The sequence below is a fragment of the Setaria viridis genome, chromosome 3 (genome assembly GCF_005286985.2).
Source record: "Setaria viridis chromosome 3, Setaria_viridis_v4.0, whole genome shotgun sequence".
Lineage (NCBI taxonomy): Eukaryota > Viridiplantae > Streptophyta > Magnoliopsida > Poales > Poaceae > Setaria > Setaria viridis.
The window spans coordinates 46,907,529-46,974,888 of NC_048265.2; the positions used below are offsets into that span (position 1 = coordinate 46,907,529).

Genomic DNA, 67,360 nt, shown 5'->3' on the forward strand with positions numbered 1-67,360 from the left:
AAGGTGGTCAAACATTCATGTCCGAAGGATTTCAATGACCTGGACCCACATGCAGGTGACTAGGACCTTCTAAAAGAAAAAAATAAAGTGGATTGCATATATTTATTTAGTTCAAACTATGGATAAAAAAATTCATCTAAATGATCATGATGTACCTGCAGTTTCAGTTCCAGCTCCGAGATATATGTTTGATCTCTCATTTGAAGACTAAAATAAAGTGGTTTAAATACCTGTATTTAGTCTAAATTATGGATAAAATGATTCATCAAAATGCTCTTGATGTACCAATAGTTCCAATTTCAGGAATTTTTAGAGCTACCAATAACTAGTTCTAAGCAAGTGATCCAAAAAAATTCTGAAACCGAGGGCTGCTGAAAGTGATCAAAAAAATTTGTGAACCCTATCCCTCATCTTATGGTATGGGCTGAACAATTATCCTCCTATCTGATATTGGGCCTAAGTGGCAGGCCTGCAAACGCTGGATGCAGTCCGATTTTTTTTTTTTCGTAAGAGACTCTTGAGTATTCTGACAAGTGACAAACTGACAATGCTGATGCTTCTTACTCCTACTATCATCTTCTAGTTTAATATACTAAAAATCTCAAGGTTCACCTACCAAGCACTATTGTGAACTGATCACAGAAGCTTCATTCAAAACATGGATCGAAAAAAGGTGTCGTATGGTCATGTGCAAGTTTAAAAAAAAAGAAGAAGAACTCATATGCTCCATTTGGATAGCACGATATTTTTTCCAACCAAACGTCCACTGATCCCGGCTGAGACATGCTTGATCATTCATAAGAACAGGGAAGGAGCGTGTCTCTACTGGGACTGGGATGGAATTGGTTGGGACGTGCGACCTGGTTCGATTCCATGCGTGGATTTGTTAGGTGCAGAAGCATCGGTAGTGCCGTCCAATGTGGAGGTCAGATGATCTCCACCGGATCCGATCGTACCATCTCCTTTCTCTTCGCCGGGGGAGCTATCGTTTTCCTCGTAAAGGAAACGAGAATGGAACTTCACGAGATTCCTCACCATGCTTTGCTCGCTCCACACAAGGAAAGAGAGTGGGTGCACTAGCCTTTTCTTTGCAGCAGAGAGATGGTCGTACTGGCTACTACCTCTTGACTCCGCTACTCGTGGAATCTGAAATGTTGTCATGCAACTTGCGACCCGCAATGGCAATGGATACCCGAGATCCGAAACCCGATGAGGTTTTACTCTACTAGGATACATGCGTATAAATTTCCTAGGGTTATTAAGGGGGAAAAAACAAGATCCATCGGGTTTGCGGACGTGGGTGGTGGGTCCGGTAGACCTAAGCATTTTGAGCCCAGCCCGACCTGCGGGCCCAGCTCGAGCCCAGTGGGTTTTGTCCCACCCACGCTACCTATCGGGCTGGGTGTGGTCAGCGAAAACTAAGCTCAAAAAAATCGGGCTGGTAAGCCTGTCCAAACAATTAATTTCATTTACTCAACTAAAAAAGAACAGGAAGCTCGAACCCGGCCTGGGCCCAACCTACAAACTTAGCCCGACGACGCCCATGGGACTTTCGTGGGTACTCGAAATGAACCGGGCTTTTTTCAGCTCGGCCCGACCCGTAAAATGCTCAGATCTAAGTCTGAGGAGATAGTACTCGAACCCTAAATCTGTGGATTTTTAAAACTCAATCCAACCTAATGCATACCATTTTACGAACTTATAACAAACCCAATCCAACCCGTAAAACTATGGATTTTATGCAGTGAACTATGAATTTTTACATATGTTGTATTTTTGTGAGAGCTTGTTTGTTGTTGTCGGGTACAGGCGACTCGTGGGTACGCGTTAACCCACGGGTACAGGTTTGAGCAAAAAATTTTAAGATAGTGTTTGGTTCGTGCTAAGGTAACGTAAACGTAAAGGGAATCAGATTACAGTGTAGTTGGTGGTGGAATGGGTGATTGCTCTCTTTGTTTGGTTGTACTCTGATAACGTAATCAGATTACTGTGTAGGTGCTATATCTGATTACGGTGGGGGAGGAGGGGTAACAAGCTTGTATAGATATTATTTAGGTAAGGGATTCGATTACAATGTCAATTGATTACAAACCACCGCAACCAAACGTATGTAATGGGATTCGTTACCTTCTGTAATCAGATTACGTTACATTTGAGCCAACCAAACACCACCTAAGTGTCATGGATATGGATTTCTTTAACGGGTTTAGATATTTTTCAAGGCACAGGTTGGGATGGTAAAACTCCGCGGGTTTATGCTTGAGACCTCTGTAGAGAGAGGGAGTAATATAACCATATAGGAATGTAGCTAGGTACTAGTTTATCAGGACCTAACCTGCGAGATTCTCTCCGATTTCTGAAGGTGACGAGCTCTTGTGCGTGTTGGCAACGGCGAGAGATTATTTTCTTCATTCCTCATCCCTCGTCAGACTCCACAAACTGTAAAGCCTACAGTCTCTGGACAGAGAGGGAGTGCACTACAGAGAGAGAGCAGAGTAGCACTGTAGCAGCCTAGCGGGTCAATCTCCTCTGAATTTCACGTACTGATCCAAAACCTTGCACCACACACACACAGGCACACGGTCCCTCTAGTCACAAAAGACGTATCTTCAACCAAAAAAAAAAAGTCAAAAAGACGTCTGGTCCATGCCCATCAACGTTGGCGGCTAGAATATTCTCCTCAACCACTGAATTGCAAAAGCAGGAAACGCAACAAGACTTTGGCCATGTTTAGTTACCTCAAAACTCCCAACTTTGACACTATGCAAAAAGAAGATTTCCCATCACATCAAACTTGCGGTACATGCATGGAGTACTAAATGTAGACGAAATTAAAAACTAATTGCACAGTTTTGTTGTACTTTGCGAGACGAATCTTTTGAGCCTAATTAGTCAATATTTGGACAATAATTCACAAATACAAACGAAATGCTACAGTGTGCTACAGTGCTATAACAGTAATTTTGCACCTCCAAACTTTAGGCAACTAAACAAGGCCTTTGTTTCTCTGAATGTTGTTGTCTCTTGCCCTAAGCCCCCAACATGCCAACTGCTTCCATTCAAATGCAGTCTGATTGAAAGATGCAAAACTGTGCGCAAACATGGTCCGGATTCAGCAGAAACACTTGAGGTTCACTTGAAACTGTTATGAAGAAGGATACAGTGAAGTTTCAGCTGAAATTTGAAGCACTGCATGCAGATTTATGTACATCAGCATTCAGCAGCATCTCCTTCGCCTTTTGGGAAATTTCGGTGCATTTTGCTGCACGCCTGCCTTGTAATATTCCCAAGCCATTTTTTGTCGGGGGGCACTGACGTGTTACATTCCTGCGTTCTTTCCGCTTGAGGCCAAAGTGGGTGGGGCCCCCTATGCGGCGAATCGATGCCTCTGTCTCACTGACAGCTGGCCACGTCAGCTTGCTGGAGGGAGCCCGACACCGGCCGGCAACGTGCCACTCCCGCCCCCGGGGATTCCGATTCTCTCCTCTGGCCCCTGCCCGCCCTTTCATTCTCCTCTCCTTTTTTCAGGGGAACAATACAAATTTCTCAGTCCTTGAGAATCTTCCATGGAACCATGATTTTTGGCACTTTAGTCAAATGATTTTTGGTTAGCACAATCAGCTTTCTTTGTTTTTTTCCTTGCTTTTTCCAGAACAGCACATTTCCACATGAGCTGTGGGTTTTGATTGAAAACCACGCAAAAAATTTAAAGTACAGCTCAAAATCGACAAGTGTCGTAATCCATGGAATCTTTTCCTGAATTTTTCTCTTATTCATATTTAGCTCGCTGTGCAGTGACCTAAAATCATCAGCAAAAGCTCCTAGTCTCTCATGGTCCGGTGCAACCACTACAACTTTGCTTTTGAGCAGTTGGTTGGCAATGGTTGATCCCCTGTTTCTTTAAGACCCTGCTTGCCAATTGTGCCAACTTCTAACAAAAGAGGAGATGGACTTGGGCATCAACTCCACGCTAAGTCTGTACTGTACAATCAGCTGGTGCCCTGTCACAATCTTGTGAGAATCTTGAGTAGTGAGTGCCCCATGGCAACACCCTCACACAGAAAAAGGAGAATGAATATTTGGACTGCATGCATCTGACCTGATCTCCAAGCTTTCATGGCCCAACCAAAGGGAGGAGATTATTAGGATCTGATCTTACCTCACTACTCCCCATTATAAAATCTGCCGGGGTTAAGATAGGATAAGATAAGATACTAATCCCTTGCATAATGCAATGAGAGAGAGAGAGAGAATCTAAAGAGAGAGGGAGAGTACAAGATGAACAAGTCTTCGGAGTAATCTCCGGGGATCTCAAAGATTCTTCCGTCCCTTCAAATTGGTCCAGAAATATTTTTTTTCTCCTTGATGTTTCTCATGGGAAGACGAGAGAGATTGCAACCAAGTCAAGATTTGGCTCTTGGGACCTCTGAGGGGGCAATTGGCCAATCAGTTTCATGGTCCCTTGCTTCCAGCTTTTAAGGGGGTGTTTGGATCCTAGAGCTAAAGTTTAATCCACATCACATCAGATATTCGGATGCTAATTAGGAGGACTAAATCTTAGCTAATTACAAAACTAATTGTAGAACCCCTAGGCTAAATCGCGAGGTGAATCCATTAAGCCTAATTAATCCATCATTAGCGAATGTTTACTGTAGCACCATATTTTCAAATTATGGACTAATTAGGTTTAATAAATTCATCTTGCGATTTAGCCTAGAGGTTGTGAAATTGGTTTTGTAATTAACCTATGTTTAATACTTCTAATTAGTGTTAAACATTCGATGTGACAGGGGCTAAAATTTAGTCCGGGATCCAAAAACCCTCTAACTATGTGCTGTTTGGACTTTGAATGTCTCCTTTTGGACCCTGGTCCTTGGCATCAACTTTTAAAAGAACCAGTAGGAGTATGAAAATGTTTTATTCATGGAAGTTTTTGGTGCAAGTTTATCTTTCAGAGCTAACAGAATTAGTTATCTACAACACCAGCTAAGGACCAGGACCGTGCACTTTGTTTTAGTGAGAAAAGGTGCCTCTTTTTTCAAACACATGTGCCCCTGGCAGATTCATTCCAGAGGTTATAAAATATGGCCAGGAGACAGGCCTGCAATTCTAGGAGTGATGGCAAGAGATAAGATGGCCAGGCATGCAGGACAGCTTTAGGGGGGCAGCAAAAGGCAACCTTGAAATCTGGTTCTCTCAAGTTTGCAGCAACCCAACCCAGCACCACGAAAGGAGAGGAGAGATGACCGATAGGTAATCTAGTGGCCTAGGGCGGCAACCCACCATTGATCTTTGGAGATACGATAAGGATATCGATAGCTGCAGGCCGTATGTACGGTTTGTGATAACCTAGTACAGTGATATTTCATTTCTTTTTGTTGTATATTGTAGTACAGTATAGTATGCAATGTTTTGGTTTTCTTTTCGAGCATCACCAAGTTATCATTTTTGCAAATGGTTGCTTCCTAAGTCTTCAAAGTTTGGTCACGATGGCCGAATTAGGCATGCATATGGTTCGCTGCTCAACGCTTTACCATAAGCTTATGACCCTATTAAAAACCACCACCTTAGTTGGAGCGTGCTCGAATCCTACCTAATGTTTCCGGGACAGCTAGCCTAGATATCGAACGGGACAAACGCTCGATTTCGCCTCCTCTCCTTCTTTTGCCTGTTGACGAAAGACAAACAAATAATAACGAGATGTTTTCTTTCTAGAGGATTACAAAAGACAGCAACAATCCCACAGCAAAGTGGCAAGTGCCCACTCATTCCATCAGCTGCTTTGTTCCCAAGGAAACCCTCATCTCCCTGGCCTTATCACCATCACCAGCAACAGTAGCAGCAATGGTTTCACTGTGGCAGTGCGCAGACCACGGCATCTCTAAGCCGGTGAGCCCCTGACCCCCTTTCTACCAAAAGCCACGGTTCATGAAAAGGGCGGCAGCATCTAGTTGGTGCGGGGCATCAGCAATGGCATCCACCACTTATCCACTCTTCTTTTGCATGATTCCATGGTTCATCATCCATTCGCAAGGGGACCACGGGATGAGGAGACTCGCAGCGGTCCTCCACAGTTTCGCGAGAGCCGTCCGATTGGGAATCAATGCACAAAAGAGAAGGCTAATAGAAAATCCGTTTCATATATAAAAAGGTTGTGAGGTTCTCATTCTATTCATCTCTATTTTAGTTTTAAAAATTAAATTACACTTGTACCGTTGCTCTCTGCAAGCTAGTTTTCAGTTTAGTCAATAGACCATATGCGACGTCTAAACCTGTAGTAGGAGCTTCAATGAGGTCGTGGAAAATTATCACTGTGTAGCTGGGACAGCATTGCCTTCGTGTTACCCAAGCAAATACTAGTTTTCTGGTAATATGCTATCTAATTGGTTGGTAAATGTGTTGAGAAGAGACTATTGCTGCCATAGTCACGCATGCCTACTTTTTAATATTTTTTTGGTACCACTGCAAGTTTCATGTGACCAATAGTTTTAACAAAAACCACTTTGGGAGTGTGAATTTACAAAGACTGTTTATATTTGAGTAATGGATAAAAGCCCTAATGAGATGGTAGGACCACTATTTGTAAAATGTACAGTGATCATTTTTATATGACATGCACTTCTATACAGAAATTTAGTGAAATAGCCAATGGTGCTAAGTCTTTGGCGTCTGAACACCCAACAAGGAATCAACAATGACAGCTAGCATGGTCGTTCACAAAATTTTATTGTGCTTTAGGTTATGTTGTTGGGATGTCCAAGTATTTAAAGAGCACTTACAACCAGAAAGCATCCCATTAATTAATTATTTCATTGTTATTATGGGCACAGTACCACCTATTCTACGTCATTAAAAGGAAGTAGTCGATTTTATTATCATAGCAAAGAAAGTTATATTATCTTTTTTTCAAGAATACAAAAAATATCAAAGAATATAACACAGGGAGAAAAAAACCATGGTAATATTCTCGTTCAACAAAGTTTATAGATTCGTTTGTACGGCAAGATACACTCCTTGGAGCAAGAGCAAAGAATCCAAGGAGAATACATGCATGTGCCCAGTTGGGCAAAAAAAAAAATGCATGCGAACACGATGGCTATTACCCTACACGGTCTCTTGACCTTTCGAGGACCCATGCATCTCTCGATATGCCATCCTTGCGTCCAAAGGCAGGCATGTGTGGGGCACCTCAGAATCTCCAGATCCAAGGCTAATCATAGCATTCCAAACGGGTGCTGCAGCTTTGCTTTGCTTTTGGGTTAGGTTTGGTCTTTGGCATGCCGTTCTTCCCTGGAACCAAAAGGCCCGTTCAAAAAAGTAGGCATAAATTACACATGCAAATTTGACCTACTTAGTAGTTTGTGGACTGAGTGTAGCTATGAGCTAGATATATAGCAATAGTCAAAAGTAAGTTCCTGAACATATGAAGTGCAAAACCTTTTTTAAATATGAAGAACCAAAACATATCTCATGTCCCGTTAAATTTTAATTATCCATTTGTCACCGGATCGTCGTGACGAACAAGGACAGGGAAAAGGGAAAAGAAAGGATACGTCCCAAACGGGGATACCATGCAAGAAACAAAAATATAAATAGCCAATGATATAGGGTTTTTGCAATTGTGATATGATGGTATATATTGTATCATGGGAGGATCAGGGATGGATTCCACAAATCAAGTGGGGCGACCTCAAAATATTCTTGAACTTTTTTTTTACCGGCAAATGGATGTTTCCAGCAATGTCTTTAGCTTTGAATTTGTATTGTGGTTGGGGAATAACGGGAGCATTGTTCTCGTCCTCTTTTCCAATGATAGTGAGGGTATTAGGTACTTTGCACAAATGGGGAAAATGGAATACAATATGACACTCTAACTTGTGCTTGTGGAGTTCAACCCATATGGAATGAGGGCACACAATAAATGACAAAGGACCCTTGTGAACGTAGGGATGGTGAAAAGAAATAGGTTCTATTCAGGGTTAGAAACTGATGGTATTTTCACACTTTGCTTTGTTTCCTTTTTTAATTGAAAGCGATTAATGTTGCTATTTGTGTCAATTCTATTGATTTTTTCACCCCGTTTTTTAAGGGAAAAAGGTACCAAATACATCTAAAAAAATTTCAAGTCTCAAGCCATGTTTCAAAGTAGAAATAGTTATTTTTAAAATAAAAAGGTGAAATGATCATAAAATATGTCAGTATGGTGCTTGAAGACCATTTTTGCACTATTGATGTCTGCCAAAATTAACTTCTACATGAAACATCTATTGACTAAAATAATTTGTAGAAAAAATACAAGTTGCAGCACAAAGATTAGGTCCCAATAAGCTGGAAATCGAATTGATACTCACAAATCATCACCAGCTAATTTTTTTTTTTAAAAAAAATCAAGCTCTAAGCATTAGAATCTTTCGAGCGGTTCATCTTCCAACCCTCTCTGCATGACAGGGGGAGAATCTTTGTAGCTTGGGCAATGTGACGTTGGCTTGTCGTGTTGCCCCTTTGAGAGGAGAATCTCTCCGTCTCTCCTTGCCGTGTCCTTTCAGCAACGGCGAAAACAAAATCCCATGGAGATCTCATCTGACCCGCACCACTATGGCCCACGAGTACATGGAATCCTTATCCCTTTGCCAATAATTCCTCCGCACCGCAGCCCTGCCCCCTTCAGATGGAATCTTTTCATTAGATGCCTGAGGCACTGCCACATGGATGAAACCCATTGGTTGGGAGGAGGAACTATCTTGTGTTAAATCCAGGAGGACAGTATTTTTACTTGGCAATTTTACATGGAATGGATCCATCTCTGCACACCGACTTTAACTTCACTATCATGTCTAGTGATGGACAAAATGATTGCACCTTGTTGATTAGTAGTACTGCATGAGTACTTTGTAAGAGTAATTCAACATTAACTGCTATTAACTTTTTTCGCAGAGTACTTGATGTTATGTGATTATAGCTTTTTTTTTTACAAAGGCCGTACAGCCCTTCTCATCATATTTGACAGAGTCTGATGTTTGAATTGCATTAGCTTTGTTGAAGATGGTAGGAGAGGAAAGCTCTCACTTTCATGGCATGATGACATGAAGCTATCCCTAATCTATCCTGTACCATTTTGACGCATACTTGTGCTTAGAGAATGTAGCAATCAGTCCTTTAATTTGTTTGAGAACAAAATGGATTGATAATTTCAAGCTGAAGGAACTACCATATGTTAGGATATATCCAACAAGACCGATAACACAAGTTTAGCAGCTTAAGCTGGAGCTTAAACTTGCTAGAAAAATCCCGGAGTTATAGAAGAGCTGCGTCAGTGTACAGAAATAGGGCATGATGTTCAATTAGAAATTAGAACCTAGCTAGGAATTCAGTACGAAACAATTTCGTATCCCAGTTAAAACCACGAAAGATTCTTGCATGTTTTCAAAAGGGTTCTGATTTGTTTGTCGAGTGGAAAAGGGGAGTGAAACAATAGAAAGGCATGGCAAGTGCAAATCATAAAACATTCTCATCCTAGATTAATTAGAATGTGGTCTCTTCTCACATTTGACCTCAGCCTCATCCTCATTTAATACTTCCGACGCTGACGTGCTCCCTTTTCTCGATAAGCTTCGGTGCCGATCAACATTCCAAGCGTGAGGCGTGAAATTGTTAACAACATCAAAAGTCTTAGCACACTTCTATGGAAAGTTCGTGAATCCCAGTCGGATTAATTAGAACTAGATAGCACAGTTGAGTAGGATAATACGCAATTAAGATCCACATCTTCAAAACCGAAAAAAAAACCCGTCTCTCTTACAACAGATAAGGTGGTAGTATAATCCATCAACTTTTCTGCAGCACGAAGATAATTCTACAGGGATTTTAAGTGAATGTCTAAGCTGCTGGCAATTTGTTCCTGAAAGAAAATGCTGTTGGCAAAATTAGGAGATACTGGTTCTATCTAGGGGACTCGAGTGACACCTACCCCTCACCAACCCCGGACACGCACAGCCCAAGTAGAAGCAGCAGCAGGACAATTCCTTGGTGGAATAGAGGAGGGGCGTGGATCGGAGACCTCATGGCTAGGGCGACAAGGAAAGGGCGAGGGAATCTTCGAGCCGTGGAGCCAAACTCCTTCCGCCACCTCCAAGGTTTGCAATATCACATGGTAGTCCCGGTCTCACAAAACTTGCCTAGACCAGCATATATTATTCCTGATTAAACGACCGTTGGAGAGAGTACGGATGTTGAGACAACAGCACAGTCTAATCCGATGTGAAAAAAATCTCGCAGGAATAGATTATTCTTTACCAAGCATGGTTTGTCGGCATATTTGTTCCACAACTATATTCCTGAATTTAGAAGGTCAATTTGCGCTTCCTACTTCCTCCTACCGTTTGGCAATTGATCGATTGTCAACGTGTTATATTGTAGCACGAGTCTCTTCTATAATTGTTCCACTAGTCTTCTTACCTCCCCTACCTCATTTAACGCCATCTCCTATCACTCCTCTCCGTTCGAGCCCCCAACATGCTCGACCGCTTCATCTCAGCCTTGGGTCCTCAATCCAAGAGCCTTGGGTCCTCAACCTAACATGCCGGACAAGAAGATACGCAAATGAAGGGAACGTCGAGACGTAAGAGAAGAGATTAGGTGACTCTAGTAGCATTTCTCAGATCTTATGCTCGACTCCTTGTTGGAGTGAATTTTCAGACTTGGGTTAAAAAAAATCACCTTCTATCACCACGCCAAAGCACAGGTCTAAGGCCCAACCTCGGTCGTTGGTCGTCTCACACGGGCTACAGTATCGCTGTGTAAGGGCGGGGTAAATGCGTTCGAAGGTTTTTTTCTCGATCTGCGTGATAAGATTTTCTCTTGTATAGCAAAATGTGTTCGGAGGTTTTTTCTCGATCTGTTGAGAAGGTTTTCTCTTGTATAGCGAAATGCTCGGGGCTGTCTTAACCTCGCATGTGGAGTTTTTTTTTAAACATAAACCGTGAAGAGGGAAGGAAAAGGGTCTGATCCGAATTATCGGAACGCAGAGGGGCCGGATGGTAAGAGAAGATGGGACCGCAGGAGATAGATTCCCCTCCCGGCCGGAGTCGGGGCACCGCAGCCGGCAGAGGGGAAGCGGTCGCTCGACGCCTCTTGGCTGTTACGCGACGAAACGCCTCTGCATCTCCTCTCCACGCACCCGCCCCCATCCAGCGGCATCTTTTCGCCCCCTCCCAGTACCCACGCAATTACCTTCCTACCCCTAGCTTCCCCACAGATCTTCCTCCAGCTCCGGCCAAATGACCCTTCTGCCCTCTGAAGAACCAACCGGGGGAGGATCTTCTCCTTCCTTCCTTCCGGTAGTATAAACCGACTGACCGGCCGGCTCCCCCGACCACAACGCGCAAGAAGCCACCATTCCCACCTCCTCCCGGAACCGACCGGCGATGATGGCGCGGAAGGAGGACCACCACCACCACCACCTGCGCGCGCTGGCGGCGCGGGCGGTCACGGACTCGCTGCGCGCGGCGGCGTCGCGCGCCACCGACGCCGACCGCGCCGCGCGCTTCGAGGACTGCGTGAGGAACCTCGAGGCCGAGAAGGCCAAGATGGAGGTCTTCCGACGAGAGCTCCCCATCAGCGTCCACCTCGTCGCTGACGGTACGTACGGTCCCTCTCATCTCAATTCTCATCCTCTTCAAGCCAATTAGAAAGCAGGAGCTTTAGCTTCAGCTTCAGCTTCAGTCTTGCTCATCACTTCCTGCTTGTCGCGTGCGCGCAGTGATCGAGTGGCTCAAGGAGGAGCTGGCGCAGCACCGCCGCCTGGCCCCGTCCCCGGCCCCGGCGCCGGAGCTCTTCGCGCCGGCGCCGACCTCTCCAGCACCGGCGGCGAAGAGGAAGGCGGCGGCGCCGGAGGGGGGAGCCGTCAAGGCGGAGGCCGACGCCAACGATAAGCGCAGCTGGATGAGCTCCGCGCAGCTCTGGAGCTGCGGCGGGGGCCACGACGGCAGCAGCAGCAGCACCGCCACCAACAATGGCGCCGCCGCCGCCGCGAAGCCGGCGCATAAGGTAGGGGAATGGAACAGAGGGAGAGATGCGGCAGCTCGTTTATTTTCTGTGAAACATGATTTTGTCTATCTGCTCGCATAATTCGAGCGTAAATTCGTAGTCGTTCATCCGTGCTGTTCTTGGAACAAAGAACACGGGCACTTTGAGCCAGTTTGGTTCAACCCAGATTGCAAATTTACGTGGAGGACATGTGATACTGTAGAGAGAGAGAGAGGAATCTTCGTGCTCAATAGAAAGAGGTGAATTGTTATGGTACAGGCGTAGTACAGCAAGTAGAAAAAGGAAAGAATCTTTGAAAAAATTACAGTAGCAGAAGCCCCAAAATGGGTTTGTCAAATATGAGTTCAACTTCACAAATTTTATACTCAGCCATGAAGAGCCTAATCTATTCTCTTTTGTTCATCCAAGTTAGGATCCTAATGTACAGCTGAACATGTGCATCCACAATTTTTTTTTAAAAAAGGAAATTTTGTACATGACATCTCACTCGTGTTGCCAATTCCAAACCACCAGGTGTCCGACGCATTCATGCCGCTGAGCGGCCTGCCGACGCTGGCGAGATCACCGGACGACGCGGCGGAGAAGCCCACGGCCGTGCCGGTCCCCGAGCTGACCCTCTCGTCCCCGGCGATCGACGCCGCCTGCCCGGCTGCCCCGAGCGCCACCAGCAGCGCCGTCACGGACGGCGGCGGCGCGGCGCAGCGCCAGCACCAGCAGCAGCAGAGGAAGGCCCGGAGGTGCTGGTCGCCGGAGCTCCACCGCCGGTTCGTCGCGGCCCTCCAGCGGCTCGGCGGCGCGCAAGGTGAGGATCGCCAAGGCTTCTTTTGCATGTGCGATTGCTAAAAGCATTTCGGTTCCTGAATTGCCGTGCTGAATTGGTGTTGTTGTTGCAGTGGCCACGCCGAAGCAGATCAGGGAGCTGATGAAGGTGGACGGGCTCACGAACGACGAGGTGAAGAGCCACCTGCAGAAGTACCGGCTGCACACGCGGCGTGCGTCGTCGTCGGACGGCGTCGGCGGCGACCACCACGCGGCGGCGGCGGGCCTGTGGTCGTCCGCCGCGCCGGAGCAGCAGTACACGACGTCGCAGCACAGCACGTCGCAGTCGGGGTCGCCGCAGGGGCCCCTGCAGCTGACGGTGTCGAGCCGGGCCATGTCGGCAACCGCCGGGGACAGCTGCGACGGCGACGAGGCGGAGGGCGGCAGGTCCGAGAGCTACAGCTTCGGGATGCAGCAGCAGCACGGGACCAAGGCGGCCTCGTCTTGAAAATCTTTGATTTGATCCATGGAACAGCAGCAGTATAGAAGAAGAAGATGATCCAGCATATGCGTATGATGCATCAGATGGCAACCAACACCGCAGATGATGAGGAATTTTGTGTACAGTCGTTGAGAGGATTCTTTTTTTTCTTTTGCTGATGAACTGATGCGAGAGTGATTGTTCAGAGTGTTGTTTGTAGGATCGCGTGAGATATGAGATGTCGTTAAATTACAGTGTACAATCTTCAGGTTGTCATCGTCGTCGTCGAGACCGATGGATTTTTCGCATCTGCGATGAGTTTTTGCTGGCCATGTCGCCTGACCTGCAACTGTCCATCAATTCTCACCTGTTCTTTCGCAGTCTGATGAAGATCCATTCATCCGGTCAGACTGTTCATTGGTTGGTTACCTCTAATAATCCTGTTCCTGCCCTCCTGGGTGTTTTTGATTCTCACGCTGTAAAACGGGGAACTAACTGAAGAAATGGTTCGAGATGCTCTTGTGCCGATCGATCTCGATTTGGTTCTTGCGTATCTCATGCGGATCAACGGTGTGGTACCTGATGGGAATGATGAGATCGGATTCGTGATCCGCCGTGCAGGCCGTACGGTTCCTGTTTCAGGCGGGAAAAACTACGGCCAAAAATTGGTTCAGGCGTGATAACATGTGGCCCTTTTTTTTTATTTTAGACACTATGTTTTCTTTAACAAAAATTACGGCCAAAGTTTTACCTTATTGATTGTGTCATGTTACACACGACTTGTACCCTATGATTTCGATAGTATATACAGTCACGCGTTCATATTGTTAATTTTTTGTTTGAAAAAGAACTCGCAGGAGTTCTGCCGTTCATATATTAGTAAAGAAGAAGAGCAATGTCCAAACAAAATACAAAAGAGAGCCTAAGCTCGGTAATCATGCCTAAGAGAACAACTAGTCACCCGCCCAATCTGACTATGGCTATGTTCGTTTCAGCTTATCAGCCGACTTATCAGTCACCGAACAGTGTTTTTCTCTTACAACAAATCAGCCGTTTCAGCTTTTCAACCGGCTTATAAATCCAGCCGAACAGATCCTATGTTGTCAAAGGACGACCCTTTTGAAAATTCGCATGTTCGGAATGCTAATTTGACTGTAATACGGGCTTCGTCTGTTTGCATGTCAACAGTCAAGGAATAGCAAATCTGACTCTCCGCGTTTAAAACCACACAAATTTCTAGCCGTCCGATCGTGATCAGCAGCCGTTGGATCGGCCAATCCTCACACCCCCACGCCTCGTCGGTTGTCCCTCTCGGCCTCTCCCACCAGTCGAAACCGCCGCCGCCGCCGCCAAACTCCGCCCCACGCCCCACCGCCTCCGCACACCGCCGCCGTCGACGTCAGGGGGCACGGTGAGCACGAGAAATCCTAACCCACTCCGGGGCATCCAGAGCCCTCCGCCGGGGGGGGGGGGGGGGGGGGAGCACGAGGAGAGGGATGAGGGAGGTGGTGACGGTGCAGGTCGGCGGCTTCGCGAACTTCGTCGGCTCCCACTTCTGGAACTTCCAGGTGATCGATTTGATTCAACTCCCGCGCCCCCCCTCGCGATTTCCCAGCTTCCTCTGCTCCCGCTTGCAGCGCTCGAGCGCGAGCTCCCGTGCTCACCTTCTTGTGCTCTCCGCAGGATGAGCTGCTCGGGCTCGCCGACGACCCCGGCGCCGACCCGGTCTTCAGGACCGCCGCGCTGGACATGGACGTCCTGTACCGCGCCGGCGAGACGCACCAGGTAGAAGCGCCCGCCCACCCGCTTGTGTCACTAGTGGTCAGCACGCTTCTCGTGTTCCTTTACTGACGCTGCTCAATTTCTTCAGGGTGTGGCCACCTACTGCCCCCGTCTGGTGTCAGTCGGTTCTCGAGGTAATTGACCGACAATGTTGTTCTTTCACTTTGCATCTGTTCGTGCTGAATTCATTCCGGGCTACTAGCTTGATGGGTTTAAGCGTGTTCATTACTCTGTTCCTGGTCAGGCATGTTATTTTGTTTACGGTCATGTAAATCATGTTCTGATGATATTTGCAGGGTCTCTTGGCTCTTTGAGTTCCTCCGGTACTCTGGGTTCCAGTAGTGCTGCTACTGATCAGCCTAATGTCCTCACATGGCAAGTTCTGTTGTTTCCTCAAACTTCCATGTTCTAGCTAAATCCATCATCCATCATCGGTCCTTCATGTATGGTGTTTATGAGCTAAAGATATATAGACAATTTATTTTGTGTTGTTTGGGTTGCTTGTGCAATGGGGCTTCAAATGCACCAGCTGCTGGGTAACGATTTGCGCGTGTATGTCTAGCTGGTTGTATTCCTGTTAGATAGACAAATTCATCTGCTCATAAAATTGTAGAAAATTATTGCGTCCAGAAGGAACAATTAGCCAGCATTAGCCTCATTCAGCCACTCTGAAAAATTGTTATCTGCTTACTCTTTTCCTGGAACATTGCCCAGTCCAGCTTTTGGCTTATCGTTTCCTGTAGTTGAAACTATTGCTTTTGTACTATTCATGCTATAAGATGCATGTAAACTGATGATTGAGTGATGGGGTTGCACAAGTCTGTAACACAATATGACAGGTGTCATGGAATCTTCTAATGGGCCAATCCCAATTATTGCAGGTCTGGAAATGTAACGAAATCAGTAGCAAAACCTCATGAGCGGAACCTGTTTCTGCAAAGTTTATCTGAAGAAGAACAGAACACAAGCTCTAGCAATGACCGAAACAATGCCAAGAAAAGTGTTGAAGATAAGGATCTGATTGAAAGTCTAGAGAATGGAGTCAAATTTTGGACTGATTACTCGAAAGTTCAGTATCACCCTCAGAGCTTGTATGAGTTGTATGGATCATGGACAGACTTTGACAAATTCGATAACTATGGGACTGCAAGGGAGGTGGTTTCAGAATGGTCTCAAATGGAAGAGTTGAACGAGAGGATCAGGTTCTTTGTTGAAGAATGTGACCATATTCAGGTCCTGTCTTTTTTACAGCAAACTATCAATAAACACTATGTCTACAGTTAGTCTTATACTATGGGCTATATTTCACATACGCAGTTAGTGAATTTCGTAGAACTTCCAATTTTCCTTTTTTTTTGAGATATTGATATTTAAATTGTTCATCTTGATTCACTGCAGGGTATCCAGTTTATCGTGGATGATTCAGGAGGCTTTTCCAGTGTAGCTGCACAATATCTGGAGGGCATTGCTGATGATTACACCAATACCCCTGTATTGCTGTATTGTGTGAGGGACCCAGTCTCCCATGGGTCTTCCAGAAATCAACGTGAAACCATCATAAGATCTTTGCACGATGCTGTGTCATTTTCAAAACTATCATCCTCTTGCAATCTGATGGTACCGATAGGACTGCCTTCGCTAAGTATGCTTCCATTTGCTTATAATCTTTCACATAGATTTCCATGTTCAATTATGTGTTTCTCTTATCCCTTTTCCATGTAGCATTTCTAAATTTGCATATTTTTATAATTCTACTAAATAGGTAATTTGTTGTTCATTGATCATGAGCCAAGTAAACAGTCAATGGTTGTAACCTTTAATTAACTCACATACACCTAGTGTTGGTGAATGTAATTCACATTCCATTTGTAAATCAGCTTTATTAGCATGCCTATTACCATCCCGTTATTTATACAGTATTGTTTTCAGTAATTGTGAAGACTTGTTCATATATGTGCAGCTAATAGTTTCCTTTTAACCTTGCTTTTGCAGGTTACTTGTCACCTTTGCTTTCTATAAAGGATGAGAAGTACTTCCACTCTAGTGCCATCTGTGCTGCAGCAGTACATTCACTATCTGTTCCATTTAGGCTTCAACATGTGGGCCCAGCCTCAGACTCAGCACATTCATCTGGTAACCTTGATATTGGTGAGCTTGTGCACATATTATCAGATCAAGGTAGGCAGAACATGGTCACTGCTCTGGACATAGCAATGCCTGCCCCTTCTTTGACAGGTACATAATAGATGTCTTGTTTGATCAAGTTTGAATGGAAAAACTGTTTCTGATTGCTGACTGCATGCTCCTGTTTTCCAGATAGAAAAGATCTTAGGAACATACAGAGGAGCTTGCGCTCTTTGACCCCTGAAATCAGTGATGATGATGAAGATCCTTATGCTGTTGAATCGTTGGTGTTTCATGGAGTTCTGGATTCAGGTCTTATTCCTTACAATCAGTTTTATTTATACTCTGTTAGATTTTCTTTTTGAAAAATATTACTCCCTCCATTTCAAATTATAGGTCGTTTTCGCTTTTCTAGGTTCGTAGTTGTTTGTATGCATCTAGACATACACTATATTTAGGTGCATACAAATATCTATGAACCTAGAAAAACCAAAACGACCTACAATTTGGGACGGAGGGAGTACTTCACTAGCAGACTTTTGGCCAACTTTTGTATGTCGAAGTGAAATCGTTTAATCTACATTTTGTTTTTTTCCCGAGAATGATCTACATTTTGTTGACAGGTGGGCAAAGGGCTTCAGTATCACAAGTGAAGGACTTTGTGTGTTCAGCTTTGGAAGGCAGGGGGACAAAACCAAAGTTCTCTCATCTCTCAGTATCACCCTGCCCCCTCCCAATCCCACTCCCATTCCCCTCGATCTTCAGCAGCAGCATTGGCCAACACGGGAAAATCCTCAGCAACAATCACCCAGAAGGAACCCGACCAAAGGGCTCACTCGACGTCGTCTCAGTCCCGATGGCTGCACGTCTGAGATCAAGCAATGCCATAGTGCCTTTCATCGAGAAGCGATCGGGGAGTCTTCAGAGGCTTGGCATGGCCAGGGGCTCGCTGGGCTCCCAGATCCTCCGGGAATGGGGCTTTGGGAAGGAGGAGGTTGAGGACATGGGCGAGCACCTGGCAAAGATGCTGCGGCCATTTTACCCCGAGATGGACCTAACTTCAGATTCCGACTAGATGGACCGTCTTTGTGAGTGTATTGCAAAGATCGGGTCGGTTTTGGTCCGTGGAAAGATTCAAAGAACTAATGTTATGTAGCTGTAGTGAGATGTCTTTGCTGGGATGAATTCCTCTGATCTGTGTTCAATGGATGGAGAGCAGTACAGCTCTGAACTGTGACCGTGTATCTGTTGAAAAAACTGGAGATGGGATCTGATTGTCTGGGCGTGTCACCGTGTCAGCGCCCCGCATGTTATGCACGTGCATCTGGGCGACGTGCCGACGTGCGCCGCCACGTGCAGGTGTTGTTGTAGTAATTGTAACATTCTGCCATGTTTCAGCTATGATGCAGAGGTCCAGATCTGTGCTGTACCTGGCTACCTGCAAACCGAAGCAGCGGAAACTGAAGAACAGAGTCATTCAGACATCTGAAGCCTGGACTGTTATTTCCTCGTTTCAACTTCACAAGCTTCAGTCTGAACCGTGTATTAGTGGTCTAGTCTGACAAAAAAAAGGAACTTTTTTCCTGCGAGAAGATCCTTCAGATCTTCATATCATCTGTATTCAGACAAAAACAAGTTTCGTAACAGCTACAACGTCCTTGCATGTGATCGACGGGGTAAGGGATATGAATTTTTCTATGGAAAGTGTCATCGGAATATTTCCTTTTGTTTGTTAAAAAAAACATGTAACCTTTTTGTTGGTTGTGTGCTTGAATTGCTGAATGCATTGCAGGCCACATGCACACATGTTTGCAACATATATCCATGTTTCAGGCTAGCATTGCAAGATCCAGGTCAGATACCACCCAGCTGGCTCTCCTTTTCCCATCCCTGTTGGTTCCATCCATCTTCCGTCAATCTCAAACTCTCAATGATCAACGAAACCTTTTGTTGCCTTGTTGGCCTTTTTCATCCTTTTTGTACTTTCTGTGAGGCTTTTCTCTCACCTTTTCGACAGATAGATGACCACCTTTTTGCCTTGGGCATGACCATGAGCATGGCGTGTAAAAATCGGGGAAACTTTTTGCTCAAGGAGGTGGAGCACTGGAATTATTCTCTTCGAGAAAGCTATAGTGCAAGGCAACCGATGGCGGAGCTAGCATCTCAGAGTTGGGTATTCCTAGCTTAAAAAAATTATACCATCCAAGCCAAGCTCAAGGCAAATATGTTCGCCTGAAGTAGGTCCCGTAGAAGTTGTCATTTGTAACATTTTGTCCAACTTCATCCCTGGTATATCATCGTGTGTGTCGTTGTTACCGGAACATGGCTAGAATTAGCAATTAAGGAACATATATCTTACAATGCACGTATTGATATGCAGGGTTGATTAATTACTAAGTTAAGGTCAGAGGGGTCAACATGGAACGAGAGCTTAATTGGTATCTTTAGTTTCACCCCTTACTAATGCACTTTCACAGCTTGCTGGAGGTGCACCCCTATTAGGTCCATCACCGTGATGTTGCCTAGGGACAACACTGCGTGCGAATGCACTACAACTCGTCTAAAGATGCGTGAAGTTGAGAAATTGCAAGCAGTGCTAGGGATTTGAGAAAGGAGAATGGATTTTGGGATAAATCAAAGAGGAAGAGGTGAGAGCCTGAGCGGGATGCGATGCTAGCCATGGTAAAAGAATCCGTTGTGTTTATGGCAGTTGGTACTTTTGGGTGCAACGAATTAGACCTTAGCACGGATGATGTTGGTTGGTCCATGTTGCATGTATCAGGCTCATTTTACACTGGGGAAACAAGAATTGTTGAGTACCTTCCAATTCATAAATATACACATGTATATAGCACGTCCATACTTGATTTTTACTTAACAATCTTGGGTATTCCCGGGAATACGGAAGCATCAACATGCCTTTGCCCATGAAGGCAACGACCTTAGCTGCTCCCTCTATCTTGAAATATAAAGCATTCTATATATTTAGGATATATTAGTAGGAATAGCAAAAGACGCATGCACCCTTGAGTTAAAGGTGTGGAGTTGTGTTGTCTGCTTTTTTAATGGCAGTTGCAGATAACATCATAACAAGAAACTTATTTTTAGCCCTTATCTTATCAATTCCGAGAAGAATTAAATGAGCAATCATCTAAATGTATCTATAATGTATTATATTTGAGGACAAATTTTAAACACTTGGATTCCTTATATTACACGGTGAAGGGAGTATGTGTTTAGAACCTTGAATGTTTCCCCTACGTGTTTAGAACCTTGAATGTTTCCCCTATTTTTCTCAGGTGGGAGGGAGAAAGCTTACCCCGGCTAAGCTTCAAAACTCACCTTTTGTTTTCTACTTAATATGTGTCGGACGCCAATCCATAGCTAAGGTTATCCCTATGTCTAATAAGTCTTGGGAGATACTAAGGGCTCTCTATTAGGGAGGGGTTAGGGTTTAGATTTAGCAGGTTCCAATGATTTTAGTGGTGGTTGCATTTACGATGGTGTTAGCGGGCACGGGTTGGTAAGCAAGGCCACAAGGTGATAGTAACTCTGTGGCCATAAGAGGCAGATGATCGCCGGTTGGATGGAGTTGATCCGGTAGCGGGAGGTCGTTGGAGACGAGCTGAGATGTGTGAGGCTGGATCGATAGGGGAATCACATGATGGACGAGCTTTCTAGGGCGGAGAAGGAAGGACGATGTGAGAAAGAAGGTATGATTCAGAAAGAGTGGCAAGCGGTTGAATGCTAAAAACAACTAGTCAGATATCATTCGAGCTATCCAGGAAAACCGAGTGATGATACGATTAGAAAAATGCTCGAGTGACTAGACATTTTCTTTTCTATGGTTAGAGTTTTGAAGGAAAGGAAAGGCGGACAGCATATGCAAACCAGCACAATTTCAGGGAAAAGCCAACGATGGTGGATTGGTCGTACTACAAAATTGGATTGGTTGAACGATAAAAGCGCAGCACTCGGCACGAATTATTGGTGGAGAGATTTCTCACATGGGCCGGCATGTGCCCCAAAACCGCGTTCGATGCGACTGCTGACAGGCCTAGCTTCAGCAGTGGAGAGAGAGAGAGAGAGAGAGAGATGGTTAAAAGGAGAGGTTGACATGGATTAGTTATCGTTTGTTTACGGAAGCCATGAGTGGCGACGGCAAAGACGGCATGGCAAACGATCCAGATCTCGCGCGCGGATGGGCCTTCTTTTTTTTGTTATTTGCTTCGCCAATCGAATCAAGCAATTAACTAAAAGCTCCTCGGTGCTCTCTCTCTCGGTAAATTAAGCGTCTCATCTGAAAAGTTTAAGACTCGAGAAATTTTTCATCGTTGCCAGTTGTGTAGGGCCTAGTACCTGTTTTTTCGTTTTTGCTCTTCCAATAAAAGTTACGGCAAAGCTTTTGCTGTTCCGTTCAGAAAAAAAAACTCTCGTTTTGAAAGCGAAGCGTGCAGTGTAGCTTCTTTTGCCATGGGGCTTTCGGAATAGGTGCGCGCGGTGGGTTGTCAAAGTTTCTTATCTTCTTATGTCGATTCTCTCCTGAATTCTACCTTTTCTTTTTTCTCATTCTACTTCTGCTCGAACACCACTGTTCCGACAACAAGTTAGCACGAGGGAAAGACGGGACATGTGGAGCCGGTGGTCGGTTCTACTTTTGCCCGCCAAACTGATACCGTGATACAATAATCCATCATCCACAGTAAAAACCTCTATACCGAGTTTAAAGATCTCGAGATGTTGTGTGTTGAATGTACGTAGGTATATATGTGCGTGAACATTGTTTCTAAAAGGAAAATGACGTGCTCGAGGCTCCGAAATATCCGAGAAAATTACCGGTGTTTATTAGCAAAACACCCTTAGAAAAAACGGACGTGCTTCAATAGAAAGGATCAGTGATAGGTGTACCATTTTTTTCCTCGTTGCCATCGCAGTTGAGATGCAAAATTTACAACGGTACTTTATCCGTCCCAAATTATAAGTTGTTTATTTTTTTTAATTTTCTCCATTCCAAAGGTTATTTTGATTTTTATATATTCATAGATTCTAGAATTGATTTGTGGTTGGGAGGCGAGAGTTTTCAACCAAACCAAGTACAAATAAATAGAAATTTTCAAAGCCCAAAAAAAGACGCAGGGCGATATATGCAAATTTGGCCATGAACCAAGCTCCATTTTGACCCCAACGCACTAGAAACGAGTGGCGACTGCGATGCTCGCCGCGAGTGACGTCACTGCTGTTGGTCGCCCTCGCCTTCACTTCATCACTCGCTTCGTGTCGTCGTCTCCCCCCAATTTCCCCGCTCCTTCCTCGCCTGCCCTGCGGTCGCTGCTCGCGGGAACCAGCACAGCAGCGCCCAAGACCCCGTCACCCCCGCCACCCCCCACCGCCACCGGACCACACACCCCACGCGCGCGCGCGCGCGCCTGATTGGTGCTTGTCCGACCGGCTGACCTGACCCCGAGGTCGAGGGAGGACCGGACCCGGAGCAGGCTGCAGCTGCAGTTGCAGTTGCCTGGCAGTGGAGGGGAGGGCCGGTGCGTGGGAGGGGGATGGAGAGCTACCTGGAGGAGCGGTTCGGGGGCGTCCAGCCCAAGAACTCCTCCGAGGAGGCGCTCCGCCGGTGGCGCCGCCTCTGCAGCGTCGTCAAGAACCCCAAGCGACGGTTCCGCTTCACCGCCAACCTCGAGAAGCGCGGCGAGGCGGAGGCCATCAAGCACGCCAACCACGTGCGCCCTCCCTTCCCGATCCTTCCCAGTTCCCACTCCCACCTTCCCTTCCCTTCCTCCCCTCTCTTCCCCCGGCCTCCGCCGGGATCCGCGCTCCGCCGGCGGGATCTGGACTTGGGGCTGCTGCCTGCCCGCTCGCCGCCGTGCTGGATTCGGTGGCCTCGGCAGCGCCGCCGGGATGGTGGCCGTGGCCGTGGCCGTGATTCACCGGCGTGCACGGATGGGGGATTGGGGTTTTCCTAACTGAAAACTAGCACTGTTTTTAGGCCGTCTGTTGCCGAGCATTTTGGGTGTGTTTTTTTTTAACCTTTTGAAACCAAGTCAGCTGCAGGATCAGCCGCGGGGAGCATAAGGCCACTGGGAATAGAGGATGATTGTTGTTCACCTACAAGGGACGGTTGTCGATTCTTGCCCCATTTCACAGTGCCGCAACGACATACCTTAGCTTCTCTGAGTTTGCTCTGTTTTGGTGCTGCCAGTTCGGGAAATCCCGGCCACCAATTGGCTTTGATTACCAGCACATTTTCACTAGGCTGTTGCAGCTGGCTACTATCAACTCCACTCTTACTTGATTAGAACCATAGCATCGAACGGTGTTCCATAACTTTGTCAGCGAATCCCTTAAACGCTGCAGCAACACACATAGCTTTGCCCCCTCCCGTTTCATGATTTTTTTTTTATAGACAATAGACCATATTGGCCCTGCTTTATGTGAAAGCAAAGTATGTTTGCTGGGGTTACCAGCTTACAAGGTTCAGGTACTGGAATGTTAGGCCTCCTCCAATGGTATGAGCTAGTACCTAGCTCTAAGCACTCTAGGAGACAACCCTTCCAATGATCTAGCTCTTAGCACATAGCTCATAATATGAATGACCCACACGTCATCCCCACGCAATCTTGAAGTGCGTGTATGAGACTATCTCTTGATCAAGAGATAGCTCTTCTCTCTCCTATTAAAATATGAGAAAATATTCTATGAGCTAGCTCATATGCAACCATTGGAGGAGGCCTTATGGGAAGCTATTACATAGTAGCTTTTGTTCATCAAAGCTTTCCATCACTATCTACTACACCCTCTAATTCCCGTTTCATGATTTCAGTGGTTAAGCTTGCGATCCGAGCCAGCGTTGGCCTTGCTGCCTTTTTTTTTTCTTCTATAATAATAGATATAGCTTCTGTTCTGCAATGCTTTTAAGAGCATACTCAAGCTCACATTGCTTGTGTGTTGCAGGAGAAGCTGCGTGTCGCCGTGTTGGTCTCCAAGGCTGCGCTGCAGTTTATACAGGGTAATTATGTACCAACCAACAGACAACGCTGCCTTGATTCGTCACACTTTTGGAATTTTTGGACTCCAGATCTTCTATTTTTCTAACACAGCATACCTAAAACCATGTTGCTGAATGTTCAGGTCTCTCACTTCGGAGCGAGTATGTTGTCCCTGAGGAAGTCAAGGCTGCGGGGTTTCAGATCTGTGCCGACGAGCTCGGGTCCATTGTCGAGGGCCATGATAGTAAAAAGCTCATCATCCATGGTGGAGTTAATGGAATTGCGGAGAAACTCGCGACATCGAAAACAGACGGGCTAAGTACAGATGAGGACAGCATTAAGCGCAGGCAGGACATATATGGGATAAACAAGTTCACGGAAAGTGAGATCCGAAGTTTCTGGGTGTTTGTATGGGAAGCTCTTCAAGATACCACTCTTATAATTCTTGCTGTCTGCGCGTTCGTATCGCTGGTTGTTGGCATTGCGATGGAAGGGTGGCCAAAAGGTGCTCATGATGGTCTTGGGATTGTTGCCAGTATCCTCTTGGTTGTGTTTGTGACTGCAACAAGTGACTATCGGCAGTCACTGCAGTTCAAGGACCTGGACAAGGAGAAAAAGAAAATCCAAGTACAGGTTACAAGGAATGGCTTTAGGCAAAGGCTATCGATATATGATCTTCTTCCTGGAGATGTTGTCCATTTAGCAATTGGGGATCAGGTCCCTGCAGATGGGCTCTTCATTTCAGGATTCTCTCTATTGATTAATGAATCTAGTCTAACTGGTGAGAGCGAACCTGTTGCTGTAAGTGAAGATAATCCTTTTCTTTTGTCAGGGACCAAAGTGCAAGATGGGTCTTGCAAGATGCTAGTCACAACAGTTGGCATGCGCACTCAATGGGGAAAACTAATGGCCACTCTAAGTGAAGGTGGGGATGACGAAACCCCACTGCAGGTCAAACTTAATGGAGTTGCGACTATTATTGGTCAGATTGGACTATTTTTTGCTGTTATAACTTTCATTGTCCTTTCCCAAGGGCTATTCAGCAAGAAATACCATGAGGGGCTGCTTTTAAGCTGGTCAGGAGATGAAGCACTAGAGTTGCTGGAGCATTTTGCTATTGCAGTTACCATTGTTGTTGTTGCTGTTCCTGAGGGTTTGCCATTAGCAGTCACGCTGAGCCTTGCTTTTGCCATGAAGAAAATGATGAATGACAAGGCACTGGTTCGTAACTTGGCTGCTTGTGAAACTATGGGCTCAGCTACTACCATCTGCAGCGACAAGACAGGAACGCTGACAACCAATCATATGACTGTTGTTAAGGCCTGCATCTGTGGAAATATCAAGGAAGTTAACGGTTCTCAGAACGCATCGAAGTTATGTTCTGAACTCCCAGAGATTGTTGTCAAAACTCTTCTGGAGTCTATATTTAACAATACAAGTGGCGAGGTTGTATTTAACCAGGATGGGAAATATCAGATCCTGGGCACCCCCACAGAGACTGCTTTATTGGAGTTTGCATTGGCACTAGGTGGAGATTTTAAGGCAAAACGTGATGAAACTAAGATTGTGAAAGTGGAACCTTTTAATTCAACAAAAAAGAGGATGGGTGTTATTCTTGAGCTTCCTGGAGGAGGACACCGTGCACACTGTAAAGGTGCTTCAGAAATAGTCTTGGCTGCCTGTGATAAGTTCCTAGATGAGACAGGTAGTGTTCATCCTCTGGATCAAGCAACCGCTGACAAGCTCAATGGTGTTATTGATAGTTTTGCTGGTGAAGCTCTTAGGACGTTGTGCCTTGCTTATAGGGAAATGGAAGAAGGTTTTTCCATCATGGAGCATATACCATTACAAGGCTACACATGCATTGGAATAGTAGGTATCAAAGATCCTGTCCGTCCAGGTGTGAGGGAGTCTGTTGCTACTTGCCGGGCTGCTGGAATTATGGTGAGAATGGTCACAGGAGACAACATAAATACAGCAAAGGCAATTGCTCGTGAATGCGGTATACTTACTGAAGATGGCATAGCTATTGAAGGACCAGAATTCAGAGAGAAAAGCCTAGATGAACTCCTTAAGCTGGTTCCAAAAATCCAGGTTTGCTGTCTACATGATATCTTAATTCTTATTGACTTTCAAAAACTTTTAACAGTATATCAACAAGTCTCACCTACTGCTGATTCTGTGCGTTAAAGGTAATGGCCCGATCATCACCACTCGACAAGCATACACTTGTAAAGCATTTGCGCACAACATTCAACGATGTTGTTGCTGTTACTGGTGATGGCACAAATGATGCTCCTGCATTGCATGAAGCAGATATTGGACTTGCAATGGGCATTGCGGGGACTGAGGTGCGGATGCTTAATCGTTAGAGACCATATAAAATAATTCATATTCATTAACTAGCAGATATGCCATGGTGGCATGTTTTATACTTTTATTGCTTTATGTGGTACATGCATGTAGGATTTTATTCATCCTTGCTGGACCTTGGTGTTGCTATTTTGATATCATATCCTGCTGGTCTTATCCGTTTCATCCAGGTGGACCTAATATAAGCCTTTTCAGGTTGCAAAAGAGAGTGCTGATGTTATAATTCTGGATGACAACTTCTCTACAATCGTAACTGTTGCCAAGTGGGGACGCTCTGTTTACATCAATATTCAAAAGTTTGTGCAGTTTCAACTGACCGTCAATGTTGTGGCACTATTGGTTAACTTCTCCTCAGCTTGCTTTACAGGTATCCATCCTGGCCCCACTATTCTGTTAACTTCAGAGTTCGGATGTCTTTGCCTAATGATATGTACTTGTAATGCCAGGAAATGCACCACTGACAGCTGTTCAGCTTCTTTGGGTCAACATGATCATGGACACCCTTGGCGCCCTTGCACTGGCCACGGAACCACCTAACGATGACCTGATGAAGAGAGAGCCTGTAGGAAGGACAGGGAAATTCATTACAAATGTAATGTGGAGGAACATTTTGGGAATGTCTTTCTACCAATTTTTCGTTATGTGGTACCTCCAGACGCAAGGGAAAAACTTTTTTGGGCTTGAAGGCTCTGATACCGATGTTGTGCTAAACACAATAATTTTCAACTCATTCGTCTTCTGCCAGGTATGACTACTGCTGCAAATCACTTCCTTTCCACTAGTGATCTGTCTTCTCAGTAGCCATGTCACCGTTGACATCAGCACCTTAGCTTGCGCTAGCAGTTCTACATTTCTCATTTTGTATTATTAGTAAATTCATCGCAACCTTTTCTGTGCATATCACCAAGTCAATTTCATTCGCTTGTCATGCGATATTATTGTTACTGTTAAAAATTGGCAGTCAGAACTCCAACTAGCATTCATTGACCTAACACACTTAGCTACAAAACAGAGCAGGAGATTGATAGCGAGTGCAATTAATTTTGAGGAAAATAAGATCAACATTCTTTCAGGCGTGTTCTCTGCTATTCTGATTTCTATATGCTGTTCCAGGTGTTCAACGAGATAAGCTCTCGGGAGATGGAAAAAATCAACGTGCTCAAGGGCATGATGAAGAACTACGTCTTCATGGCCGTCCTCACCAGCACAGTCATCTTCCAATTCATCATGGTGCAATTCCTGGGCGAGTTCGCCAACACGAGGCCTCTCACGGTGCACCAGTGGATTGCCAGCGTGCTCCTGGGCCTTGCAGGGATGCCCATAGCTGTAGCCATCAAGCTGATTCCTGTTGGCTCGTCATGATCATTGAAGATCCTTATCTACAAAGCACAGATATATTGAGACTGACCAAATTGCATGATATTCTGTGGAGCTGAGCTCTCCGCGCATAAACTTTTGGAATGCATGTGGAGAGCAAGCTTGGGAACAGCTGCTGCACTCTGAAAAGTTTTGTAGCCAGCAATTGTGGTTAGATTGCATCGTATTGTAAGAAGCATTGTGTTTTTGGCACTAGGGTTCAGGGTCAGCTCTGTTAGTGTAGCAGAATTGTAAGATTGGTGCTTAGCCTTTGAAATGGAATTTAGACGTACTCCAGGATATTTATGTGAATCAATGGATGGAAATATGGTTCGTTTGATATTTCCCTTCTTGGTTAAAGCTTTGGTTTGATCTGAACAATTGAGCACGGAAACTTTTTAGGCTAAGGAATACTGGATGAAATCAATATACTTGCTTTATATTTCCATTCACAACATCGTATATGTAAAAATATCTGTAGTAAAATTTGACTGCTCAAATGCCCCCAACTTTACACGGAGAACACATGGCCCAACGGCACGAATCACGCACACATCAGAGTATCGAAAGGCTGCACTAGTCGACTGCTCCTCAACTACAATATACGGTGGCTGGTCCTTTTTTTTTTCCTAAACATATTACAAATGTAGACTTTTACATGCACGCATACATGCTCACCGTTATGTATGCACTCACACTTTACCTCCTATGAACACGTCCGAGAGACTGAATTGGCAGATCTCAAATAAATCTAGTAATCTTAAGATAAACCCTTAATGCATTAGTAGTAAAACAACGTTCCATCCTCAACAAAATCTCAGTTATTTTTGACCCGGAACCAAAGAAGCTTTAGTTCCGGGTCTAAATTCCATAATCTGTGGAGACACCTTCCCGGTTGGTGTTACCAACCAGGACTAGTCTTTAGTCTTGTTTGGTAACACAAACCGGGACTAAAGGTCCCCACAAGTTACTACAAAAGGATTGCATCCCCTAGTTAGTCAGATGTGCTGGGTAGGTGAGATGGTAAGGAAGCTACGCGCAAGGTCTGAGGTCGTGCCACGCATCGCTCACGCGCATATTTCGTGTGGAGAATCGCATGACTTGTGGCTCTAGGGAATTTCTAATATTTTTTTTTGCAAAATCCTTACCAATCGGGACTAAAGATGAACCCGGGACTGAAGATCGGGACATTTAGTCCCAAATGATTAGTCCCGGTTGGAAAAATCGAGATCTATAAGGTTTCTCAACCGGAACTATGGTTTATTTCTCTACTAGTGATGGACTGAGAGGTGGTCCGGTCTGATTTCTGTAATAGTACGAGACATATGAAATTTAATACGAATAAGAAAAGAAAATCAATAATCTTGTTTCATCAAAAAATGCCAGAACGTAAATCTTTCCAATAATACAAGTAATGATCTGACACAACCACTTGGAAATTACCGACAACGAAATGGCTGTAAGTTCATGCGTTAGGGATAAAAACACATTTGATGACAGAAATGGTAAAATGGCACCAGAACACGAGCAAGATTTAGCAATTGTTACAGGGGTGGAGGGCAATTGATGGGGATGCGAGATGGGTAAAGGGTGGAGGGACGGAGGAGGAGAAGAAGAGCAACTGAACGATGCGGGGGTAGCCGAGGGTGCCATGGACTGGGTCACCGGCCGTAGGGAGCTGTGAGCCCATATATAAAAGTGAACCAGTATGTCTGGCGACGGTGGCGATGCAAAGAACACAAAGGCAGGAAATTGGTGACGTAGGGATATTCTATTAGTGTTGCCTAGCAGCATGCAAAAAGAATTATTTTGGCTATCGCATGCATCAACATGGCTAACATGCATGGCTAGCTCGATCTGGCCATTGGGTCCCTATCGTATTTTGCAGTACGTGCATGCTATATCTTTCCAAGAAAATACTGTACGTTCTAAATAGTGGCAGATAAGCGTGAACAAGCAGGATGCTGAAATAAACAAAAAAAAATTGTTCAGAATAAATAAATAAACAGTACTCACTACTACAGAACCCCGTATCATCGCCGGTCCCAAACTGTTCATCACCACCGGTTTAGCGTTTCATTGGATTAGGGTCGGCGGTGATAGGGATTGGTATCACCGCCGGACAAGAACCAACGGTGATACCCTTTTCAAAAAAAAAGAAGGAAAAACCAACAGCCGCCTAGCCCCTACGCTCGCCGGCCGCCCTTGCACCTGGCCCCTACGCTCCGCCCCCTTCCACCGTCGCGACGTGCCCCCACGTCATGCCCGGGCGCCGTCACGATGAGCCCTGCCAGTCGCCGTCGTTCACACATACATAGAGAAAGAGAGAGACGCACCAGGGGGACGAAGCCTGGATGCTGTGACGCCGCTTGGATCTCGCCGCCCGCAGCCGGATTGCTATGTCCGTCATCACCACCTCACCTCAAACCGGCCGCCGCACCTTGCCTCGCCGTAGCTCCTTGCTGCCGTCTCGAGTGGCTCTGTGAGAGTGAGGGGCGAGCGGAGGGGGGAGGGGAGGAGCAGCAAAGGGGCGAGATTCGGGAGTGAGGGGAGGGTGGAGGGAGGGTCGAGACTGAAGAGGGAGGAGAGAGTGGAAGGAGTCCGAGACTGGCGAGGGAGGCTGGAGGGGAGCGCTAGCCGCCGGGGAGAAAGGTGGAGAGAGAGAGGGAGGAGGAGACGCGCGGGGCGCGGGGAGGGAGGGAGAGGATAAGACGCGCGGGGAGAGAGGGAGGCGGTGCGGGAGAGGGGAGAGAGGGCCGGACTCAAAAATTTCGGGTCCGCCTCCCCCTTCACCCTCCCCTGATAGTTTGTTACGTAATACAAATCGACGGTGATGGTATATTATTACCGCTGGCTCCAATTTTTACCGTCGGATCGTATAAAAATTCGACGGGGGTTCACCGAAAACCGGCGCGACAGCTCTTTCTGTAGCCGGCACAGAAATGCATGCGTACGGTAGCTCAACAGATTAAAATATGTAATGGGCCATTGCAAATAATTAACTCAAAGACATACATATAATATATAGCTTTATTGAATGAGTGCACAGGCTGCATATATAGCTAAAAAAATAAAAATAGGTAACAGGGGCATTACAAATAATATAATTAACTAAAAAAACACACATATATATGAATACTAATGATCATGGATGGATGGGCATCGGTGAAAACAAAAAGATAATAAACCAATTAATCATAGGTGAGATGCCATAAACTTAGTGAATATGGCGTGGAGCCGCTGACGAGGGCACCGGAAGCATATATGGAGTTCACCACTCCAGCCCTGGGCATCTCCTTTGTAGGATCCCTGATGTTCTTGACTCCTCCATCATGGCACTCCTGCTGGAAACCCTTCTTCACGCTTTGAAACCAGTCCCCCACGGCTTGAAGATCGAACTCGCCCATCCTCTCGTCGCCTACGGCGTCGAGGGCTCGAGGCGCCTGAGCTTGGCCAGCGGCTCCTTGGCCCCGGCGACGGCTTCCTCGGCCATCCGGGCGCACCCGCCCAGCTTTTACTCCGGGCGTGCGCGGCCGAGCTCGCCAAGGCCCTGAGCTCGGAGACCATGATGGTGGCGGCGGTGTGGGAGGCCCTGATGTAGCTGCCGTACGTTGATGGACGCGGCGAACGGGAGCAGGGAGCTTGCTGCACTCCGCGGCGGCCTCCGGCCTTAGACACGGCATGTGGTGTCGCAGCGGGAGCGGATGAAATCCTGCGGCGCAGGCAGGTTCTGCGTCGCGTCGGCGGCGGCCGTGCGTGGTGATGCCGCGACGGCGGCGAGGATGACCACGAGCACAGGAACGACCGACATGCTGGATCAACAAGCAAATGTACATGACGTCCGATCCGTAACAATAAGTTCCTGGGCCGAGAATGATCACAGCCCATGGAGGACAACATCGGCCTGGGGCCCAATGGGCCATTGTTAGGAAACGCCCAGAACCGTTTTGTAGACTGAAAAAAAAAACTGAAAAGGGAATTTTTGTAGAAAGAATTCTTCAAAATTTAACATTTTCTTTTTGCAATTCCTTCCTAAACCAGCACACAACTGAGACAGATATACTGCTACACATTTAGCTTTGCTCCATCCACAGCGGCCAGGACATGCTGTGTGCATCAGGAGGATCCCAGTCCACGCAACAGGGCATTTGTGCGCTCTTTCCATGGATGGCACGCATCATCCAATACAATTAGCGCATTTGCAAGAAATACTATTCTGAACAAACTAAAAAATCCGAATAAAAGTTCGATTACAAATTACTCTGATGAGTCGTAGAGATGAATTCCATCTGAAAATGACGATACGAGTACATTTATAGTTTTCTATCAGACACTAGTTTTAGAATGTACTGTACCACGGTTCGGTACCGATCGAGTTTTCAAGTACGGATACGAGTAGTAGGAATTGGAACACCGGCCCGTGGGTCAGGTCATCTGGCTGGCGCAGGAACCGAGGCGGAAGAAGGGAATGCCGTGGCTCGCTCTGGCTCTGGCTCTGATCATGTCCCCGATCTCGAGGTTGACCAGACCAGACCGGCAGCTGCACGGCACGGCCTCCTCATAATGTCCACAACGGCAGCCACCACACATTTCGATTAAGGATCGACGGAAATACAGTGTGAGATCATGGTAATTAACACTATCCTAAGACGATCTCAAGTGACCAACCAGATCATGGTTATTAACCTCCTTTAGCACTGTGGTTCAAGAATTTGCGTTCGGTGTTCGGTCTACGTGTCTAGTAAAAATTATAGATCTAAAAATGCTAAAATAATCTCAATTTGTGATGCTCCCTTCATTCTAAATTGTAGGTCATTTTAACTTTTTAAGGTTCATAGATATTATTATACATGTATGTCTAGGTGCATAAGGCCAGTCTCAGTGCACGGTTTCATTGCATAGTTACCAAGACTGAGAATTAGCTAACTGTGCCAGCGGAGTGTCATGGGGATGAAACTCCTCTCACATCTGATGAAACTCTCCTCATAAATGATCTTGCCAAGTTAGCAGAATTGCTGATGTGGTATAAAATTTAATGCCCATGAAACTCTTCTATTGAAACTGGCCTAATAATATTTATGAACCTACTAGTCAAAACGACCTACAATTTGGAACGGAGGGAGTATCATTCTCTTTATCCAAATACTACAATATAAAAATAGATAAACCTTCCCCGTAAAAAAATAAAAATAGGTATATACCTAAGCACAAAATGTATCGATGGTTAGAGTACGACAAGGTAAGAATCGGGACCGCACCCACAGTAGACAGTTCATCGCATTCACAAGCAGTGCCATCACGCAAGAACAACCAAAACAAGCGATACAAAACAAGCCCTAATGTCTCCTTGACCAGATCAGGATTTGTGTGTGTGTGTCACTGTGCTACATGCTGCTCTCATGCTCTCTGTTGCGTGATGCATGGGAAGATATCTTTGTGCTGGCCTCTTTGTCTTTGTGCAGGCTTGTTTCTAGCCTTTAGACCACACCCCAAGTGCTCACCCTTCTGCACAGTAGTGAGCAGCCAGGGCCACACCCTGCCTGCCATTGATGCAAGCCGGCCATCTTTGCCCCAGGCTTTCAGTTGAGAGATGAGACTCACAGCTGTACAAACTCCAACTGCCATACCTCATCCTATTCCTTTGCTACTTCTTTTTTTCCCCTTCAATTTCATGTGGTGCATTTCATACTAGAATCATACAGGCACAAAACTACGAGAAATTAGATCGATGTTTACTCCTAGATAAATCTTTTATATAGGATCCGAGTTTTTTTTACTACACACTGTTCATGTTCATAATAGTCAAGTACTCAAGTGTTGCCAAAAAAAAATGGTGGTTTGCTAGGACCAGGGGCAGCCGGCCATCCAGTGAGGTGGCCACTCACTTCTAGGTGGCAGCTGTGGGACTCCTTTGAACCAGCAAAATTTAACCAAAGCTTTGTCTCCAAGCCTGTTTTTGACTGCATTGGTGACTGAGAAGCTGTGCAGGTTTGCTAACCTTTCTGGATCCTCATGTTTATTCACCCAACGACCGTATGCATATTGCACATCTAGGCTTGGGCAAGCCCAGATTCAGAATGCAGGCAATAGTATATCCTCTGTACACTTTAGATACAAGCTACCAGGTTTGCTGCTATTGGTTGACACAAGCATTATTGTAAGATTATCTTTAGTTGCCCAATGCCCATCTTAACATTGTACAGTTGATTAGTTCAAGAAAATCCCCTAAACATGTTTGATTTGATCTGCTTTCATGCAGTTGCAATTTTATAGTGGTCCATTCTTCTTGACCAGCTCGACCTCCGAGGTATATCATAGATGATAAGTAGATCGGTTTGAATGAAAATAAAAGTATGGTAAGGGAAGTGTTTGCCCAAATTTGGGTGACCATTCTATTCTTAATACAAAGATACATAGTTCATTTCGATACTCTTTCTTTTCTCCCTTTTAGGAAAAAAGATGTTCAAACTTGGGAAATGAAAAATTCGTATTTATATCTTCTCCATCATTTCTTCTTAGATGCCATGGCTTACATTTGATCAGGCATGTGAGGAATTATTCCTATAGAAAAGGGTAAAATTTTCTCTTGGAACACTCATGAACTACAACTGAATTATATTTTAATAAACAGCATGTATTTATTCATCTATCTGAGCTAAACGAACATACCTAATAAACTTTTGCAAATTGAGTTCCATATTCCAAGTGCCAGCTGGCCTACCTTCATAGAAACACTGTTGTCTGTTTGAGAACAGCACAGACGCATTTGTGACCAACTGACCATGTTTCAATGCAAGGAACCGCTTTCCTTTATATAGCAACATTGGAGAAACAAAACAAAGCCATGAAGGCACATGAATGAGAGAGAAAGAGAGAGGATCGGTAAGGCCATGGCTGCAGCAGGCAGCCTGCAGGGGTGGTGGTGGTGGTGGTGGACTGGTGGCTGGCTCTCAGCTCAGAAAGCCACTCCATTGCCCATGGGGGCAGGCCAGGCATTTTCATTGCCAGAGTGCAGAGGCAAAAGCTCTTTTTACCAGCTGTAAGGCAGGGTGCAATGTAAGACCTGCATTAGATAGTGGATGAGGCTAGAAGACCAACTTTATGGTTTAGGGTTTATCATGGGGTGAGATGGAGAAAAATAAAGGCTGTGGATGTAAAGATATCATCATTATTGTATCCATGAAAGTAGTAATATTTTGAGCATGTTTGTTGTTTATCTTTAACCGCATGTGCATGGTGGCACAGTGGTAACCTTCTTTGTTCATTGCATTGACTAATGTATGGGGGTTTGTGTTTGAAAGAGTTTTTTTCTTTGGAAGAGTTACGATAAATCCATGTTTATTACTTGTAATTATCATCTGCGGAATGTAATTCACATACACCTAATGAGCAATTTCCAGAATTGGTATTATACAGGAAAGGTCAAGTATACCATTTGCTGAAAAATGTCACATGCCACAACTTCTTTTTGATAGTTTACTTTGCTCAGAACTTGCAAGTTGCCTCAGTGTGCTCCACATCCTCTTGGTGTAACAAATATCAAACTTGTGCAGCTCCATACCAACCAAATACACAACTACATAAGTTAGAAGTCACATCACCCTAATCTTTTGGCAATTATTGGCCTAAAGTGCTAATCTCCTGTATCTATCTTGTTCATTAATACTCCCATCCATATGCAGCAGCACTTGTCTTCCTTCCCACACAACAGCACGTAGTGTGTTGTTGCATGCTTTGCTCATCATGCACAATAATGTCCAAAGGGCCACAATGTACTTGCTACTAATCATGGTTGACAATGGCTTTCTTTACACACCGGCCATCTCTTCCTTTACTTACATTACTGTGGATTGTGCAAGTTCTGCCTGTGCAATAGTGGGGTTTGGCCAAGATTCATCAAGCATGTGCTAAGCTGGTTGCAATGTAACAGGAAAAAGGTTGCATTGGATCCTCCTGGAGAAAAAAGCAGAGCAAGAAGAACCACTGCCATGGCCCAGCAGAAGTGAATGAGTGACACTGAAAATTGCAGCAGTCGGCAGAACTGATCAAGAAACCTACAGGGAGGTCACACACATGATGCAATCTGATCCATTCCTCAGGAACAAGAGGGGTTACACAAGTACACAGGGTTGTTACAAACCGATGTAACCCAAGCAAGTGCAGAGTGAAACACTCACACATCCACTTGCGCAAGTGAAAAAAGGAAACAGCTCTCTCTCTCTCTCCTCTATAAACAATGGTAAAACCCTCAACCTCAGTGTTGTTACCACTTGTTTTGCAACTTCTCTGCAGAAGCAGCATCTCACCATATGAATGCAAATTGCATTGCAACATGCCATCCACAATGGCTTATCAAACAGTGCAACTTTCAAGTAAAGTTGACTGGAATGTGCCCCATTTGGGCACTGGCATTGGGCTTATTAACCTAAGCTCTCCTCTCCATAGGAAAGCTCAGCCCTCTGCTTTGTTCATCTCTTCCACCTCTCACACAAACCAAACCAATCCAATCTGACAGCAGCCAATGCCAACCCATGGCAATGGCTCAAAGAACCTAAAAAACTTTTTTTTTTTGCAAACATATAAGTTAAAAGAATGAAAATAAAGGGAAGATCAAACCAAGCCCCCCTAGACATCTGGCTAAAAATTGTGTCCCCGGTGGTGCTAGCTTCTCAACGGATGCCCGGCAGCTCCAGCCTGATCCGCTTATTCCTCGCCGCCACCGCCGTCGCAAAGGCGGCGGTGTCGGTAACATCATCAACAAGAACAGAATCATATGTACTAGTGGCAACCTCGTCGGAGCCTGAACATGGCAATGATCTCTTGTTACCCCTCCTGTTCATGCCCCCAACCATCACACTGTAGCAGGCGTGTACATGCTCCTGATCACAGAAACAAACACATTTCTTTTTAACATAAAGATGGTGAATGAAGTGAAGTTCATCTAATTCTAAGTTTATCCGGAGAGAACATTCATATGGTCAAAATGCTAGTACATGGATGTTCAAAGATGCAAGCAAGTGATCAACCTTCTCAATAAGACGAGATGGAGAAAGGTATCTCATCTTGGAATCCAGTGCCTCTTTGGTCAGCAGAGGTCCATAGGTTGCAGCCAAGATAGCAGCTGCAGCCACAGTGGACGGCCTGTGATCAAGCACGCTACCAGCTGCACAAACAAACCAGTCAGTCAGAGCAACGCAAGACAGATCACTGGATGTCAGAAGAGAGAGGAAAAAAAAGATTCGATTTTGATGTGTACGGACAAGAACAACCTTGGGCCGTGGCGAAGATGAAGCCGATGGCCTTGAGGGCGGCGCCGGCGCCGGCGCCGCCGTGCGGGTGGAGCCGGGAGGAGAAGCAGGGGAGGAAGTCCAAGGGCGTGACGGCGCCCATGCGCCACCCGAGCGTGGACAGCACGAGCAGCTCCATCCGGCGGATGGACGCCGGGCAGAAGTCGTAGCCGCCAGCGTCGAACTCCGACAGCGCCGGCGCCTGGCACTCCTCCATCTTGGCGGCGACGGACACGCACGCCACGGACAACAGCCGCGCCGCCCACGGCATCGCCTCCCTCTGCAACCACCAACGCAATGCCCGGCGTCATTGGCATTCAAAAGCAGAGGCCTTTTCCTTTCTTTTTTTAAGGAAAAGAAAACTTTTTTAATCTTAACAGCGGCGGCGCGGTTAGATAGATTACGTCGACGCGTCGCCGGAGAAGGAAGCTGTCAAAGTAGGCGATGGCGAGGTACGCCGTCCGGTGGCCGAACCCGAAGTACCCGCGCGTCTGCAATGGCGAACGATGCAATCAGATGCCATGCGAATCTAATGGAGCTTAGCTAATCGGGAGAGAGGCGGATGCTCACTTCAAGAATCCACTTGACGGCGGCGAGGCGAGCTTGCCGGAACCACTCCTCGGAGACGACGGACTGGCACTCGCCGTCCACGTCGCCGTCGCCTTCGCAGTCGGCGGCGGAGTCGGAGGAGGAGCAGCAGAAGCTGGCCTCCTTGAACACCAGCTGCTCCAAGTACTCCTCCTCTTCCTCCTCGTCACCGGCATTGTAGGGCGAGAAGAGCACGCCGTCGTCGACGGAGCCGTCGCCGAGGTCGGCGCCGTCTTCCTCGCAGGTGAGCGAGAACGCGCACGCCGACCAGTCCTCCGCCGCCGCCGCCTCCACCGGCATCATCTCGTCACCACGGTTAGTCAGTTAGTTACAGGACACGTCGAGCAAGCGAGAAGCCAAGAACCATGCGCGAGGGGCGCGAGCTCTGGAATCTCCGATGCTGCGGTGGTCGCCGGCGAGGTGGCGGCGGCGGTGGCGGGCCGTGGCAGAGGCCGGAGGGGACGAGAGTGAGATGGCAACCGAAGCCTCCTCCCCTCTATTTAACCGGCTCTCGCTTCACTAATTTTTTAACCGTTCTTTGTTTTTTTTCGTGTTCCTGTGTTACCTTCTGGCCTCTGCAATTCGGATATGTATCGACAGTTTTGGTAAGGGTGGTAAAATTTGACAGTTTTGGTAAAGTTTTTTCACCTGGGCTAAGAGTACTATACAACTACGGCCTGGCGTATGTGAAGTGCATTCATGTATTTGTGCACCTGTCACCTTAATTAATGACCATTTACTCTAAAGAGTGACACTGATCATACTTTATGATTGTACTTTCAGCACTCTACAAATTTTCATTTATTAGCTACTCTGCAATCATATTTGTAATGCTCACTATTTTTTCACATAGGATTTGTAACCAACCATCGGCGCTTGGTTAGGTATCCATGCTTGGGATATTTGAGTTTGCTAAAGCACTTCTAAACACAATAAAGAATACGTGGCATATAATGCATTATCGCTAGCAACTAAGGGCCTATTTTTTAATTTTTTATTTCAGACCCGTTGAATTCGCTACCAGGGGAGTTGAACCTAGGCTTGCTAGGTGCTATTCAGGTACTTTAACCACTAAGAGCTTATTTTGGTTGAGCTCCTCCTAAAATCATGTCTGAAAGCAATCCTCTATGATTCTCTAGGTTAATTTTTAGTATGAAGTGTTGCTGTGCAAGAAGTGAATTCCAAAAGTTACTTTTTTTTTCCAGCTCCTAGTCTCTAGTTCATTTTAGAGATTCAGTTCACATAATTAGTGAATCACTTCTCTGCAAAAATACTACCTGAAAGCTGCTCTAGGAGCTCTATCAAACGTACCCTAATCAATCTTTCTATCGTGTATATATACCATGTGAACGTCAGAGAGGAAACCTTATGAAGTTAGTAAAGTAGCATTCGCTCCACTTTAAATGTGGTTCTTTTCAATGTTATCCTAAGTCAATCTAATTTTAATTTATAGAAAAATCACCAACATCTACATTATCAAAAATTAGTTTCATTAACCGGGTGTTTGGTTCCACGGACTAAAGTTTAGTCCCTGTCACATCGAACGTTTAGATACTAATTAGGAAAACTAAACAGGAGCTAATTATAAAACTAATTGTACAGATGGAGACTAATTCGCGAGACGAATCTATTAAGCCTAATTAGTTCATGATTTGACAATGTGATGCTGCAGTAAATATGTGCTAATCATGAATTAATTAAGTTTAATAGATTCATCTCGCGAATTAGCTTCCATCTGTGCAATTGATTTTGTAATTAGTTTATATTTAATACTCCTGATTAGTATTTAAACATTCGATGTGATAAGGACTAAACTTTAGTCCGTGGAACTAACACCCCCTAAATCAATTATGAAACGTATGTTGACAGTGTATTTATCTGATTGGTATATGTCAATTTATTTTTCCATAGACTGATCAAGTTACAAAACTAAAATTACTGGTTTAAGATTCTATCCTTGTACAATGGATTTGGCATACAAGATTATCCATTTAGTATGCAACAGTGTGCCTCCAACTGTCCATACGCTCATCTCAAAAAAAAAAAAAACAATATCCACACGCTCCACCTGACAAGCATGCTTACTCCTGGCCTGGTGCTTCTTTTTCAGATAAATAGATTTCTGGTCCCTGGAAAACCCTACTAGAATCTAATCTAGTAGTGATGTGGAAAAGGCAGGCTGCAGGCTCCATATAATACAGGTAAAAAAAGGCGGGATTTGTTTGAGAGGCCAATCTCAACCACCTCCCAGCATCATCCCTCCCAAAAATCTTTAGTGCATCCAAAAACAGGTAGAAATCAAATCGCAACGCTCTTCGCCTCCTCCTGAAGAAATGCACAAACAGTGAGACAAATCACCCGGTTTGCGGGCCCGGGGCCCCAAATCCATTCAGAAAAAAAGCAGAGCCATTCTTGAAAGCGAGCAATGCAAGGGACATAATACGGACACAGCGTGGCATCTGCTCAGGGATCACGCGACTAATCTATAGCATCTTGCAACACCACATTTCGCACCTCATCACAAACCCACCCATGCATGAAGTTTCATCCCATCACAAACTTCACCACAGTACCCAAAGAAACAAAAACCGGTGAAATTCCACGGAATTTAAACCTCTGAAAGATTCACTTCGACCAAGAAACGGTGAAATTCCATGGAATTTAAACCTCGCAGCGTGCACCATGCTCGTGAACTAGGGCAAGCTAGCTGTCTCCAAGGTCGCTGTCATGCTACATCCAGAAGCTATTAATCATATGTAGATATGTACATGTATACAAATATGAGGTCACATGAGAGGGGGCGAGGGTGCAGCAGCGAGCAAAACGCATGATTCCAGGGCCGGTGTCCCGGACTAGCCCAGTTCTACACGCATCGTCCAAGATGCGGATTCATCAGTACCGCCCCGATTGCTGCCATCCGAATAACAAAATACGGCGAAGGGGAAGGTGCCAAGATTTGGCCAGAGCTCACTCACTGAGATCAAGGGGGAGGCAGCGGCCATGGATGGGATGGGATGGGATGGGATGGACTGGACTGGACCACCGTACCGGCGTTTGCGTCTGGTGATCCATCGGCGACGGCGAGGCTCGGGCAACAGGACGAGCGAGAATCCGCGCCTGAAAACGAAGGGTGAGCACAGGATTGGATCATCACAAGCGTCAAGGATTTCAGATGAAAGTGGGGGAGAAAAACAAATCGCAAATTGCAGTGTCGGGAAGTTTGAGATCTGACCTGAATCGTTTGTTATTACATGGACTGTCTGAAAGCTCTGAAACATTCAAATCCAGCCGAGTGACTTCGATGATGGACCAAGAGCTTCTTCAGATTATGAGCAAGTTTAGCTGAAGGGCGGGATTATATTATATCAGATTTGTTGTCGTTCAACATGCATGGATTTGCAGAAATTGTAGAAATTTCTGCAGGAAATCAAAGTTTCAGAGTTCACTGCTGCTGGCTCTCGCTGCCGTGTTGATCCACTGTGACCGACGGTCCTGCATATGGAACCAACCAGCACGCTGCATTTAAAGATTGTACAAGCCATGCTGAGCACCAATGTCGTCTGCGGTGGACAATTGTACATGAATGGTACAAACCAGCCATGACATTTGAATTCGATTTCATCGACATGCATTTATGCATTGCAAGCCAGCAGGTATGTGTCACGAATCAAGCAACCCATGACACATCTTGTCAAGTTTGCTACAGAGCCCTGCATAGCCCAGCCCTGAATTCAGGCACCCCAGCCCCCACAGTAGTGTGTACATCCCACTATTCAATAATTCAAGAATCAAGCCACAAGTGTTGACTAGAACCTCACCACTCTTTCGAATTATCACTAGAATTAGGCAAACCTAATGCAGATGAGGTGATAACAGCAGCAACTAGCAAGTAAACAAGAACCAGAAGCAGAGATCTTTCATGTGTGCAGTTGTGCACCCACAACCACTTTGATGAAGCAAGGTTCAGAAACTGCATGCATATCTACTGTGCCACTTGCAGATTTTTTTCCTCCCCACTCACCAATGTTTTCTTTGACCAATGCTTCAAGCTTTTGGATCAAAGCATGATAAAATATGTCCAAATGAAGCCCAGGTTTGGTCATGTCAATGTCACAGGGGGGCCTTAACTTCTTCCCCCCATCTCCACATATTTCAATGACAGCAGGGGGCTGTGCCAATCACTAGGGGACACAATGGGCCTTTGCTTGTTAGAATGAAGTAAGCAAAAGTGGGCACTGTGTGGATGGAAGTCTTGTCCACTAAACACACTAAAGTCACACAGTGGCTAAACTCTACAAGTGCCGAACCTGAACATGCTAGTTGTAGCGTTAGCTTAGGTTAGCCTTTTGAGTCACCAAAACACCAATGATGCTATAGTATGAACTTGAAACTATGATACGAAGCTAGGTTAGTCTAGACCAAGTTCAAAAGTCTAGACCAACTGCTTGGCAAAATCAAAGAGGAAGCGCGATGCTGGATCTTAGCGGGAGCCAGATACCTAGGTGCTATCGTCGAAATGGAGGAGTGAGCGCTTTTCTTTCATGTTCGTACAGCTATAGCTTTTCCTTTTTGTTTGGGTCTAGGCCTTATCACTCTCTCCTCTTTTAATTAATACAAATCCGGCACTCTCAGCCGGGTTTTAAGTTTTTTAAAAAAAGATATGAAGCTAGGTTAGTACAAGGAGCAATATCTGGTAGCCCTATTTGTTACCTTTTGTTTCCAGGCCTATTTGGGGTCAGCCTTGCTGCCCAAAGAGAAAACAATTGCTGATGAAGCACCGCCTCTACTGTTGATGGTAGCACACGCAGCACCACTGCCATGCGATGTCATGGACAACAATACCACAAGGATGGGTTGATTGGATAGCTCAGGACAGAGTGCCTGCCACCCATGCTGCATAGATCTACAGAGATTTTAAAGCACGAGTTCAAAAGCAATTTGAGTGGCAATTGCAGCCATTAGCAACAAAATAATCCTTCAAACAAGAACAAAATATAGCATTTCTTCTGCTGGTGTCATTAGAAATTTAGAAGTAGAGATCGGAAGGCTATCAGCCCAACTTGCAGAAAATTACGGACCATTTTAGTGGATTCTTAATCAATATCCGCATTATTTATTCTCATACTTTATAGTTTGAACAAGAGTGGAGAACATTTGAAAGTTTGAAATTTTTGTCAAGCTCTGCCAGAATCCATCAACATCATCCATCAGCAGGTAGTCGGTTTTATAAAACCTGCTCCAACCATCTAAAATGAAAGGTTCTGTAGGCCCTTGCGGGACTTTGTATGCACTTGTGTTGTCATCATTGATGAAAAGCTGGATAAGCCCTTGCACGTTGGCTAAGATTACTGGCCAGGCTTTATGCCAACCCAATCAGATTAAAGTGGCTAACAATAAAAGGTCTAACCTTTACAAGCTTTAACCTAATTACTCATAAGATATAGGTTCCCAATGTTTGACCAGTGTGTGGGTTCAGCAACACTGAGAAGTGCACATGGATGCAAGCACGCATGCGATGCATTTCACAAGAAAGTCTCCAATACACTTGTAACGTGGTGGTTAGTAGAAGAGACGATGCACTAAAATGCAGGGGAAAAGACAGCCAAAGGTTTAGTAGAAAATGACTTACTGTCACCCACAGGAATGAAATACCAAGAGTTACATGATATTGCAGTGAAAAGCAAGTTGATTACATAGTTGCACAAAGCAAAACGCAAGGGACCACTTATCTGTAGTGCCATTACCATTTTTGTTTCCTGCAACTCTTAGTATTGTACATTTGTATGTGATGTGTGATGTGTACAGTTGTATACATGCTTGGCATTTTGCATTGGGGATAGGATGTGCATCCCTTCAGCCCTACCAAGGACCAGGATGCAGCGTCTATCTATACGTCCCAAAAGTGTGCTTTGAGTCAAATACAAAGGATTAATATGTTATAACTGCAGTAAATACAAGATCTATACAGAAAACGGATGGTCCAAAAACATCATTGGATAAATTCATCTTGGTACAATCTTTGCTACAGAATAGCTGGCACAGTACAGACCAATCAATATGAAATCACATGGAAGTGGGAAACCTTCAGCTATCCAAACTGTGCTGTCTTCTAAAATCAGTGGAAACTTGCTGCTCGTGATGGTTTGCCTGATCACTGTACAGATTCCAGATAAGTTGATCGAAGAATTACAGAATACCAGGAAGAATATAATGCATGGAATTGTAAGGGTGTCTAAAAAAATTGACTAAAAGCAGTGCCATACTGGAGAGAAACACTGCTATCCGTAAGTTCTATGCATGCTGTGTGAGGTACAATCAGAAAGGGTCTCTTCTGGCTTTCTTGCTTAACAAACAAAACAGTAGTAAAACATGTGTGTCAGTATATACCAGCACTCTGGCGTTACCATATGAAAAAAGAAATGTGACTCCTTCAACTTTAATCATGAAACCAGACAACTTTTTCTCACAAGTTTGGGTTTCACTAAAGCAATAATTTCAGTTTTCATCATCATCTTCCAGCAGGTAGTCTTCTATTTGATCTCTGAAATAAACAGTTTGCTGAATCAGTGCACTGAAGAACAAACATGATATTAGCAAATGAATGGAGTGTTGAACATGTGGAAACAAGTGGTCATGTAAACTAAACATCATGCTAAGAAGCAACACGGAAAGGTTTAATGTTTTCCTTTAGTATATCACTGATAACATGCACAATAAATACCCAGACAATGAGGCAGCCTACAAAGCCTCACCTTAGTGAGCTGGCAGATGCAGTGTCCACTTTCTCAGTCCAAAACTTCGGTAGTAGTGAAAAGAATTGTCCATACGTATCTGTAGCAGATGGTAGAATCTGGAAATGGCAGCTTTGACAACAATGAGCAGTATAAAGATCAATTTTCTTCTGGGCCTTGTGCTTTGTGTTTTCCAAATTCTGGAGTTCTGATTCACTGAACGGGCTTCCACATATCAGGCAGAGAATCTCAGAGAAAGTAGACTCGTTGGTATCAACATTCTGAAACTTGGGTCGAAGCCGTGATGGCAGGAAATCATGATAGCCGTTTGCTGAGAACTTATTAAAAGAGAATGGCTTAAGCTTTTGTGCGGTTCTTAAAATGGTGTGCTCTCGAGAAGGGTTCTCTTCCTGTAAATAGAAAATAGAAATTAGAAAATGTTAAAAATCACGACTTGTGTTGCTCCTCAAGATATTCATAAAAGTAATCACTAAACAAGAACACAGCTTCAGTTTTAGTTTAATTCAGAATAGCTAAAATGTCAAGTTGGTAAGCAAGTGGCATGCGAAGAACAAGAGGACCTACCCTTAGTCGTGAAACAAACGATGCAACTAAGCTGTTGATGCCCCTGCAAGGCCTATCAAGAAGTTGCTGCATCTTTAAACTGAGCATAGAACCCATTAGAATAAAAGACGTTGTGAAGAAAACAAACAACTAGATTAATAAATGAACTTTGATCTTACCTATCAAGTTCACAGAGCAAGCTAAGCTCTTGGGCAAGGCAATCATGGAGTGGAAGAACCACAGGTACTTCCCACCGTGTATCAACATATTGGACATCAGCTGGTAAAGAGTAGCCTTGCCCCTGGGAAAAATTGGTAATTCTGTTAAGCTCTCAACACTCTCATGAGATCTTTTCAAGAAGTATGAAGCATCACCAGATTAGCAACATACCTTCACGGTGGCAGATAGCACATGACATGCTATTCCAGATGCGCATGTCCCCAGCATGATCTTGGTGTAGCCATTTTCCAGTGCAATCTGAGCAAAATATCAACATGGAATTGTAAGTTTGGTATAAAAAAAACATGCGAGCGCATGGACAAGCACTGAAGGGAAGCACCTTCTGCAGTGAAAGCATGCGCAAGCATCGAATAAAGTCATCCCTCCCTGTCTCATCATCGATCATGCCGACCACCTCCTTCAGCCTGGCCACCTTGTCCTCTGACCCAGATGAGAATACGTCCTCAAGAGGGGCAACGTGCACTTGCTTATCGCCGGGTGACAAACTCGACACGATCGATTTGATATCTTCAGTCGCCGTCTGAGTTTCATGCTCCGGTCTCGCCAAAACGACACTCTCGTCGACAAACGCCACGCCAACGCCGAAGGCCGGCAGGGCCTGCGAGTTGCTCGTCTCCCAGCTCTGGATCGCCTTGGACTGCATCGCGTGTATGAATTGCAGGGCCACCCTGGGTTGTGTGGCGACAATTCGATTCAGTGGGATTATAACAAAACCATGGAAGTGAAGCAACATCGAAAACTAAAGACCTAAGTACCTAACCGATTACCCTGCCACCCATGACCCATTAATTTGCAATAGAGCTCAAACCCAATGCTATATGTTGGCCGTGGGTATTGATCCTTTTCTTTTTTAAGCTGGCATATGTTGATCTTGCCACAGTGCACAAATTTGCCCAAACTACCAGGTAGAGAGAAGACATAGTAATGATGACGGTGGGAAATCCGAGAGAATCGGAGACCTGGAGGCGGGGCCGCCGGAGAAGGCGAGGAGGACGGCGTCGGTGGGGCGCACCATGGCGTTGCTGGTGACGGCGAGCTTGAACTTCCCGAACAGGTGGGCCCGGAAGCACTCCCGACACATGCCAGCGCCCCCGGACGCCGCGACGGTCGGGGCGCCGCCGTCGCACTTGCCGCACGTGGTGGCGGCGCCGGTGGCGATCGAAAGCCGGGCCATCCTCTCCGCCGGAGCGTCCTCCTCGGCGCCTGAGGCGGAGCCGGAGGAGGAGGAGCAGTGCGGCCCGCAGCCCGCGCCGCCGCAGGCGGAGGCGGCGGCCATGGCGGGCGCGAGGGAGACGAAGGTTCGGAAGGGGACGGCGGCCGGCGGCGCGGGGTGTAGGGGAGGTTTGGGGATTCCCTTCTCTCTCTTCGCTCAGGTGCGTGCGCGAAACGTTTATTGGGCTTCGTTTTGGGGCTCATATGGATGGAGTTGGCGCGGCCCAAACGAGAGATCAACTAAGCCCAACATGGCTGTTTGGATACTACTTACCCCCCTCGACAATGGACTGAGTCCGTGTTTTCTCCCGCAACTACAAAACCGTCCGTTCTGCCTCCTCGTACTCCTGAAACCGGACGTGTGACCTCCCTGATCCGATTCCACTCCAGTTTTGTCCGACGTGGCACCGGTTTTGAACCGACGTGGCGCGGGCTGACGTGTCAGAGATGATGGACGTGGCAGGGGCTATCTTCTCTTTCAATCTGCAGTCTGCGCCGATATGCGGCACCACCTCCTCCGCCCGCTTCCAGCCGCCGCCGCTTCTTGCCGTCGAGCTGGTGCCGCCACTCACCGCTACAGCTGATGGGCGCCACACGAGGCATAGTTGCTCTGGAGTCTCCATCCGCAGGGACCATCTCGAGAGCGTGACCAGCACGAAGGCGCCCGAGCTGCGACTGCGGATTGAACATCGCCAATCAGTGGACTGCGACCGCGGAAGCTCTGGTGGCTCGCCTCGCTGATGCTTTAATTGGCAGTCGGTTGCTACGGCAAGATGCGGTACTAGGGAGAAGGCATCATGGGGTCCCGTTCGTCCGCTCAGGTTGTGCTTCTGCTCGGTCCTGGAGGTCTGACGGTGGGACGAGCAGGGATTGGATCGGGAGCAGCAGATCTCCTTCCTCCTCTCCAATCCATCTTAATTTCCCCCGAAGAGCAATCGTCGGATTCCTAATTCTCCAATTCTGGTAGCTGTTGCGCCACCTCTCTCCCATGACCAAGCATAGCGCACGGTAGTGGCTCATCTCCTTTCCCTCTTCACCGAGAAAACAATCAGCAAGAAAGCAGCAGCACCTCTCCTCTCGCTCCTACCCTACACGCAAGAAGCAATCGGTTCTTAATCCTCTCCAAATCCAAGCAGGCATGTATCTCTCTCTCGGAATCTTCTTCTCGAGAGCGCATAGCAAACTGGCAGCTCAAGCATCCACCTTTCTACCTCCGTTTTACTTCTCTAGAAGATTGAAGCATCAGTCCTTTATTTTTCTCTGCCTCGGTCCCATGGACTGATTTGTCTCTGCGTCTGTGGCAATGGGCCCGGCAGGCTGCACCTGTGCGCTGCTGCGGGAGGCCCCAATGGTGAATCACCAACAGGCGCCTCCCCTGCTATATATGGCACGGAGCTTGATGGAATCTCTGGGGGTAGCCCCGAGTAGCCGCATTCGGCCGCAAGAGGGAGAACGCAGGGCACCGCCGAGCTCGTCCGCATGCATGCGGATGGAGAATGCCAGGACAGCGCCGAGCTCGTCGGCGGGCATGCGGGTTGGAGGAAGGCTGCACCGCTCGCGCACTGGAAGCGTAGAAGAAGCTAGAGGATGACATGTGAACCCGTGCCACGTCGGTTCAAAATCGCTGCCATATCAGCACCACGTTGGTGAAAATCGGGTGAAATCAGATGGGGGAGGTCACGTGTCCGGTTTCAGGAGTAGTAGGAGGAGTGTGAATTGCTCTTGGTATTTGCTCGAAAGAGAAGAAACAAAAACTTGTACAATTTACATATAATAATAAAGGGGAAAAATATCTCAGTTTACTGATTGTTAAAAGATGCCTCTTCTCGAGACAAAAGAAAAGAAAAATGTCCCGTGCAATTTGGGAGTAAAACGATCTCTTGATGTAAGTGGTGCAGTAGGCTGTAGGCAGCTTGTCACTCCCTTGCCTTCAGAAGTTTCAGAGTCTGCGCCTAGCACGCTGCTTCTGTACCTATGGTCCTCGAACTGTATAAAAAGTTCAGACTGGTTATACCAAGCACATTTTTCATCGGTTAAGTAACAAATTTCCTTGATCACGATTGTTCGCGTTTGATCATCTGTCCATGCTCAGATCGATCCCGATGTTCATCCCGTTGTACGCGATCGGGGCATACATCCACATGTCGTCCGAGCTCAGGAGCTGCAGATTCAGAAAAAGGAAAATGTCAGTGGAATGTCGTCATTGCGCTACAACATGGATGGCGCCAACACTATCAGAAAAATCTGCAAATCCTCACCCTGATCTGAAGCTGCAGGAACTTCACATAGTGGACTGCCTCCTCAAGCATGGTGCTGATATCTACTTTGGTCCCGTTGGGCACCAGGTTCTGCAGAATCTTCAGCCTCTCGTTGATCCTTTCCCTCCTTTTCTGCATAACCAAAGAACAGCAACAGTACTGTCAGATTCAGTTATGAAGAGGAGTGACATTTTCATGAACAGATTAGGATGATCATATATAGTACCCTTGCATAGATGCTCTGGGGTTCAGTTGTCGCACCGCGGCCTGCCCGAGCCTTGCCTTTCGGAAGAGCATCAGCATCTAAAGACTCCAGAGAGGCATTCGAGTCACTGTCAGAAGTGCAGCAGCTTGTTGGGCTCCTACTTGCATCCTCATCTCTACTCTGTTTGGCCCTCTTCGTTCGTTTAGTTTGAACTTTCCGTGCGCATTTCCGGCCCTGCATTTATCCCATTTTATTAAGCACTTACGTAAGTAACATGAGGTTTCTAGCCATAATATTGATGCTAGAAAGGATAATCACGAAGACTTACTCTTGTTTGGCCATCGAGTTCTTCAGCCAAGTGCTTTCTCTTGTTGGTAGCACTTACTGAGTCGAGCATACTCATGTTTGGAACATCCAGATCCTCGCAGCTCCGGTCACCATTCCCATAAAAATTAGGGGAATGGTTTGAGAACATGTTGACAAACTCAGTTGCACCGTACTCCTGGACCGAGCCCAGGTCATCAGGTGCAATGCAGGAGCTGATCCCGAGGGCTTCATTGGAGTTGCTCAAATAGTAGCCCTCATATGCAGGTTGGACAGCAAGACTACTTCCAATGTTGTCACTGTATGCATTGGAAGCTTGATCGGACCAAGGCAGATCTTGGTGGCCTTCCTCACCATGGGAGGGGAAGCCACCTAGCAGCTGGGCCATTACCTCTGACTCCTCTCCATGCGACAGAAAGTCGAACTCAGTCCAACCGACCTCAGTGATCAACCCTCCAGCCTCCATTGTGATGTGCAATGGGGACTTAGAGGTCAGAGGTGATTGTGTAGTGTTTTTGTGTGTCTGAGATGTTTGCTGGATGAAGACCAATGCACAACTGTGCAGGTGCTTTTATGCTGTTCAGGAACAAGAATTCAGAAAGGTTGCTGGGCTGGGCATCATCTTCAAAATTAAAAAATGTGACTCTGATTAAAGAAATGGCAGTCCACGCTTGGGACGAAGTTTATGGCTATAAGTTAACGATTAAAATCAACCAAAGTATATCCTGGAGACGTGAAGGTTACAAGATCAGAAAACTTCAACTGCTAGTTGGTAGACAAGACAGTGACTTATCCGGGATTACAGTGCCGTGGCCTGTCTGAGAAGAAGGTTCCATGATTGGGGACACTTCACTAATCATTGGTTTATCAAGGGGAGGGAGAGGAAGTCTATGGTGAGACAGGGTTTACCTCAGAAAATAGAATAGAATAGAATAAAAGAGTGTAATGCTGGTTAGAGAGATAGAATAAAGAAAACTGGAGATGCAAAGAGAGGCCTGCACGAACATGGTGGAGGGAATCTGAACATTCTTTAGAAACTGAAGGAGATATGCCAACGCCTCTGCTGATATTGAGGAATGATGCATTCTTCAATGTAGAATGTACTGGTGTTCTTCTGCATAACTCCAAAAGCCTAAATGATTTTCCGTACTTGTACATGGAAAAAAGACTCCAGAGTAAGCTAAATTTGAAACACAGGAACTATGTAATCCAGTGAAATTTTCTGAACTAAACTTAGATAGCAATTGGTCCGTGCCTACAGCCTCATACAAGGAAGTTCTTAATGCAATTTAGACCACAGCAGTTTACAGGAAAAAGATTGAACAAATGCAAAAGGTTCAACAGATGGTGTATAAAATGCTACCTTTGTGAAGGTCAACCAAGGCACCAGCTGCAACAAGAATACCAAAGGCCTTCAGAAAACTCAGTTGGATTTTAAATTCAGATTATGGCACATTTTGCGATTCGATGAGCATGTGCACCATCAAAATGGAAACCACAATGTAGGTCTCCACATAAGGTGTCAGGTTTCCGCAATGCCAGACAAATCTGAATCTGCTGGAGATCTGCTGCTGATATCCTTGTCAGCAGGAAGTGATCTGCACCCATCTAGCAATTAAGAGCTGCACATGACTCAGATCCACCACAATGTACAAATCAGTTGTACTTCTGGCATGTCCTCAAAAGGGACTTCTTGCCTCTCTTTGTCAAACAGAAACAGCTAAGATTCTGGCAAGGAAAATGATTTAAGGGAACAAGATGAGGTTTGTTTATGGTCTGTGATTCTTAACCTTTAGCTGTACGAAAGAAGCGATGATGCCTCCGATGTTATGCGGCCAAACTGCACGAGTATGCATTATAGAATACATAAACAAACCAACAATATATCAATACTAGAATCAAAACAAAGAACATAATATATGATGATTGCCAAGTAAACACTTATGTTTATTTTCTGACTTACACAACGTCCAACTTCAAAGTATGGGAAAGCCAAATTGCTTGTGCGATCGCCTCCTTTGGAGATCCTAAAAGATATTCTCTTCATAGCATTTCTTAGCTTGTAAACTAAGTGCAGAAACTGGCACCAATAAATTATGCCAGCTGATGGCGTTGCTTTGTTGTGTTTTTCAGAAGAACAGCTACATTTTAACATGAGTACGTTTGCTTTCACAATTAACTATATCTTGAGTTAAGATATTTCATGCATTCTTTTCTCAAAGAAATTTTTTCTCGAATGGTTTTTCTCAAGAAATAGGAGTACCATGATCGCAACATTACTTATATTCAAAATATGAAATACAACAGGGCAGTAGTTTTGACAAACAATGAAGAAAGTAAATAAATAAAAAACAAACACATGAAATTGAATATATTTGAATAGCTTGCGAATAGTTAGTCTCCATCTCTACAGTCACACACTGCAGTGAATTCTAACAAAGGAATTGTGGGAAGGCAGTTGTACACCATAACAATATTAAATGGTCACCATTGTTACTAACCTTGGTTGAGACAAGAATTGAGATGCTGCTGTCCATTAGGGATGATGGCTATATAGGCCATGTTTGGCATGACTCCAACTCTGGGTGGAGCTGCTCCACTCCAGAACTCCAGGTGGAGCCAGCTCTAAGTGGAGTTGGAGCTATCTGACGAGGGTGTTTGGCTGGGAGAGTATCTCCAGCTCCAGAAAAGAGGAGTTTGAGGGTAGATTGCCATTCTTGCCCCTAGTTCGACTTGAACTACTTCTCACAAATATGAAATGAAAGTACATGCAGTGAAGTCCAAAATAATAATAAATTACATGTCATTTGCCTAGAACCAAAATTACGAAATAAGTTCATAGTTCCATAGCAATAGTCTTCTTTATAGGATCCCAACCAGTCCTTGTTTGCCTCAGCATTAGTTTCTTTCATGCATTGAAATCTTCCTTCAACTTGTCCCATTTGTTCTTGGTAGCCACAATTCCAGTCCTTTCTTTGAACCCTTTCTCAACCCCAGCATAACCAAGTGCATTCAAGTATGTGTTTGGTTGATTTCCTTTTCCAACTTGTTTGGCAAACAACATACACAACACTCGAGTGTTCTCCGAGTTCCAATCAATTTCAGACATCTATCGAACTCACAAATTTCATATTAGAAGGCAAGTTACCTAATTTCTGTTAACCAATGTGTACAAATCAAACCAAGTTACCTAATTTTAGTTACCTAATGTATACGAATCCTAACCAAATTACCTAATTACAGTTACCAATCAAACCAAGTTACTGCATACATGTTGCTGCATACATGTTACTGCATACATGTAAACACAAACCAAGCTGCTGAAAACAAATAAATGGTGGCATCTTCACTGTTGCGATGACTTTAATCCACACGCACATACTTGATAGGGGATGGCCGGTTCACATTTCACACTAGAAAAATTTCAAGCATTGCAAGTAGTTCCCTTGTTGGATTTGTAGTATACCATACCTTGTGAACGGCGGCCGGCGGGGGATCTCCTCCGGACGGTTGTTGGCAGGCCTCTACGGCCATCAGTGGGGGGCTGCAGCCAGTGTCGGAGCTTGTGCAGCAGGCGGCGGCCGGCGGCGGGCCTCGACTAGTGGGGGATCTCCTCCGGATGGCTGTTGGCGGGCCTCTGTGGCCGTCGGCGGGGGGCTGCGGTCGGCGTCGGAGCTTGTGTGGTAGGTGGCGGCCAACGGCGGGCCTCGTGCGGCACGTGGCGGGAGGTGGAGCTAGGCGGCCGGGTAGGGCTAGGAGACCGGCGGTGAGCCTAGGGCAGCCGGCGGCGGGGGTGGACTACGGCCGCTGGTCGGGCTGGCGGTAGTCCAAACCCTAACAGCGGTCGGTCTCGCAAGAATAGAGTCAGGACGGAGAAAATGGGAGGCACGAGACGGAGAAAATGGGAGGCGCAGGGGAGTCTTGGAGAATAGAAGAGAAACGTTTTTTTATGTAAATAGTGGTATTGGTGGGTAGTTACCCACCACCTCCATGAGGAGGTTCAAAAGAGAGGGTTTTGGAGCAACAAAAGAGGTGCTCCAAAACTCCACCTCCATTTGCACCACAGCTCCATGGAGTTTTGGAGCTGGGGTGTTTGGCTAGATTTTTTGGTGGAGTTGCTGGAGTTCAGGAGTGGAGCCATGCCATATAGGCCCATAGAGTCCTCATGAGCCATATGGGCCTGTAATATGTATGGGCCTTAATATACTTAACACCCCCCATCAAACTCAAGGTGGAAGTGGACGATCTGAAGCATTGAGTTTGAGTAAGTGAAGTCGATGTTGCTCTCGAGTTTGTGCTTTGGTGAAAAAATCTGCCACTTGCAGCTCCGAGAGCACATACTGAAGAGCAATAGTTTTCTGCAAACAATGAGACCGAGTAAATGAGGCATCAACTCCGATATGCTTTGTAACCTCATGCTTCACAGGATCATTGGCAATCTTTATGGCTCCAGTGTTGTCACAAAGAATGGGTGCAGGGCCATCACAAGAAATACCAAAGTTAGACAACAACCATCGAAGCCATATAATTTCTGAAGTTGTAGTGGCAAGTGCTTGAAGTTCTGACTCTGTATTGAATCGAGATACAGCTGCCTGCTTCTTGGACTTCCACGCAAGAGGAGAAGATCCAAGAAGGATACAATATCTTGTGACGGAACAACGATCTATTGGATTACTCGCCCAAGTGGAGTCCAAGTAAGCATGAAGCCGAAGCAGACTATGATGAGCATAAAACAAGCACTGGGATGATGTCCCTCTTAAGTATCTCAACACATGAAGCAAGTGTCCAAAGTGAATAGAAGTAGGAGCACTCACAAATTGACTCAAGATATGAACTGCATGTGCAATATCAGGTCTTATAACGGTGAGATAAACAAGGCTACCCACAATATGCCGATATTGAGAGGGATCCTCAAGGAGTGTACCATTAGTAGGATGAAGCTGCAAGTGAAAATCCATAGGTGTTGCAGTCGTCCTAGTGTCAGAAATTCTAGAACGAGCAATAAGATCTTGTGTGTATTTAGATTGAGAAATATAATATCCCTTTTCAGAATGCAACACTTCAATCCCTAAGAAATAACTGAGAGCTCCCAAATCAAACATCTGAAATTGCTCACCAAGTTGCTTTTTCAAATGAGATGTGTTCTTCGTCATCTCCAGTAATCAACATATCATCCACATATAGAAGAAGCAAAGTACGTCCATGTGGAGAGAGATGAATAAACAAGGCAGGGTCATGGTCACTAGGTGAGAAACTAGCAGCCCGTATCACAGATACAAAGCGCTCAAACCAAGCACAAGGAGCCTATTTAAGACCATACAAAGCACGTCGAAGACAACAAACATAGCCTAAAGGAGCATCAACACTTGTAGGTGGTTGCATATAAACTTCTTCATGCAAATCGCCATGAAGAAAAGCATTCTTAACATCCATATAAGAGATTTTCTAGGAAGAAGTGGCAACCATTGCAATCAGAGTATGGACAGTAGTCATATGAGCAACTAGTGCAAATGTCTCATCATAATCTTGTCCCTAAGTCTGCTGAAAACCTCTTGCAACAAAACGAGCTTTATATCTCTCAATGGAACCATCTGACTTGATCTTAATTTTGAATACCCACTTAGATGTGATAGGCACGACATGTGACGGTAATGGAACAAGATCCCATGTTCTTGTACGATCAAGGGTAGCAAGCTTCTCAGACATAGCAAGCTGCCATTTTGGAATACTAGCAGCTTCCTGATAAGTGATTGGCTCATAAACAACAGTATTCACATAGGGAAAACTATACTTGTCTTCAGGATGAATAGTACTATGATCTTGTAGATTATATCGTGGACCAGCCTGTAACTCATCATCCTATAACTCATCAGAAATAATATATGACTCATCAATATTATCAGAAGCATCAACAACAGACGTGTCAGGATTGGTCGAGGTGGTAAAACTAGAAAGAAGTGTGGTAGGGTTTTTGGGATGATGTTTGAAAAAATGTGTGACAGGTGGTTTTGAAAAACATTGAGGTGGAGGTGATGGAGGGGTTGTAGGTGGCTCATAGAGAGGAGGCGTGATGTGAAAGGAAGGATCACGAATGGACTCTGAAGGTGAAGTGACATCACTCATGGATGAAATAGGAGGAAGACACATAAAAGATGTGGACTCTGTGGGAGTATATGAGGGCTGTGTAGAGGGGTTATAAAAGAAATGATGGTCCTCAACAAAGGTGACATGATACGTATGCGAAGAGAAGAAGGATCGTAACACCGATAACCTTTATGCTCAGGACTATACCCTAGAAAAACACATTCAATAGACTGCGTAGTCAACTTAGTCCGCTCACGAGGTGCAAGCAAAACATAGCATGTACATCCAAAAACTTGAAGATGATCATAGCTAGGAGGAGTACCAAAAGGTACTTCACCAGGACATTGTCCACACAGTTTGGATAATGGCTGTCTATTGATGAGGTAAATTGCAGTATAAATAGCTTCGCCCCAAAAATGAGAGGGAACAAAAGAGGAAATCAGAAGCGTTGGAGCTGCCTCTATGAGATGGCGATGTTTGCGTTCAGCAAGACCATTCTAAGCATGAGCGCCAGGACATGAGAGCTGAGCAAGTGTACCCTCAAAGGTCAAAAATTGGCGAAAGACATCAGATAAATACTCGCAACCAGAGTCTGAACGAAAAACTCTAATAGAAGTACAGAGTGTGAACCAGGCGAGTAAAAGACGGGTAAATTGAGCATAACTGCGAACGATGCTTCATGAAATAAATCCATGTATATCGAGAATGATCATCAATAAAAATGACATAATATTTATGATCATCTTTTGTAGCAAAAGGTGCAGGACCCATACATCTGAATGAATAAGTCAAAAGGTATAGATGAATGAGAAACACTAGAGGAATATGGAAGATGTATATGTTTGCCAAGTTTGCAACCCTTACAATGAAAGCTAGACTCAATAGATGTATGACCTAAACAACCTTTATTTATTAATGTCGACAGGCGAGACCCACAAAGATGACCCAAGACGATGATGCCACTTGGCGAAGGAAGAGGACGATGATGCAGATGATACTCGGGCAATAGGGGCAGCAAAAGAAGGAAGGCGCAAGGTGTCCAAAATATAGAGGCTAGGAGCACCTTTACGGCGATGGCCAGTCCCAATTACAGGCTCGCTTTGATGATCCTGAATAAAATAAGATGAGTCATCAAAACCAATGAAGCAATTTTGATCTGTAATTTGACCAACTGAAAGTAGATTCATGGACAACTGAGGTACAAAAGATACATCATGAACAGAGAAATGAGAAGTGCATAGTGAACCCTAATGAGTGATAGGACAGGACGTACCATCAGCCGTCTGAAAAGAAGCACCATTAGCAACAGGTTGCAAGCCACAATTTGGGACCGATCAGATATCACATGAAAAGAGGCCCCCCGAATCAAGCACCCAAGATGGTGAAGGAGCACTACCAGGAGAGCAGTAGCAACAGACATTGAGCCTCTAGGAGCAGGAGCTGTACCACGGCCACGACTAGCACGACATTCATGAAACTCAGCCAATTTCTTCGGATGTGCTGCAAAGCACCCAAGACGGTGAAGGAGCACTACCAGGAGTGCAGCAGCAACAGACACTGAGCCTCTAGGAGCAGGAGCTGTACCACGGCCGCGACTAGCACGACGTTCACGAAACTCAGCTAATTTCTTCGGATGTGCTGCAAAATAATTTTCTGTATGTGTAATCTTGCCACAATGCTTACACGGCTATGAAAAGGCACCTTTTGGTGCACTGGTCCTTTGAAAGCTGCTAACACACTGTGGGATGCTGACATAGAAGAAGTGGACACTTCAAATGAGTCTCTTCAGCAAGTAAATCTGACAAAGCCTGTGCCATGGTGATATTGGATGAATTATGAAGCAACCGTGTACGAATGGAATCAAATTCTACCCTAACTCCCATGACAAATCTATACGTAAGAAATTGCTCTGATTCCATGTTACTAACCTTGTGTGAGACAAGAATTGAGATGCTGCTGTCCATCAGGGATGATGGCTATATAGAGTCCTCATGAGCCATATGGGCCTTAATATACTTAACAACCATCCACTCGATTCTAATAAACTTAATATATTACTACACAAACACAAATTTATGTCACTTTCATTGACAACAAGAATGCGCCATTGTTTTAAACTTTGATTGTATTGATTGACTTGCACAAATGCATAAAAGCTGAACCAGAGAGTAAACTAGTCAAGCAGACTTTTCTATTACTGAATTATGCAGCCTCTGCCCTGATAACTTGGGCAAGAACAATGTACCACATATACAAATTGCAGGGGGCAAGAACAATGTACCCTTGGTGCAAATTGCAGGAACAAAGAACAAGTCGCATTAGTTCATGCAAACCATGAGTATAAGAAGGAACATATAAGATGATACTTATAGCCATGAGTATAGCCAGCTAAAGTCAACTAATCTCCTCATTAAGATGATACTTATAAGTGAATATATTCCTCCACTCTAACTGATGGGGAAGTCATCATGCTCAGCAAGATACAGAACTTCTGCTTGATTTTTATTGAATCAACACCATTTCTGTCACCAGTAGAAACTCAAGTGGAGGGAATATCCATGGAGATAGATTTCACAGGGATGTGTAACTATGAAACAAAGAAAGATCAATATGCGATCAACCCTATAAAACTAACAAATCGCACCCACATCGATCACAAAGACACCAAAAAAGCTACTTGAAAAAAAAAGAGAATAAGCATCCATTGAGTTAATGCAAGGCAAAGAAGTCAAAAGTAAACAGATTGACTTTCAAAAGAAAATAGAACAAAGTCGAAGTCAGAGATCATATACAAAAAGTTCATTGTCAAACATAAAAATAACAGATGATTGGAAAACCGTTTGCTGAATGCATAACAATCTTCAAGTCAAATATGACTTATACATCATCAATCAGGATGTTCAACTGTTCAGCAGAAAGCAACAACAATTCATTTACAAACTAAAAGTTGGTAGGCAGATAGCACCGTACTCTAAAATCAGTTAAGGCAGTACTCTCTCTAAGGTTCAGTTAAGGAAATAATGCTCCTTTTAATAAAACATACAAACCGATAAACATGTCACAAAACAATTAACAGTCTCCTTTCTGATAGGTAGACCAGTCTAATCAGAGCATGACCCATGGGCAGGACTGCACAATGCACCCCAAATGTTTCACTGCCAGGAAAGCATATGCATGCTTCAAGTAAATATTCCACATGTTCAACACTGTGAAGAACCAGGATTACAAAATTCAAGTTGCAAACATGAATAATCAAGACCCATGCCACTTGGCACAAAAGGAGATGGCAAAAGACATGGAGTAGACACGCATCAAACTATATAACTATCTAAAATAAAATATAATCAATGGTTGGGGAAAATAGTATCCATGATCATCAAGGAAATATGAACTCATGACCACCAGGCCCCTTAGCCAGCCAGTAGCATAATCTTCTCAAATCACTTCAGAAGCCCATGTCCAAACATGAACCACTATTATGATGGCAACTTTAAGTCATGAATAATTGCACCAAGAAAGTATGTACTAGCAATGACAACAAACTCCAACAAGGATTATCCTTAATTTTGATCTGAATAGTTGGCACTGTTTTGACATACATAAGCCTTACAAGGACCAGCAATCATGTCCATATTGACAAATAATTCATGGCCTCACAAATTCAAAGATAAAACTTTATTATGCATCAGCTAGGAATTAGCCAATGCTGTAAAATGGGATACTTTGTTGCCTCCAGAATGGTTCTGGAGAGGGAGCATCAACAGGGCCAACTCTGAGAAGTCCTAAGTTGTGTACTTGTATTCCATCCTGCTCAGTCTGCTTTCACAAGGACAAAAACGGGCCTGTCCCCTAGCTTGTCCCGGCCCTAAAATACAACATATAGTTAGAATAGTAAGCAAAGATAATTTCTCATAACAGGTACTCTAAACGTTTTTTCTTCATTATCTAATTTCCATTTTGATCCTAGATGATTACTATTAACTATTTAGGCTGTGGAATTCAGACACCTGAGATTGTAGTGCCATCAATATATACTTGAAAAAATTAGATAAGCTTATGAACTTCCAGGCATGACTTCAATTGTTCCCTTCCATGCATAAGTGTCAAGTCACAATATGTGATTTTACCCTTTTCTATGATGACAATATGCAGAAGAAAGCTGCCAGGTACATAGCAGACGCAAATAGAAACTCCTAGTAAGAGCATGACAACAACTCTAATGTGGTGTACAGATAATGTTTTTTCTGACCAGGGACATTGGTGTATCAGAAGCAAAGCATACCTTTAATTCTGGCAATTCAATGACACAAGCACACTCAACCACCTTTGCTCCAACACGTTCTGCGAAGGAAAAGAAACACAATTGAAGTAAATAAACCATCATAAAATAAACAATAGGAAAGTGATCCGAAGTGAGAGAAGGGAACCATAAACATGAACCAATAGACATGCAACTCTAGGAAAATCAAGTGTTTAGCATGATTTTTCATGATAAAAAGGATTTAGCTAATTGGCTTACAACATTGTGTACACAGTAGAAAAAACAAAGTAAAACTGAAGACAGGAGCTCACCAAGAAGTTTGACAGCTGCACAAAGTGTTCCACCAGTAGCAATAAGATCATCGACAACAAGTGCTCGATCATTGGCCTCCACAGCTCCGACGTGCATTTCTATTTTGTCGGTCCCGTATTCCAAAGAATATTCTTCAGAGATCACCTCACCTAGTAAACAGAAGGAAGATAGTTAGCTACTTCATTCACCTTGAGCTCTGAGCATCGTCGTTCAATAATAACAATGCCACACAGTTAACGGTAGATATACAGACCTGGCAACTTTTTTGGCTTTCTCAAAGGTACAAATTTTGCACCTATAGCTAAAGCAATAGGAGGGCCAAAGATAAAACCCCTAGCTTCAACACCTGTTTCCCATGGCAACAAACATGATAAATGAGAGCCACCGAACACATACGGTTGTCAGTTGCATTGCCTACAATTCTGAATGCATAATTATACTTTACCAGCAACAACGGTGATCCCTTGGTCCTTGTACCGCTCAACAAAGAGGTCGATCGTGTCGCGGAACGCCTTCGGATCAAGGAGCAACGTCGTGATGTCTTGAAACATGATCCCTACAACAAAATAAAACAGAAACAAAATCGATGCATGATGATTAATACAAAGAACAAGTACTGCAATTCCCACACACCAGAAATCTAGACTAATTTTTCAAAACCCCACATCAGCAGAGAGTGGCGTATCATTTTAAAGGTGCAGTTTTGTAACACCACACTAAGCAATGTTTGATACATGGCTCTCCAGTCCCCCACTATGGTGGGGGAGACGAAGAACCAAGATGCGGGTAGTAGCTAACCGATCCCCGTGGCCTGATAAAATAGCACGCAGCTTGCACGTGAAAGGTAAATAAATAAACTTCCTTGGCCCTCAGAACAACTTTGTTATTAGCACACTATACTCATATTATTCACGGCTTTAGTAATATGCCGTGACGCCAGGTTACGCACTTCAGTTAATTACCGCTAGCTCCGGAATCCCGCATACGTCATCCCCCATGGTGGTACTACTGAAAAGCAAATCTATACAACGAACCGTCGCGAGTCATCGACTGCCGGCAGCGCCGCCGCCAGCCGCAAGCATGAAGCCGACCGCTCAATCGAATCGAGCAGCCCAGCCCACCTACCCTGCGCGAGCGATCCTGAAGGGCTGTAGCGAGGGAGAGGGAGAGAGGAGCGGGGGAACCCCACCTGGCTTGGGGAAGTCGGGGATGACGCGGATGGAGGACGCGATCCCCGCCACGCGCGCGTCGCCGGACGCCATCGCCACCGCCGTCCCGCGACGCCGCCGCCGCCGCCCGCAGGTGATGCGCACGCCCGATCCCGCGCCGCCGCCGACGACGACGACGGAGACGCCGGTGGTGGAGGCGGGCCCGCGCGGAGGAAAAGGCGGCGCCGACGCTGCTGCTGCTGCTGACGGGAGGAGGCGGAGGCGAGGCTGGAACCGCAGCAGCATGCTCTTTTTATCTGGGCCGCGCCCGCGGGCCGCCGGCACCTCGGTCCGTTATACCCGCGCCGCGGGCGGGTGGGGGGGGTGGGCGCCGTCTCCGTCTCTGACACGGGAGGCCAGGAGGGTCAAGCCACCCGGCAGGGCCCGCGGCCAGTGGCTTGAGACGCGGTTTCCGAATCGCTTTCGCCGCCGACGCCACCATGTTCCGGTGGGCCCCGGCGCGCGTGGTTCGTGCCTTCCCTCCACCACCAACCGGGAGGCGGGCCGACGACACGCCGGCCCAGGCGCGCGTGCCCGGGGCCGGGCCCACGTAGGGTTTGTTGGTCGGATGACATGCGGGGCCGGGAGGGGATGGGCCCGCGACGACGCCAGCTAAAAGGAGGAGGGCGGCCGGCTTGGCTCATGCCGTCATGGCGGCGTGCGTGCGAGAGCTTCTTCATCGGCTTGGATTCACCGCGTGGGATGGGGCGGTAAAAACATCACTCAAACTTTTTTTTTTTGGAAGACACTCAAACTTTAGTCGAAAATCAAATTTCGAAAAAGGACACTCATATTGGCATGGATCATCATAATTACCGGCAGCGTGTAATAACTGTCCTCCATCTTTTTTAGCATATATGGCATCCAAGGAACGAACCCTTCTTCTATAATCTTTCATGAATTTGCATTTGCATGCATATAGTGTATTTTTGAAGAAAATCAGCGTGTTCCATGTGCCTACAGTGCTAGAATATTGACGGAGGCAAATGAAATAGTAGCGTCGATTCAGTTTTCAGTCAGTGAAGCGAGTACTAACTTCTGAATGGAGAAAGCCGATCCTCAATCTTAGCAACTCGGATTGTAATTTGTTAATACTCTCTCTGTTTCAAATTGCAGCTCATTTTAATATTTCTAGGTTTGCAGCATATTTCTAGGTTTGCAGCTTTTACTATGCATCTAGATATACATTTTATCTACATATATAATAAAAATTATGGATCTTCAAAATCCAAGACAACGTATCATTTGGGACGGAGGGAGTAATAAGGTTGGTTTGGGTGAAAAAAAATATCTTCATGATTTTACCGATTTATAGGGTTAAACGGAAAAGATGACGGTTCGAAAAAAATGGAAAGGAAATCGGTAAAAAAAAATATGGAATCGAAAATGAAAACGACTTTGCCCTTTTTGCGACCGTTTTCGAAGAATACCATAGTTGACTGGCGACCAGGGAGCTCGAGGTCCCCTGCCGCTGCTGGCCCCAAGGTTGTTGCGCTCGCCGGGCGGTCGGCAGGGAGTCATCTCCACGCCGGCGCCAAGCTCACCAAGATGGACAGCGCCGGCCTCGCTGACCTCACCAGGCCCCAGCCCCGCCGCCCTCTCTACCCGCAGCTCGCCAGGCCGGCGTCAGGCCGTTTGACGCATTTTTCAGTCCAAAACCATACGGACATATGTTTTCGAAAAAAAAACCATACGGACATGATATCACAGCAACCTCCAAATTTAGGCATTCCCAATCCTGAATCTGGATTTTGGATTGGACAGCTGCAAATCTGCATAGAACCTGGCACAGTTAAAATGATTTTGGAAGCAGAAATCATAGAAGATTAGTTACTGATAACTGATGAGTGCGTTCGATAATTTCCTTTGTACATTTAGAAAAGAAGAGATAAGGCAAAAAAAAATATGATTGCATTGAATTTCATTGAATATACACAACAGATGAGTCAGCAGGTACAATATCAGCAAAAGGAGATTGCTGTACCAAAATGAATCCTAATCATCCCTACTACCAGTTTGACTGTACTAGGGGTAGGGGATGATGCGTGAGGCCTGCAGGTTTGCTGTTAGCTGACGACTAACTAGTTACAGAGAATATGTTATGTACACTTTGTTCCGCCTGCAATGTCCCCACCGTATCACCGGAAGGACGAAATGCTTGGAGATCTGCTAAGACCTGGTGATGTTGAACCAGACTTTGCCCCTGAGCTCAAAGACGATGAGTCGCTCTGGAGCTGAGACAGACGGGCTTTTTCTCGCAACAGTTTGCACTGCATAAGTTGCAATTTTCAGCAATCAGTCACATGAATACAGTAAACATATGTGCTGTTCCCTTTCGCCTGTTTTATCGAAAAACTTAACCACTGAGGCTGTTTCAATGTGAGAACATAAAATAAATATTTGCTGTGTTATTTTCGGGTACCAAAGTAACAGTAATATCACTCCTGAACTCCCAGTATATTGATGGTTCAGTCAGCTAAATTCAGACATCGTACCTTCAACTTTAGATCCTCAACTTCACTTTCCAAAGATGGAACACGGCACTGAAGCTGATTTAGGCATTCCAATGCTTTCAGAAGACTCGTGTCAGGTTCAGGGTTTACAACTCCAGCTACCTGTAAAACAGCAGGGTTAATGTTTGGTCATGTAATCTGGCAACCTCACATCAAGCACAAGATAAGATTACTTCTTAGTAATAATATTCATGCATACCTTTAGAATGCTAGTGCATAAATTTGACAGATTTTCTGCCAGTTTGCTTCTATCTTGTTCGCTTTCCTGTTCACAATCAGACAGTATCAGTGTCGCAGTCTTCACACCTGGCACAACTCTTTGATAAATAAATAGAAAGTAGACGCACATCTAATTTCTTCCTCAAGAGCTCTTCCTCTTCAATCTGCTCGTATGGATCTTTCCCATTTGAAACCCTGTAGCGGGCAAGCTCTTCTTTTGTACGGGTAAGGATGGCCCCTAGCTGTTGCAGTTTTGCACATAGCTCTTCATTCTGCCTTTTCAGCAGGATATTCTCTTCCTGATGAGTGGTAGAAAAATAGATAAGATGATCATACAGGAAAACACCAATGCTCGCAAAAGCCTAAGTACCAACAGTGACCAATACCTTTGTTTTGACATGATGATTGATTCGAAGCTGAAGATTCTGTTGTCTGGTAAGCTTCTTCACTTCGTCTTCAAGATTGAGAATGATGGTTTTGTAGTTTGAATTCTCAGCCTACAAATATACCAACCAATAATAATTACTAAAATATATTATAAGGGAAAATAAGCATGGTCTTTCTTTTGCAATTGAAAAGTGATTTTCTGTACCTTTAGCAACTCTATTTCTGCGATCATAAAGTGTTCTCGTTGTCGTAATTTCTCTATATTAATGCGGGCAGCTCCAAGTTCTGATTGTTTCTGATTTATTTCGTCAAGCCAACTGTACCACAAAATCAATGACATGTAAGTCACTCACTATAACCTATTATTGGGATTCTAATAGGTCACAACAGATGGTGAAATATCCACCTCTGTCTCTCTTCAATGAATTCATCAAGCTGCTTCTTCAACTTCATCAGCTCATTGGATTGCTGAACATTTATGTTCAAGTAAATGCCAAGAAGAAGATAAGTTGGAGAAAAACTATTATGCTGAATTTACCTCTTTAATTTCCTGTGCTTGAGAAATAGCCGATTCTGTTGGCTCCATCTTTTTCTGGTTGTCAACTAGAGCCTGCTAGATAGGTGGTTTAGATGCATAATTGGAAATATTTTACAAATGAACAAAGTATGTGAATTTATATTCTTACCGCCCAAGTTGTCATGTTCATTTTAACCCCAAGCATATCACGAATCACATCATGCGTCATGCTCTCTGTTGTAGCTAATCTCGCGTTCAGCATGAATATCTTCAAACAAAGGAGCACAGATAGGTTGATAAAATAATTAAAAGTAGAAACAAAAGTGGAAAGTGAAGAGTAACCTCACCTCCCTTTGTCGGCTAGCAGCTATACCCTCAAGTTCCACGATACGCTGCTTTGCAGCACTTAGTTCTTCATCTTTCTCAGAATTCATTTGCTGTACAAAGCCAATGCCGATACATTTAAATGGAGAACCTGAACCGCGAGGTTTTGAGCTAATCTTCTCTTGTCTCATGGAGCAGGCATGTGCTGAGGAATTGTCGGTCTTAACCTGTTGTGCCATGGCCTCCAGCTCCATCAACTAACCAGATCACAATTCATTAGATTTCATTAAAGCTGTTAGTAAGTTCAGTTCTTCAAAATAAACACAGACAAAATGCTTACCTTCTGCTTGTATTCTCGTGCTGCTGCCTCAGCATGAATGTTTAACTCCGAGATATGTGCCTTGCACTGAGCAATCTACAAAGAGAAAACAAAATCATGGTGGAACCTTATACAACCGGGGGACTGGACTAATTAAACTGTGCAAGTGAGCTGATAAGCCATTAGCAAACCTACCTCTGATTCCTTTTCAGAAACGTCCTTCTCAAGTGCTCTAATACTTTCCTGAGCACAGAGGAGATCATTATGGATGTCTGCTGGGTACCTGCAGGGGCATCAAGTTTAGTGGTAACTGTTTCTGTTATAGTTGTAAGTATATGTAGCATGTAACAGAACTGATAGCTATACGAACCTAGACGAGTCAGCTAAATCAACAATTCCATCTTCCATACAGCTCTTAGATTTTCCAGAGGCTGGCACAGTAAGCATTTGTTGCCTAACTTTCTGCAGCTCCACTTCTAGTTCTTCCCGCTGCATTCTTTGCCTCTCTGCTTCTTCCTTGACTATGTCCACCTTAGGAGAAATAAGCAAAATCATTGTTGAGAAAAAAACACACTTTCAAAAAAAATGATCAGAGTACAGTAAGTGATTACTACACATTTAAATAAAAAAGTAGCACAACTTACTTTGCTTTCCAAAGCACATACAGTATTCTCAAGTTCTTCAATAGACGTCTCCAAGAGCTTGACTTCTTCATCCTTCCCTTCAGCATATGCCTTATGTTCCTCTGCTATCTGCAGCTTTCATGAAATCGAAATGATTTCGCAGAAAGAAGAATACAATATGTATGTAAGGAAGAACAATATTTTAATAGTAAAATATGATATGAGCACCTGCCGAGATTCTGTAGCAATTGCTTCACTTTCTTCGGCAAGTGCCTGAGCCATCTCCAGCTTCTCTTTCAAGATAAGCAACTGAGTGTCACTGAATTGCTTTTCATCTGAGAGTTTGGAGAAGTCATTTTGCAAACTCTGAAGACAGATATTCCTCTCATCAATTAAACGTCTCAACTCAATTAACTCCTCCATAGCATAACCAATCTCTTCAATATGCTGGAGCTGTGATTTGAGTTCTGTGTTCTCCATAGAAATGACATTTAGCTCATCAAACTTTTTTGCCAGTTCCTCTTCTAGGGTTGCAACCTTTTCATTACTCATCAAGATTCTAGCTTCTAATTGTTGCCTCTCAGAAGCACCATCATCAAGTTCAAGCGATTTAGATGCAAGAGCTTGTTCCAAAGATTTTATTGCTTTTCTCAACTCCATAAGCTCAGCAGCTTGATTTTTTGCTACAGATGAAGACTCTTGTAATAGGCTAAGATCAAATGATAAACCCTTTGCTAATTCATCTTTCCTGATTAATTCAGACTGGAGAATAGAATTATGGGTGCTTAACGCCTCAGCTGATACCTGAATGATGTCTAACTCATTGGATAACTTGCTCACCATGTTTATTTGCTCATTAATGTAATTGTGTACATGATCAGTAAACAGTTGCAAGCGGCTTTCAAAGGTAACAAATAACTGATCAGCCTCAATGTTAGCCACTGATTCGACCATGCACTGTTCCTTGCACAATATATTCAAAATTTCCTGCTTCAACATTTCATTCTCAGAACTGAAATAATTTTCTCTAGTAGTGCTGAGATGAATGGCTTCATTTTTCAGTTCCAGCTCCCTACACATGGTTCCATGGGAAAGTTCCAACTCCTCCAAAGCTTTGCTTTTTGCATCTAAATTTGTTTGAAAGGATGTGATGCTATATTCCAAGGAGGAAATTAAATAATTAAGTTTTGTGTTTTCTTCGTTCATGGCGTGCAGATTTTCCATAGCTTCATCACTAATTTGCTTCAGGTTCTCCAAATCAGCCCTACT

At 45.0% G+C, this 67,360-nt stretch overlaps 8 protein-coding genes and 1 long non-coding RNA gene across 13 annotated transcripts in view; 3 read left to right on the forward strand and 6 right to left on the reverse strand.

Moving 5' to 3' along the window:
* Positions 1–11,069: 11,069 nt before the first annotated feature.
* Positions 11,070–13,593, forward strand: LOC117848497 (transcription factor NIGTH1). Its single transcript, XM_034729926.2, has 4 exons — positions 11,070–11,637; positions 11,759–12,045; positions 12,559–12,847; positions 12,939–13,593. Exons 1-4 carry the CDS (start codon positions 11,424–11,426, stop codon positions 13,310–13,312), a joined length of 1,164 nt encoding a protein of 387 aa, XP_034585817.1. The 5' UTR covers positions 11,070–11,423; the 3' UTR covers positions 13,313–13,593.
* A 961-nt stretch (positions 13,594–14,554) lies between these two features.
* On the forward strand, positions 14,555–18,889 carry LOC117848496 (uncharacterized). Its single transcript, XM_034729925.2, has 9 exons — positions 14,555–14,853; positions 14,969–15,070; positions 15,156–15,201; positions 15,364–15,442; positions 15,949–16,300; positions 16,466–16,709; positions 17,060–17,302; positions 17,384–17,503; positions 17,815–18,889. The coding sequence occupies exons 1-9, from the start codon at positions 14,782–14,784 to the stop codon at positions 18,264–18,266; spliced, it is 1,710 nt and encodes a 569-aa protein (XP_034585816.1). The 5' UTR covers positions 14,555–14,781; the 3' UTR covers positions 18,267–18,889.
* A 3,552-nt stretch (positions 18,890–22,441) lies between these two features.
* Positions 22,442–28,257, forward strand: LOC117847260 (calcium-transporting ATPase 10, plasma membrane-type). Its single transcript, XM_034728435.2, has 7 exons — positions 22,442–22,920; positions 24,152–24,206; positions 24,329–26,280; positions 26,379–26,537; positions 26,755–26,926; positions 27,006–27,304; positions 27,673–28,257. Exons 1-7 carry the CDS (start codon positions 22,744–22,746, stop codon positions 27,919–27,921), a joined length of 3,063 nt encoding a protein of 1,020 aa, XP_034584326.1. The 5' UTR covers positions 22,442–22,743; the 3' UTR covers positions 27,922–28,257.
* On the reverse strand, positions 27,577–30,856 carry LOC140222401 (uncharacterized). The gene is made up of 2 exons (XR_011897915.1): positions 30,252–30,856; positions 27,577–27,938 (listed from the first exon to the last, which is right to left on the reverse strand). It is a non-coding gene; the product is annotated as an uncharacterized lncRNA (long non-coding RNA).
* Positions 30,857–35,989: 5,133 nt separating this feature from the next.
* Positions 35,990–38,272, reverse strand: LOC117846855 (cyclin-D5-2). The gene is made up of 5 exons (XM_034727954.2): positions 37,773–38,272; positions 37,607–37,693; positions 37,185–37,482; positions 36,942–37,078; positions 35,990–36,794 (listed from the first exon to the last, which is right to left on the reverse strand). The coding sequence occupies exons 1-5, from the start codon at positions 38,091–38,093 to the stop codon at positions 36,585–36,587; spliced, it is 1,053 nt and encodes a 350-aa protein (XP_034583845.1). The 5' UTR covers positions 38,094–38,272; the 3' UTR covers positions 35,990–36,584.
* Positions 38,273–43,766: 5,494 nt separating this feature from the next.
* Positions 43,767–46,693, reverse strand: LOC117850732 (cytoplasmic tRNA 2-thiolation protein 2). 2 transcript variants are annotated; one of them, XR_004639355.2, is made up of 8 exons: positions 46,285–46,693; positions 45,645–45,993; positions 45,476–45,562; positions 45,265–45,386; positions 45,107–45,185; positions 44,543–44,931; positions 44,178–44,331; positions 43,767–43,944 (listed from the first exon to the last, which is right to left on the reverse strand). XR_004639355.2 is itself a non-coding variant. In XM_034732592.2 (7 exons), exons 1-7 carry the CDS (start codon positions 46,599–46,601, stop codon positions 44,286–44,288), a joined length of 1,389 nt encoding a protein of 462 aa, XP_034588483.1. In that variant the 5' UTR covers positions 46,602–46,693; the 3' UTR covers positions 43,767–44,285. The 2 variants fall into 2 exon arrangements, 1 of the variants encoding a protein (XP_034588483.1); XM_034732592.2 differs by having other exon boundaries at positions 43,767–44,331.
* A 1,550-nt stretch (positions 46,694–48,243) lies between these two features.
* LOC117850733 (uncharacterized) lies at positions 48,244–49,885 on the reverse strand. The gene is made up of 4 exons (XM_034732593.2): positions 49,329–49,885; positions 49,022–49,234; positions 48,796–48,927; positions 48,244–48,698 (listed from the first exon to the last, which is right to left on the reverse strand). The coding sequence occupies exons 1-4, from the start codon at positions 49,788–49,790 to the stop codon at positions 48,612–48,614; spliced, it is 894 nt and encodes a 297-aa protein (XP_034588484.1). The 5' UTR covers positions 49,791–49,885; the 3' UTR covers positions 48,244–48,611.
* A 9,055-nt stretch (positions 49,886–58,940) lies between these two features.
* LOC117850882 (adenine phosphoribosyltransferase 1) lies at positions 58,941–61,456 on the reverse strand. The gene is made up of 6 exons (XM_034732768.2): positions 61,171–61,456; positions 60,427–60,537; positions 60,235–60,327; positions 59,981–60,130; positions 59,691–59,749; positions 58,941–59,273 (listed from the first exon to the last, which is right to left on the reverse strand). Exons 1-6 carry the CDS (start codon positions 61,433–61,435, stop codon positions 59,220–59,222), a joined length of 732 nt encoding a protein of 243 aa, XP_034588659.1. The 5' UTR covers positions 61,436–61,456; the 3' UTR covers positions 58,941–59,219.
* Positions 61,457–63,078: 1,622 nt separating this feature from the next.
* LOC117847968 (kinesin-like protein KIN-12F) overlaps positions 63,079–67,360 on the reverse strand; it is a 14,218-nt gene continuing 9,936 nt past the window's right edge. Inside the window, exons 25-39 of one of the 4 annotated variants that reach the window (XM_034729278.2) lie at positions 66,320–67,360; positions 66,113–66,220; positions 65,839–65,999; positions 65,664–65,751; positions 65,490–65,564; positions 65,173–65,406; positions 64,995–65,093; positions 64,847–64,918; positions 64,715–64,776; positions 64,514–64,625; positions 64,308–64,418; positions 64,050–64,220; positions 63,902–63,967; positions 63,685–63,804; positions 63,079–63,459 (exon numbers count right to left, since the gene is read on the reverse strand). The exon at positions 66,320–67,360 is cut by the window's right edge and continues 1,275 nt beyond it. In XM_034729278.2, the coding sequence (XP_034585169.1) occupies positions 63,328–63,459; positions 63,685–63,804; positions 63,902–63,967; positions 64,050–64,220; positions 64,308–64,418; positions 64,514–64,625; positions 64,715–64,776; positions 64,847–64,918; positions 64,995–65,093; positions 65,173–65,406; positions 65,490–65,564; positions 65,664–65,751; positions 65,839–65,999; positions 66,113–66,220; positions 66,320–67,360 (2,652 nt within the window). In that variant the 3' untranslated portion in view covers positions 63,079–63,327. Of the gene's footprint in view, positions 63,460–63,684; positions 63,805–63,901; positions 63,968–64,049; positions 64,221–64,307; positions 64,419–64,513; positions 64,626–64,714; positions 64,777–64,846; positions 64,922–64,994; positions 65,094–65,172; positions 65,407–65,489; positions 65,565–65,663; positions 65,752–65,838; positions 66,000–66,112; positions 66,221–66,319 lie in introns of those variants that run through there. The other 3 variants (XM_034729277.2, XR_004638752.2, XR_004638751.2) reach the window with 3 other exon arrangements.

What these genes read in the sequence shown, in the direction of transcription:
- LOC117848496 (XM_034729925.2), top strand. Translation starts at nt 14,782, where the DNA reads ATGAGGGAGGTGGTGACGGTGCAGGTCGGCGGCTTCGCGAACTTCGTC. An exon ending in CCCACTTCTGGAACTTCCAG is followed by an intron (nt 14,854 to 14,968) that starts GTGATCGATTTG and finishes TGCTCTCCGCAG; the next exon opens with GATGAGCTGCTCGGGCTCGC. An exon ending in GCGCCGGCGAGACGCACCAG is followed by an intron (nt 15,071 to 15,155) that starts GTAGAAGCGCCC and finishes CAATTTCTTCAG; the next exon opens with GGTGTGGCCACCTACTGCCC.
- LOC117847260 (XM_034728435.2), top strand. Translation starts at nt 22,744, where the DNA reads ATGGAGAGCTACCTGGAGGAGCGGTTCGGGGGCGTCCAGCCCAAGAAC. An exon ending in AGCTGGTTCCAAAAATCCAG is followed by an intron (nt 26,281 to 26,378) that starts GTTTGCTGTCTA and finishes TGTGCGTTAAAG; the next exon opens with GTAATGGCCCGATCATCACC. An exon ending in TGGGCATTGCGGGGACTGAG is followed by an intron (nt 26,538 to 26,754) that starts GTGCGGATGCTT and finishes AAGCCTTTTCAG; the next exon opens with GTTGCAAAAGAGAGTGCTGA.
- LOC117850732 (XM_034732592.2), bottom strand. Translation starts at nt 46,601, where the DNA reads ATGGCCGCCGCCTCCGCCTGCGGCGGCGCGGGCTGCGGGCCGCACTGC. An exon ending in TTGCTCTGTGAACTTGATAG is followed by an intron (nt 45,186 to 45,264) that starts GTAAGATCAAAG and finishes TTCTATGCTCAG; the next exon opens with TTTAAAGATGCAGCAACTTC. An exon ending in GCATCTGCCAGCTCACTAAG is followed by an intron (nt 44,332 to 44,542) that starts GTGAGGCTTTGT and finishes TGTTTATTTCAG; the next exon opens with AGATCAAATAGAAGACTACC.
- LOC117850882 (XM_034732768.2), bottom strand. Translation starts at nt 61,435, where the DNA reads ATGCTGCTGCGGTTCCAGCCTCGCCTCCGCCTCCTCCCGTCAGCAGCA. An exon ending in CCCCGACTTCCCCAAGCCAG is followed by an intron (nt 60,538 to 61,170) that starts GTGGGGTTCCCC and finishes ATTTTGTTGTAG; the next exon opens with GGATCATGTTTCAAGACATC. An exon ending in TGCAGCTGTCAAACTTCTTG is followed by an intron (nt 59,750 to 59,980) that starts GTGAGCTCCTGT and finishes TTTCCTTCGCAG; the next exon opens with AACGTGTTGGAGCAAAGGTG.
- LOC117846855 (XM_034727954.2), bottom strand. Translation starts at nt 38,093, where the DNA reads ATGATGCCGGTGGAGGCGGCGGCGGCGGAGGACTGGTCGGCGTGCGCG. An exon ending in CCGTCAAGTGGATTCTTGAA is followed by an intron (nt 37,694 to 37,772) that starts GTGAGCATCCGC and finishes TCGCCATTGCAG; the next exon opens with ACGCGCGGGTACTTCGGGTT. An exon ending in CATCTCGTCTTATTGAGAAG is followed by an intron (nt 36,795 to 36,941) that starts GTTGATCACTTG and finishes TTCTGTGATCAG; the next exon opens with GAGCATGTACACGCCTGCTA.
- LOC117848497 (XM_034729926.2), top strand. Translation starts at nt 11,424, where the DNA reads ATGATGGCGCGGAAGGAGGACCACCACCACCACCACCTGCGCGCGCTG. An exon ending in CCGCGAAGCCGGCGCATAAG is followed by an intron (nt 12,046 to 12,558) that starts GTAGGGGAATGG and finishes CCAAACCACCAG; the next exon opens with GTGTCCGACGCATTCATGCC. An exon ending in GCGGCTCGGCGGCGCGCAAG is followed by an intron (nt 12,848 to 12,938) that starts GTGAGGATCGCC and finishes TTGTTGTTGCAG; the next exon opens with TGGCCACGCCGAAGCAGATC.
- LOC117850733 (XM_034732593.2), bottom strand. Translation starts at nt 49,790, where the DNA reads ATGGAGGCTGGAGGGTTGATCACTGAGGTCGGTTGGACTGAGTTCGAC. An exon ending in AACTCGATGGCCAAACAAGA is followed by an intron (nt 49,235 to 49,328) that starts GTAAGTCTTCGT and finishes GGATAAATGCAG; the next exon opens with GGCCGGAAATGCGCACGGAA. An exon ending in TCCTGCAGCTTCAGATCAGG is followed by an intron (nt 48,699 to 48,795) that starts GTGAGGATTTGC and finishes CTGAATCTGCAG; the next exon opens with CTCCTGAGCTCGGACGACAT.